We start from the raw sequence: 72,089 nt of genomic DNA on the forward strand, positions 1-72,089 counted from the left end.
CAGAAATTGGTAATGGCACTTTGATTCAAATTTCAATGGAATATGTTAATTACTTTATAAGTTTTGATGCCATATACAGAGATTGGTGGTATTTCTTGGAACTTTTTTTTTCTTTCTGGAGACGAACTACAGCACTGCATGAGTTTATGAAATTTACAGTACAAACTTATATTATCTACATCCAGTTGAAACGGAAACCTTGTATGTCATGCCCAAAATTACAATTATAAAAACACAAGAATCTACCACAAATGCGCTCTATGTGTAACTTCCGGTGGCATAGTAGCCAGGTTGCTTTGTGTTTGTAATTCCATTAATATGGCCTTGCATCCCATTCGCGCCATATTGTTGCCACATTAACTGTTCCTCCACCAAAAGTTTCTGTTTCTTTTCCATCTCTGACATCTGCACATAAGAAGGTGGTGCAACCGATGTTGACGCTGCAAACGGATCTACCCACGGACTCCCCGTTGTTGTTGAGCCTTCGTTTGGCGTTGAAGAAGATGGTAATGCTAACATCACTGGCTGTTTCGGGTCTACTGGCCGTAACGCAACACTGCTCGCACTTCCTGTATCTGTTGCGTGACTTAACGGTGCCATTATTGATTGTTGATACATGCCATCAAGAACTAACAGATCAAAACCACCTCCAAAAGTAGCTTGTTGGTTAGATAAGTGACTTGCCGATTCAACCAAAGCTGTTTCCCAGTCACCGCCAGAATCTTCTTCGAATGCTGTCCATGCAGAACCGCTAGTTGTTGCGTTGGTAGGCACTTCTGTAGACCAGCCATCAAATAATGCTAAGGCTAATTTGTTAACTTGTTCTTCACTTCTAGCCATGGTTTCATCGTCGAATAAATTCAACAAATCAGCTTCTTTTTGGTCTTCATCTTCTTTCTTGCATTCTACTAATTGTTTGTCTTCATTTTCACCTTCTTCTTCAGCCTTTTCTGCATCAGAACCTTCTGGTGGTGGCAATGCTTTGATTTCGTTCGGGTCTTCTTCGTCACCTTTTTCACCATCTTCTTGATTAGTAGGTGCCTGTTTCATGCTTTCTTGCCTCTTGCTCATAGCTCTCTTGTAAATTACCAAGTTCGATTTTTCTCGAATGAATTCCTCCATGATCTCCAACTTTTGGTGTGTGATTTTCTCAATTTCTGGGTAATCTCCAGAACGAGCGATCCCCATAGACTTGCACCATTCGTAAAAAACATCAAGGTCTTCAAATTGTTTCCCTATACGGGTAAAGAGCTCGTGCACTCTTGTGCATACAGGGACGTCTAGTTCCATGAACTGTTCAACGAAAAAGCAAACTATTTTGGCCAAGTCGAAGTATATCTGGAAACTCTCTTTCACCAGAGGATATAATGCGATAATCACCATTCGGTTACATTTCGCCTCACCTGCATGCATATACGTACGTAAAACCATAAGAATAAGATTTTGGTGATTATACACAGCAGAAACTCTATTAATTAATTCTCGATTATTTAATAATACTTCTAAAATAACATAATTCTCTGATCTCAATTAGGCTTACAAAAGTTAAATTTTGCTTGTCCCATGGGCATTAATTTATAGAGTTCCAACTGTATTGCAGATATTTGTGAAGTGTACTTACCTGTGGGGCGACATGCAAGGAACCGTTCAAGGACAAGCTGAAGGCGTTCAGCTCTATTAAATACACGTTCCAGCTTCTTCTTAGTATCCTTTTCCGTAGTTACGCTTGACAAATCTTCTTCTTTAACTTCTTGAGGACCATCTTTCGCTTCTCCTTCAACATTAGGAATACTAGCTTGACTACGTCTTCGTCTACTCTGCATTCGGTACTCCAAACGTTCATCCAAATACAATCCATACGTACGTACAAATGAAGAAAAATCCCAAGATCCAGAGGACGAAGCGGTATCACGAAAATCAGACAAATTAAGCAACCGGCATCCTCGCCTAGTCGCGATATAGATTTCTTGCTCATAAGCTGAATCACCCTCAGAAACAAGTCGATGGATCAACATTAGGGTTTTTAACGCTACGACCCAATTCTTAGTTTTGCTGAGTCTTCTTGATAGAGTGTGAACGCATGCACTGACATATGCACGAGAGTAACAAGTTAAGCTTAATATCTCTCGGACATGTCTTTCATCAGCCGGGCATTCTTCATGTCTTGTTGCTTTGACAATTGCAACATCAATATCTGCTAAAACTGTGTCATCATTGCTGACCTTGGCTAGGCTTATGCTTGTTTGGTCCTTCACCGCCCCTAGAGCTTTCACAATTTTGCTTTGTCCACCCATTGATAGGTGATACGCGCGCAGAGATGAAGATTACTGTCAAAATGGGATATAAAAACGCAAATGTTCAGCATTTAACATGGGGAAAACAAATAATGCAACATGTTATTGCAAAAAATTTGCAGCTTTCTCAAAAACTCACAAAAATTTGCTGTTAGATTAAAATCAGTGATTTTAAATCACTAATCTAAAATTACTGCGAATTTTCTCCAGACTTTGTATTTGCCATGCTGCATACTGCATGCCAAGAAAGGCTTATATACCAAATTCAAATGCAGATCTCCGTCAGACAATGTAAAAAATAATAATTGTCATATTGAAGGAAGAAGCAGAAGCAAATCCCACCTGGCCTGAATGTGGTGTTTGTGAATTCCTGAATACCTTGTTGTTTTGCGATGAAGAATTTATATGAAACAAAGAAAAGGGAGAGAAAGAAGAAAAGAAAGCTTTACAGAATGTAAAGCTTTACAGAATGTAAAGCTTTCTTTTCTTCTTTGATGTTCGTCTGTGAACCAAAAATTAAGCATGTCAAAATATGAAGCGACTCCTAATATAAGCCCGTTTCTAGCCTATTGTTAAGTTAAGTTACAACTCATTGGACACTAATTATCCACGTGTTTATATTCCCAAACCAACAATTTGGCATCTCTTGTTTAAGGTGTAAGATTGAATGCATGGCAAAAAAAAAAAGGACACACCCGGTGGGACTCGAACCCACAATCGCCTGATTAGAAGTCAGACGCCTTATCCATTAGGCCACGGGTGCCAGTTTGGCTCAAAATTGCTCAGCTTCTCTCAGATAAAAGACAAAGCTTGGCGAAAAGGTTCTATCCACGTTCTGGTTTTTCCTCGAGCTATTGCACAAGTAAACGTTGAAGATGGACTTTGATCCATGCTCTGCTCTTTCAAGTTCAAAGAAGGTTTTTCAGAAGATTTGTGCCACATGAGTATATCTTCAAGATATGGATTTCGAAAACACTTAACATGGAGCAATTTTTACGGTTTAAATGTGGACCAATAAAATCCAGTCATCCAAAACATTTTTGAAGGTCCTACTCGCATAGATCTCAGTGGTGGAGGGGATTAGTCCACATTTTGACCATCTATTTGGTCAATCCCTGGACGTAAGTTCCATGGAAAACTTTAAGTCTTTACTCTCTTGGCAATTTTTTGGGGTCATGGGCACATTCCAAACAATAATTATTGGGCAAAGAAACACATTTGAGTCACAAGAAGGATTTTTTGTCATTTGAACAATTCTCTTAAAGCACATTTGGATTCATTATGGCTAAGCTAAAAGTGTTCATATGGTTAATTTCGGTTAACTGTTATTGAGCCAACTTGTTATACACGTTTAGGTACAGTTCATCCATATCTAAATATAGGTATATCTCATTTGTGTCTATCAAGATAATACCATCTAACGGTGGAGATTGATTGCTTATTTTCTAAGCAGACTTAGCTTGAATCTTAAATCAGGAGTTCATCTAACGATGAATATTAATTGCTTTGTTACTAAGCTATCTTAGCTTTGATTATAAGCAACCCTGAATTGAAAGACTGTATAAGGGAGAACTCTAGCATCTGGGAAACCTAATCCCGACACTCTTGTATTTCCTAGTTGAAAACTAGAGTCAATTCTCCATCAACCTAGGTTTCCGGTTCTTCTGAGAACCATTACTAGAATTAACGACTTGGAGACTTTATTTGGGATTCGTGAAGCCAGGTCCAACTATTTTCTCTGTCGTTGTGTATCCTGATCTTTTTTTTTATCTTATTGAGTTTAATCTTCTCTAAGATTTTCTCGAGATTTATCTCCGATATGTAAGATATAAAAATTAATCACAACAGTTTCTTCGTCTCAGACTCTTGTGATTCCTCAATAACTTCTTATGTTAATCGATTAGGTTATTTCTAGGTAACTAATATTTCTAGGCTGTTCTTCGGGAGTATAAGACCGGATTATTAGTTTAGTTTCTGTTCACCTTGATCTTCATCTTAAGACGGAAACAACAAATAGAATAGACTTATCCGTGGGAGACAAATTTGTTTATAAGTCTTCGACTTTGGGTCGTAGAAACTTCTAGGATGTAAAGGATGTCAGTTTTGGGAATCAAATGAGCAGGATCTTGCGAGATTCAAGAGGCGTGAGTGTAGCGCCCCCTAAGCTAGCAGCTGATTAATCCAAGAAATTAACTAAATAAAGAGGCACTAAGAAACTAAAACATGCACTTAAGCATTCAATTAAGAAATGCGATACATAACTTAACCCAAAACTAACCCGCTATGATATATATATACAAGAAATCCTCTCAAATGATGGTTCACAAATACAATATGAAATATAATAAACATAATAGAAGTTAACCAACTAACGATAAAAACCCGTGAAGCTTTCGCTGCGCAACTCCGATCTGTCTCTGAAACTGAAAGTGGGAATGGGTGAGCACATCATTCCTAAAATGGGTGCCCAGCAGGAATAACATTTAACTTTCAAGTAAGCATGCCGAGATTTGGAAAACAATAATGTTTTCCCTAACATTAAAAAGTCACCAAGTCACTGAAATAAACAAACATGTATATGGACAAACTCCTTCTTCAAATAGTGTATAATATTCGTGCTAACAACACTAAACAACTATTGATATCACCAAGACCATGATGACCCACTCTAAGCATAAAAACAGAATTCATGTAGGTATAAATGTGAAGGAGCGTATCCTATATACTACAAGTGGAAATTCTCATTTCCCATAACAATTCATAATGACAAACAAAACATTGCAAGTCCTTTCTAAATCGTGGAAAGATTCACAGAATCAACAGAATTATCATAATGCAATTTAAACAAAGCATGGAATGCACGGACAGACAATGCATGAGTTTGTTAAGAATAAACTTTTGTAAAAGCAACAATAATGGTTACAAAAGAGTCAAATGTATTCCCACCTCTTTTGATGACAAGCCACGCCTACCTCGAGATCCACGATCCACTGGTTCATCCTTTGAATCGATCGTTGTTAATATAGACTAACTCTTAATCACACAAGAAGTCTAAGAATCTATCCAAAAGGCTCACACATGAATCATACAAGTCTTTCTAATGATTCTAGGATCATTTAAGGTTCTACATCTTTTATTTATCTATATTTAGCATAGCTAAGGTTTACAAATTGATTTGGGTTGGTACTATAGTCCATTAGATAAGTCTTGTGAACATCTATAACTTTGTAGAAGGAACCAAATGCTAATTCAGACCACAAAGGTCCAATACATACTCATTAGGAAAACCGTCTACAAGCCCAAGCCCAACAAAGAGGCCCGTTAAACTAAGGCCTAATCCATCTGAGAAACCCTAATTCATTGATTCAATGAATAATTCTTCTTCCTTGTTCTCAATAATGGAAACCCATCATCTAAAACTCGGTTTCATCCTCAACCTCTCACAAATTCAATCCTCTCCAGAAACCCTAATTTAATCTTCTTCAATTCGCCACTTCTTTTAATTCAAAACCTACCACACCACAATCATCACCACCAGAAACCCAACCTTGATCTTTCCACTCTTGATTCGATCTCAGAATCCTCATGCAGAATCGCCGGAGCGACGAACAGAAGTAGAAGAAGAAAAAGAAGAAAGAGGAAAAAGAAAGAAGAATGAAAAAGGATAAGAAAAAGAATGAGAGTTTATCCTCTCGGTGAGGGGATAAGGCCGACCAATATTTCTAAAGGCACTCGACCAAAAATAAGAGTAGCCCGGTCAGCTAAACTGCAAAAGACTATTTTACCCTTCAACAAGTCTGATGAAATCTTCTTCGTATGATATCCAAATGACACGTTCGACCATACTTTTCCACGTAACTTTTAGAGATCTATCCAACGGTGCTAGTTTCGTATCTAAATCGTTGTTAGATTAATTTCTACTAATTAAAGTTCGTGTTAAACTAATCGAGTTATTAGCAGCTAAGACGTCTCTTGACTAGTCTAATAACGTTGACGAGCTTGGAGGTCTTTACAGTGAGGAACGCGGTTGTACCTTGATTCATATGAGACTTGTTTAGGGATCAACTACATTCAAGTGCGAAGTTAACTTGTAGTAGGCTAGAGTATGTAGCTGCTTAATACAGTGTGGTGTTCAAGGCTGGACTAGGTCCCGGAGTTTTTTTGCATTTGCGATTTCCTCGTTAACAAAATTTCTGGTGTCTGTGTTATTTCTTTTCCGCATTATATTTTCTTTATATAATTTTCTTTATATAATTGATGAATCCGACCTTGTTTGTTGGGAAGGACTTGATTGACACTCGGGCATTGGTCTTTGGTACCATCCGAGTTATTCTCATAACAATCAGGTTCATAGATTTGTATTTGTTTGATCTACAGATTGTGTTGAGAAGAGATAAAGCTCTTTAATATATATCCTGATTGAGTCTCAGTAACTTGGTTTTCTCAGAACTATATTGGAGCTTAGTCCATACAAATTGCCGAACGAAATAGTTGGGTGTGGTTGTTGTACCCCATGTTTTCGGAAAATTTGAAAATGAAATAATACAAGAAGAGAAGAACTCTCCCCAAATTTAAGAAAAACCTTTTTGTGTTACAGAATTTGGTGCAACGACGAGAAATAAAGTAAAAATCTCACCTTTATATCTGAACTGATTGCCATCGAGTTTTGATTTAATTGAATTTGATTATTATAATGTACGTTGAGTTGGGTCAGGAATAAAAAAATTCAATTTTTTTAATGTACGTTAAGTTGGGTCAGGAATAAAAAAATTCTATTGTTCTTTAACAATTGCCTCACAGTTAAGGTGGGCAAATGAGTGAATTAAGATTGTTCACATTTTATATTCACCTTTTCTCGATATTCTGGTAGTTAAATTAGAACGCGCAATCGGGGATACCTTTAATTAATTGGGGATATAGAAAAAAGAAAAAAACGAGATTTAAATAGTAAATCAAGGTCACCCGCTATCCGGATAATTTATATAATTCATAATCTACCCCTTACTAATCATGTGTTATTGGTTAAATATAATTAGTTAAGTTAATAGATTAGTTTGATAATCATTAGAATAAATCGTCATCATTGAATTTATTGATGCAACAACATGAAATCAAGATATTTATGATCATGAAGGTTTAGGTGAAGATCCAACCCAGAAAAGTAAACAAGATGAACATATAAGTGCTCCAATTACTCATATATAGGTATTAATGTATTGAAATTTGATTTTTGTTTCATTGTTTCGCCTGAAAAACTTAGTGTCGGTATGGTAAAAGTATGAATACCATGCCGACAGTGACCAAATCGGCATGGTATTCATACTTTCACCATGCCGATATACAAAATCCCCCAATTTTGAAATTGTAAGTACACTGCCGGCATGGAAAGTTCATTATCGCTACAACCGACATAGTCGATTTCCAAGTGTACCGCGCCGGTTTGAGGACAAAAACATATAGAATTTTTTTCTGAAATAGCAAGTATCGATATGGTTTCTTCCTAAAAAACATTCTGGCACTAGTATCGGCATGGTATTCGTCCTAAAAACCATGCCGGCACAAAAAAACAATAGGGTATTCATCATGAACACAAGCCGTGAGTGGATTGAAACTGAAACTTTAAGTTAACTAGTAGAATTTCCAGAAAAGGTGAAAAGTTTCAGTTTATGATTCTAACCCAAACGAAGTTTTAAAACAACAACAACATTTTAAATATGATTGAGTATACATATACCTTCTCAATAAAGCCATTTCTTCTTCTTCTTCTTCTTGCTAAACAAGAATTCAATTTAACATATCTTTAAGAACTTGTTAGGGTTTGATTCTGATTTTTAGTTTTAAATTTTAATTTAGATGGAAGGGTAATTTAGTATTTCCGCCCCCAAAAAACACCCCTTAGCAAACACTATTGGATGGGGTTAGTGATTCATATCCCTCAATTAAAAAAAAGTATAACTCAATTGCGCGTTCTTAACTTATGGTCCAGATCCCAAACTCTAACCTAGATAAATGTTCGGATGAAAATTTTGAAACCTAACCACTAAACGACAAAAAAAGAACTCTATTTTCCTTTAGTAACTTTTTAACTTGCACAGAGTGAATTATCTTGTCTCTGTGCAAGTTACTTCTAGGCAGGTGACCCGACGTAAAAATGTTACCACATTTTTATGAGATAATTCTTTACGAGATAGTACCATGTATTTGTTCCGGGACAAAAGGCTCTGGTTTTGGTTTTGGCCCTAGTCGGTAGAGGTTCAAGTTTGCATAGTGGTTTTATGAAGAGTATAGTCTTGTTCCTAACTACAAAACTGATAGTACTAGGTTTTCACCCATGCGATGCACGGGCCTGTTTCTTTTTTATGAAATATTTATGTTTTAAAATGTGGGAATGTTACAAATAAGCTCATACCTTAGAAAAATAGAGTGCTCGGATGCAATGAAGTTAATTAGTAAGTATATGATGGGTTATATTTAAAAAGACCGTGTGTGTAACGGATAAAACGGTTGAAATTTTAAGATAATATCAAACCATAACTTAATTGAATTTTTTACCCGTGTAAATAATTAGTGAAAAAAATTGGGTAATATATGTGTAATGGGGAATTTCTTTTGTAGCCCATTTCTGCTTTTCTTTATATATGAAACCCATCATATGTAATATATGTGTACCCATGAATTGTAAGTTGATCCAGTGTATTATGGGTGAAAATTGACCTATAAATATTGCACATTCATTGTGTAATTTCCAGATGGTCTTGAATTATAGAGTGATCGTATGCATCGTAGGATGACCCCATGTATTACATGGAGTTTTTTGAGTTAGTGTATCCATCTTGATGAATTATAAGATCATCAGGAAGACATTTTATTTTCCTCCAATTTTTACAGTAATATTTAATTTTTTCAACATGATATTTGTTTTATATACTTCGGGCATTTTGTGTATACATAGTGCAATGATCCTGAAAACCTTAAGGAATTTCCCCTTGCAATTTATTTCTTCTTTGAAGTCAACATGTGGGAGGAAAAACTTAGCATGATTTCGAGATGTACATGACTAATTTTGCTTCTAATATAGGCAAAATTGAAAAGGTGAAAGACCCATTTTCTATACGGGGTGGTATTATTTAGGTGGATACAACAATGTCATGCCTAGCTTCAAGACATTGCTTTGCAGGTTCGTATACCAACAATTCATATGTTGGTTATATATACTCGAGCCAAATGAAATTTAACAACTACATATTATTAAAATTATTAAATTAAGTATTATTACTGAAGTGTTAAATTAGTATTGAAAATGTATCCTACAACGATGTTATTGAGAACCTGACGAATGTGTACTTTATCCCTCGATAACTTTTTGTGAGGCCTATTACTTTATGGGTCATAGGCGGCTTGTTACCTTGATTTTATGCCCTCTTTTATGTTTCTGTTCTTCTTCTTTAGGGATATAATCAATGAGTTTTTTTTCTTATCGATCAAAAGGAAAAAGAAAAAGAAATAAATATTGTTAGATTGACATAATTAGTTAATCCTTGGATTGGGTATTGTAAGAAGGAGGATCGATTGAGACTCTTAGATGGACATTATCATGTATGATTCGCGCCTTTTTCTTCTCAAAATCCAAACGACATTGAATTTAAATTTAATATTTTAATGAAATGTTTCTTTGTTAAGATTCTACATTCCTAAATGAGCAGAATTCGAGACACCAAACCTTTAAATTCAACCATTAACTTTTAGAGGATGATATTGTCTCGAATCGATATTACTGAAAGGGCCAGACTTCCGGTTCTAATTCTTGGGTACCAATATTACTAAAGCAAATGCATTCGATACTCCTCCTATGCAAGATATTTCACGCTATAGAAAATGAAAAATTATGGTCGAGGATAACAATATGGTGATAACAAATGAAAAGCAGTTTGAATTGCAAACTACTTAACCTAATATATTAAACACCATAAAAAAAAAGAAATAAAACCATTGTCGTTATTAAGGAGGTGTGCTTTCCTTGTTGTATATTCCCCTTGTTGTCAAAAAAAAAGCCATAAAATAATTAACTGTAGATAACTTTTTAGGCTAACGCCATCGAATTGAACTTGGGTTGAATCCTCCCTTGTTGTCAAAAATAAACTCAAAAGATAATTAACTTGGTGGCCGCAAGTATCTTCAAAGTTCTGACTTTGCACCTATAATTTCTTTTACAGTGGCTGCAGTAAACAAATGTGCGTATAATGTTTTCGGGTAGCATCTGTTTGGATATGTTTGATCTCGATCTCCAGAATCCCTTCCTGGACGTGGTTCTCCTTTCTTTTACAAACTTATTATATTAAATTTTTGTATTACCAAATCGAAAACTAAACACGGAAAATTAAAAAAAAAATAATGAGAAACAAAATTAAAATTGTTACCTTTTTCTCTAACCGAAGATGCAAAACATAAAAAAGATTAAGGTCATGTTTAGTATAGTTTTCAAAAACAATTTTCTGTTTTTAAAAACAGAGAAAACAGAAAACAGGAGAAAACGCGTTTGGTAAGGACATTTTCAAAAAATGTTTTCTATCTGTTTTCTGTTTTTAAAAACAAAAAAATGAAAACAACAAATTATTGTTTTCTGTGTTTTCTCTTTTTTTCTTTTCTTTATTCTTTTCTTCTTTTCAGAACAAAGTAAGAGATGGGGAATGACTGCAAGTGAGTCATGGCTAATATCACTATCTCTTAGACGAATCTTTATGTTTGATCCGATTTAGTTGGTTTTCCTTGTTTTCAAAAACAGTTTACCAAACAATTTTTAGAAAATGAAAACAAGGAAGAAAGGGTATGTTTTTAAAACAGTGGAAAACTATTTTTGAAAACTGTTTTTCAAAACTGTACCAAACAGGCCCTAATTATACTTCAAAACCAGAACAACTAAATACAAACTAATTATCATCATCACTAAAGATGATGAAAAGATTAAAAAACATCAAAAATCGAACCCAAAACGAAAAATCCCACCGAGAAAATTCAGTAGGAAGAAAAAATTACTTACGAAGAAATCACCTCAATGTTTAAACCATTTAACCAAAATGGTTTGTTGTTGATAAACGTGTTTCGAAGCTAAAGGTTTGGTACCCGGGTAATTTGGTACCCCATTAGCAACCTTGAACTCTGATAGTTCCAAATTCTTATCTACTCAGTTCCAAGCCTAACATTTTGGACATCTTATAGTGCTAAATTCTTATCTGCTCGGTTCCAAGCCTAACTTTTTGGTATTGACATTTAGGTATCGAATGGTTATGTTACGTGGCAGTACAGTAACATCGTTAGTAGTTTCATCTGATGAAAATGTCGCAGCTTCTTATACTGCCATATCCATCCGCTATCGTCTTCGAGCAAACGATGTGCAATGCAAACTTCCTTGAAAGTTTCGGTTACCCCTTAAACATTAGAAGGTCATCGAAAGACGGAGAAGTGTAGTCCCTTGGCAACATTCTTGTTTTTCTTCCTACCTCTCTTTTTTCTTGCCTGTTTCTTTGTATGAGCATTTGGACTGTTAGTATGCGGATGCACTTTACTTGGTTACTTGGCTCCACTGATCGATGGTTGTTTAGGTTTGGATGTATGCAAAATGGTAGTTATCCGAACACTTCCCTCGTGGATATACTTAAAGAGGTACTCAATACTTAGACCCCGGTTGCTGCAGCACTGTACATTCATATGGGCATCGTACCTTGTAACTAAAGATTTATTATGTTGCACTACCCCTGATCGAGCTATATTACATCTCTAATTATTCTCTATTATACATGGATATACCCTATACTACACTAATTTCTTACTCATAAACGAACAAAGGGAAAAAAAATATTAAAACTATCACAGTAAAATCAGATCCACTCTTGATATAATTACAGGTAATGAAGTGTATTTATATTCAACAGCATTCTAGTCCAAACCGGTATCAATGGAGACAGCAGTATCCGTTAATTGGCTTGCCATCAAAGGGGATGGTTTCAGCTGTCTATTACAGTTTTGAAAGCTGTACTCGTAAGATTGTAGAGGAGAGGAGAGGAGAGGAAGTTCTTATTATAAAAAAATGATCCAAGCTAGTTGTAGCTTCATATAATTTTACTGAAACAAATTAAACCTAAAATAAATGTATACTAATCCACCACAAATATATAAGAGAAGTCACTTAAATGATATATTCAAGAGATCAAAATTTGAAGAAAATAAGACAGCAATTTTAAAGTCCACAAATGGGTTGTTAATTGTTCCGGCTGCTGCCGATGGTTCCCCTTTCTTGTGTAAGCCGAAAAAAGAGTAAAATTCTGAAATGCATCGAGACTGCTTGCTTCCGAATGGGCTAAACCATTGAGACTAATGCTATCCCCTAGCATCAAATCTTGGCTTTTTTAACCATGATGAAGCTAAATTCAAATCAATGTTCCTAGTGAATCCAGCTGCGAAAGCAAATCAAGAGGTAGTAGACTGGAAGAAGGGAAGACTCTCAAAGAGTACCATCAGCTATGAAATAAAAATAAAGAAACATGTCATCAAAATCAGAATCAAACCAACTCAAATAAAAATTATGAAACATGAAATCATTTGAAAGCAAACCTCAATTTGGACAAAGATTGTATACATGAAATCATATGAAAACGAACCTCTTAATTGGGCAGAGGCGCAGAGCATATATTTCAAGTGCTTAGCGATCTCAGTTCACCTTCAGTATTGAAATGCACTATCACTATAATATTTTGGTATGTGAGAATCGCACTGTGATTTGCGTCTTAGATGCTTGGCTTCATTCATGCATGTATTTTATTTCCCTGATAGTTTAAGCAGTTCGAGTATTGTATCAATGTAAAAAATTGTACTAGTAATAGCTGAGCTAATTAGTACTTACATCAACGTCCATAAACCATTTTCACCGCTGAAAAGGGTTCTTAACGTTCAGGATCTCATGATTTTAGCTTTTCATTGTCCTTGAACGGATACCATCAGCAATTTTAGAGCAACAAAACGGAAAATCCCACCGAGAACATTCAGTAGATACCGGAAGAAAAAATTACTTATGAAGAAATCACCTCAATGTTTAAACCATTTAACCAAAATGGTTTGTTGTGCGTGATAAACGTGTTTCGAAGCTAAAGGTTTCCTGGCCATCATCCGTATTTGGTTCATTCATTATGTTATACTCCATGAATCACTACTACCATAACTCTTCCCACTAACAACGTACATATAGAAAACAGAAGTTTCTCTTCACCTAAAGAAAACACAAAATAAATCATCAACATACATAACAATTAAACCAAAGAAAGGAAAGAACCATACATCTTATTTTAAGAACACAGAGTTCATAGTTTCACGGAATCTTTAGTTGTATTTGAGATGGCTTCATTGATTACACTCAAGCTGGTTTTTTTTTTTGTAGCCTCTTCAATCACAAACCAAATGATCAAACCCTAAAATAAGCCAAGAAAAATTTGAAGCATCATAACCCTGTAAAAAATCAAGAAAACCATATCCAAAAAATACGGGAGCTTTAGTTTTCTACAAACTTAAGATTAGTTGTGAAAGAACAATCGGCAATTATTAAGAAAACTCCTAGAATTTTTTTTTTCTTCCAAAACACCATATTGTTGCCGTCTAAATTTGGCATACCGGATTTAATATGGATGGTAATTACAATTTTGGCATAAGAATTTAAATGATGGTAACCGGATTTAATATGAATGGTTGGCATAAGAATTTAAATGATGGTAACCGGATTTAATATGAATGGTAAGTATAGATTTTGCGCATAAGTTTGATTTAGAAATATCTCTGATTGCGATATAATTATAATCGATATTATCTTAATGTGAATAGTTTTCGGATATTCACATTAACTGTTGCAATATCTTTGCCCAGAAAATATGAGCATATCTTTTCCTAGAAAGATATTGCAACCAAAGTCTTTCTGATCTGGTAGCTAGATCACGCAACAACAACAACAAAAAACGGATATTACCATTCCTTACGGACCTTACCTTATTGATCATGAAGAAGAAAAAAATAACTGCGAAGGATCAAAATCTTTCTGATCTGGTATATCACACAACAACAACAACAGTGAAGCAGGAAGGGATAAAAACACAAAAAGACATATGGAAATATAAGTTCACATTCCTTATTGGCTTATAAAAAAACATGATTCTGAATCTCCTTCATCAACATACTTTTGCAGCTTCCTAATCGGCTGATTTTCCGCCATGCCTGCCATCATTGGTTGGAATCAAATAAGAACTCAAAGTTCCATTAAGAACATAAACTTAGAGTTTTATCAATCGAATGATCAAAATACCAATGGAAAAAAGAAATCTAAAAATGAAAACAAACATAGTGCAATAAAAAAAAATATCACCTTGAAAATATTATCATGCAAAAAAAAAAAATCACCTTGAAAATATTTCTGATTTCTCCAGGTACTAGTTTGCAGCAAATCCAAAACGTCCCAACTTTTTTTTGGGTGTCCAGTACCTCCAAACTAAAAACCACCATCAATAACTGAACCTTAATATCAAAAACACCTGTAATATAATGGCAAAAATGAAACAAATAGATATGAAGTGGTAATAGTAGTATTCAGATGTTTAGTGTAAGATTATGATTAAAAGAAAATAAATTTATATTTTAAATAGGATACACTTCATTAATAGCAAAACCTAAAGATATTTTATAAAGTATGCAAATAGTTAGGCTTAGTGTACCAACCAGACTATCAACTTAAGAATAATGAGAATAATAATACAGTTAATAATAGTATGCAAATAATTAGGTTGGTAGTAAATTTATAATAGATAATTTTGGGAAATTTATATATGGTATTACAGTGTAGTTAAAATGATGAAATATTATAAATTGGCGTAAAAATCGAATTGAGATTATTTAATAAATAAATTCAGGTGACTAAATTGTTTAAAATGAAGTAAATCATTTATGTATTTTACGAAGTAAATTTATCAGACATACACTAGTTACGATTTTGGTGGAGTTGGATAAGAGAGTCTCAAGTAAATGGGTTGTTGGTGGACTGGAGTTGTGTGATTGAAACTGTAAGTTATTATGCAGGTGGTAGTAATTAAAGAAGATGTGGTTGATATAGTGATGGTGCTAATGTGTTTTGTTTGATTGTGCAATCCAGGGAAGAGCTCATAGTGGTTCTAGGATTGATTGTGTTTAGTTAAGATTGAACAGAATGGTAATGGTGGTAAGTTAGTGTAGTACTGTTGGGATGGATTGTGTATAAATGAATTTTTGGTGTTCATTGTAAAGAGCAGGAACTGGATATGGTGTTGTCTGTGATGAATGATTAACTGCAAGTGGCCAGATGAAGTAGATTTGCAGTTGTAGATAAATGTAATGAGTTGCAAGTAGTGGTGGTATGAATTTTAGTTGTAGTTGATCTGAAACTGGTGGTGATTCAGTTTAGTGGAATGTGTTGCTAAAAGTTGCAATTGCAGGTAAGCCGAGCTTATTGTTGTGAATAAGTTATGAAGTTTAACTTAATGTGTTATTGTTGTAATGGGTTTGTAGCTATAATTTGATTGAATTGAAATGTTATAGGTGAAGTGAGATGGAAAAAGAGTAGTTGTAATGTTGTGTTGACAGTAATTGTGAAAGCCTGCAATTGCAGATCAGGTAAACTTAGTTTAGGGTTGTAATTGAATTCTGAAGTTTGTTTAAGAATGAATGAACTGATGTATTTTGTAATTTGAAGTTGAACTTGAATTAGAGTTATAGATGTGAGAGAATCTTTGTCTGTCTAACTGAACTTATTCAGTTTGACTCTGTTTTTGTTATTGCCTGACACAGTCTGTTTGGCTGGGTTATTCCTTTTACCTAAATTAGTCTTTTGACCGAGTTAACTCAGTGAACAAGACCTGACCTTGACCACTTGACTTGACTGCTAGTTGACCTTTGATCATCGGTTTGACTGCTAGTTGACCTTTGATCATCGGTTTGACCGTTAGTGACTGTTAGATGACTCTTATGGACTGGACCTTAGTTAATGGGCTTGTTTGGTTAACTTGGGTTTATAGTTAGTTTTCCTAATGAATATGAATTGGACCCTTAAGGTTCGATTTAGCCTTTGGTTCCTTATACATAGAGGTATATCTTCCTAAGACTATTCAAGTGAACTATAGAACCAATCCAATTGAATTAGTAGGCCTTAGATATGTTAAAGATAGATAATAAAATAGTGTAGAAGAATAAATGGGCTTAAAACCATTAGTTTGACTCGTATGATTCTTATGTGAGCCATTTTGGCTAGTTTCTTAGACTTCTTGTGTGATTAACAGTTAGTCTATTTAACAACGATCGATTCAAATGATGAACCAGTGGATCGTGGATCTCGAGGTAGGTGTGGCTTGTCATCAAAAGAGGTGGGGATACATTTGATTCTTTTGTAACCATTGTTGTTTCTTTTACAAAAGTTTATGCTTAACAAACTCATGCATTGTCTAGTGTGCATTCCATACTTTGTTTAAATTGCATTACTATACTTCTGTTGATTTTGTTAATCTTTCCATGGTTTGGAAAAGGACTTGTAATGTTTGTTTGTCATATGAATTTTTATGGGAAATACAAATTTCCACCTGTGGTATATAGGATACGCTCCTTCACATTTATATCTAGAGCTTTTAGGATATATTGGTTGACAGTTTGCGAGTTCGGAATTGTCGACATCCATATTTACGATTAGGTGTGGATTTGCGAGTTCGGAATCGCACAACCATAGTATACATTGTTTGAAGAAGGAGTTTGTCTATATACATGTTTGTTTACTTCTGTGAGGATATGCTCTTTCACATCTATACCTAGAGCTTTTATGATATATTGGTCGACTGTTTGCGGGTTCGGAATTGTCGACATCCATATTTACGATTAGGTGTGGATTTGCGAGTTCGGAATTGCACAACCATAGTATACATTGTTTGAAGAAAGAGCTTATTTGTATTCGTGTTTGTGTATCTCGGTGACTTGGTCACTATTTAATGTCTGAGAAAACATTATTGTTTTTCTTAATCTTGTTTATGATTACTTAGAAGTTAAATGTTAATTATTCCCACTTTCAGTTTTCAGAGACAGATCAGAGTTGCGCAGCGAAAGCCACAAGTGTTGACTCCGTTAATTAGTTAACTTCTGCTATGTTTATTATGTTGTTTATTGTATCTGTAAACCAATTGACTATTGTATATGTATCATCTGAGAGAAGTTCATGTATATATATTCTGAGCGGGGTTAGTTTTGGGATAAGTATTGTAGCAGATTTCTTAATTGAATGTTTAAGTATTTGAATTAGATTCGTAGTGCCTCTTCGTTTAACTAATCTCTTGGATTAGTTAGCTGCTAGCTTAGGGGGCACTACATAAACCTTAAAATTCAAAAACAATAAATCCTAACCGTGTGTAAAGAAAAAAAAAACTACCGGGAGAACGATGAGATTCCGCTCCTGTTGCAGCACATTATATAGAGCATCATGCCAAATTTTACAATTATATATAACGATGAAATAGGAAAAAATTCTCAGTTAAGGTAACAAAATCTCATACAAAATAGGCACAATTAATTAGTAACCATGAAATAAAGATTATAGAAATCGTATATTAATTATTAATTATTAAAGAATATTTTTTTAAATAAGGAAAATAATATCTTCAAGATTTTGTTTACATTATTTTTGGTTTTTAAATTAATTATTAATTACTAACCATGAAATAATATTTTTCTATTAAGGAAAATAATCTGTAAGGATTTTGTTTATATTTTTTATGTTTTTTTAATTATAGAAAACAAAAACAAATTAAGAAAAATGATTTTTGGAAATCATAGTTTCTTGAATGCTTGTTTGTTTTGTATTAGCGCAATTTTTTTTGTTTTGTATTAGCTTTATTCAAATCATAATTTTTGTTCCAAATCATTCATACAGATTACTAAAAAATTCTAATTGATGTGCAGGACCACTAACGAAGATTTGCGGAAAAGGGATTCATGATCGGTCCAATCAAGTTTTGCAGAATATAGATCTATGACCGGGCTAATCAGGTTTTTTTTAAATTCTATTTTTTCTCGATGTAATTGATAGTTAGTTTGGGATGTAATTAGGAAAATAACACTTTTTGTGTATGTAAACGGACAATGGACATTGGACGCTTGATGATCGTTCGATCCATTTTCTCATCATGTGATGATCATTCGATTTATTTTTTTGATTATCATGATGGAATTGTGATTTGATATATTATTGGCATGTTAGGAGATTTTCCAGATTTTGTTATGCAAAAAGATTTTTCAAGATTTAGTTATTTTATTTCTAGAAAAAACATTATTCTATTAGTTAAAATTCAATATTTTATTACTAAAAAAAAAGTAAACTGTGGGGCCAGAATCAACCAGAAACTAGAATTCAGAATTAATGTGGAGCTCCGGTGAATGAGGAAGCTCTAAAAAACTATGATATTATATAGAGAATTTGAAATGCCTTGTGGGGGACATGCTTAAGATTTTATTGGGCCGGCCGACCGGAAGGCCCGAAGGGCCCGTAGGGAGGGAGGCCTTTTTGTGGACACTTTTTTGTAAAATGAAGCATAACATATATTTGCAATTTGATAAAAAGATTGGAAATGGTTCGATGGTAGTCTTTGGGACTTGAAAAAAAACCAAAGATGCCCCTCCCTTTTAGTCCAATTACTATAACTCCTTATGTACCCTATTTTTGAAAGGGTATGATTGACAAGTAAACTAGAATATTACATACTTAAAAATCCGTGTCTTAGAATTTTATAAATTTTATCTCGTTGGAAAGGTTTTATAAAAATTTACACAATGAGTATAAACAACAATATCGAATTTAAAGCTTTTACGAAAAATTCGGAGGTGTTTATCCAGTTAGGCACAATTTTTAAAAATTGAATACATAACCATTATGTAAACCACCATAAAGAATCCGGGATTGTTTATCGATTTAGGCACAATTTTTAAAATTAAATACATAGCCATTATATAAACCACCATAAAGGATGCAGAACACATTATGCAATCGTATTTTGGTATGTGCATCAACTAATTTTTCCTTGCAACTAATAAAATGACGTAATCCCTACTTTTCAAAAAAAAAAAATGTACTTTCACATTTTCTATTTAACATATTTGCCTTCTCTTCGACCTTTCCCACTGTGGGTGTTCTGGTATGTAATTTTTTTTCTTGGTTTCGCTCTTTCTTTCTTTCAAGTTGGTGGGGCCATATTCTGGCTTCTATTGAGTTTTGGAATAAAATTTTACTATTGAGCAAATGAAAATTCATAATTGGATTGATAAAAGAGACTAGACGCACTGATACTCGTCTTGCAAGAAAAAAAAAATCACAATTGGATTGATAAAAGAGACTAGACCGTATCGATACTCGTCTTGCGAGTACAATGAGATAAAAGAAAGCCCGAAATCTAAACCTCAAAATCAGTCCTTATTTCTTACATCTAGATTTCAGTTGTATCAATCTTGTATATACTATATAAAACATCAGTTGGGATACATTTCAGAAAATTAATATTTTGACCAACAATTTGAGACTCTAGGGGTCCCCAGAATCTCAACCTTCGACACTGAGATGATTGTTCCACTCCATTATATAGACCTTTTCTTGTGTATAATCATCTCCATCAGAATTAAGAATCCAACTTCTGTACACTGGGATGCGAAATTCAGATGGGAAGTAAAGTGGTATCCCTGTAATTTGGGCCCTAACTATCAACCAATCCCTTCTATATGAGGTGAAAAAAGAAGGAATAACAAACCCATTTACAATACTTTCGAACCCTAAGCTTCTAACGATAATCTGCCGATACAACAAACATTTCTCACACTCAGCCAAAACATACCAGTAGTATGGTCATCCAACTCTACCTCACCTCCGATCGGAATTCTCATGGAAGCTCGGCTTTTGATAACAGAAACCGACCCAGTAGCTGGAGAGATCTCCTCACTGAACTTGCAAAGATCTTTAGATAGGGATCATGCGGGGAAGTCATAAATTTACTAACTTCATAATATCCCATTTAAAACCCGCTGGTAATAATCATACTGTCTCGTCCGCCATGCGTCTAAGCTGCTACTAATCAGAGACAGAACCAACGAGACACATTGCTGCTTAAAATCATTAAATGCACATGTTAGACACCTAACCAGAATATTGTAATGCTGCATAAATTAACTTTTCATTTGAAACAAGTAAAACTTAAAACCTTTTGACTGGAACCAAGAGGTGTAGAAATTATGAGGACATACTTGAGTTGACATGACAAACACAGAAAGGTATGGGGAAACTTACCTCTTCCGTCAAACTTAGATGGAAGCGCTTCCGTAGATTTTGTATTGTCCGCGGACCACCCTTAAAGCATGGGTAACCAGAATCCTGAATTCAACATTATATTGTAAAGCCGCATGGAGTGGAGTTTTCAACAACCAAAAGAACATTATTGTCCCAACAGTTTTTTATATTGTCGCCTACATGCACGGTGTTATCGCATGATAAATCTGTGTGCTCCTTCAGGGTTGTTGGGGAGGCTTCTTCACTAGGTATACCTCCCTATGACAATACTAAAGACGTTTTCTCGAAATGCCTATATACTTGCTGAAACGAGCTTTCTCTAGAAGAAGCTTTGGGTTCATAGTTGCAATATCTGTTTCTACCTAGATTTGCTATCCTGGGTGCTTTTTCAATAGTTGATGTCATCACTGTCTACACATTTTCATTTGGTGGCTCATATTTTCTATATGAATGTGTTACTCGAAGGCATCCAGATTGTAGGTCCTGGATATTCCCAGCAGGTTGCTGGAAGGTGTGGCAGAAAAAAATACAACGTTTCAAAATTTCCCATACCTGCATCATTTCAACCAGAAGTATGATCCTTTCTGCATGCTTACGGCATGTCAAAAAACCTTGTATGCATAAAACCTGAAGATATAGAACAAAATAAAATAATATGAGAATTCAACCTAAAGAGATAATAAACCCAAATGATAGCAACATAGGAACACAAAGAAAAATTAGACGCGTTCTTAGTACTTTAAAATAGTCGAAGAACTCGCTCGGTATTCCTTCAGCATCAGAATCCATGACCTAAAATAAGAATAATTTTGACGAGCGCCAGTATGTTAAGCAAACCACATTGAAAATGCAAAAGAATGAAATTTTTATAGCAAGTTCAATTCTACAGTACAAGAAATCATTAATATTGCAGTTAAAAACTGAGATAGAGCACTGACCTCTAGGAGTTCACGAGTTAGTTTAAAAGGTGCGCTCTCGAAATTTACTCCCCCTGGTGAATTTGATAGCATAAATCCAAAATCAATATGTATGACATGTCCTTCTTCATCCATCAGGAGGTTTCCATTGTGTCTATCTTTGACCTGGACATCATAACAATGTAGTTAAGAGACAGAGACCAATGTAACAGTCATAGAGTTAGCAGTTGTATACGGTGCGTAGAGCTTAGCTCCAGGGTGAATCAATATGCAAAAGAAATAGTAAAATCAACCAAGCGAAACTTAGGAACCATCTTACAAAACTAATTCGAAGGTAGCAAATTTTATGTTCACAACAACATGCTTAAAACATCATCAATCAACCTTTCGCATTCAAATTTGCACTTCCATTCACAAATAACTCACTTATGCGCTAGCTTTCTAAATATGCATACAAGGTACCAAATCCATGAATGGTGAATATACGATTTCATTATAGACCCGACTCATACGTTATATACATCTAATAATAAGAAAAAGTGAACACTCAAAGTTTTACAGGTGACCTAATCTAAACCTGCAAATTGAACAGCTCAGGCGAAATCTGATATTACGCACACAAAAAATTCTCACAAGCCTAAACAGAGGAAAAGAGCAACTACACATGCCAACATCAAATAACAATCCAGACTTTGGACAACTTCTTATTTGAGATTTAGCATCCACCCCTCTATAATCCAGAATGAATTACCAATAACCAGATAAATAGGGCTCGTAAAAATCCACCCATGGGAAAAAAGGCAGAGGAAGTTTTTCCGTGATGTTATTTGATGTGGATCTGTGGGTTAGAGTAAGCTAGTGCATGTGTAAAGCCCGCAGGCACAAAATTGAAGCCTCACCTGTAGAAGGTAACACATTATCGAATACCCAGCCATGCTCTCGACAAAATTTCTCTGCAACAATGGAAAGATTACTGAATAAATTGGTCATTCATATATACAAGCACAATTCGTTTCAAGTTTTGTCAAAAAAGAATGAATAAAAAGTTCATATAAACTAGCTACTCAAAATGCAATTCTGAGTAGTGGTTAGTCTGAATAGTCTGCAGATTAATTCTGATATATGCCTACTTCTTGGCACCCTTGAGAGGTAGACATGCAAAAGGAGCAGATAATAATTATTTTGCAAGGATATATAGAATACATAGTTTCAAGTAAAAATAAATCACAAAGGTTTAAGTTAGTAATACCTGGGCAAGCTTAAAAGATGGAGAATTTTCTTCATATTTAGCAATGAAAAACTCACGCAAGCTTGTGATGCTGGGAAACCTACTTTTTATAGAGTGTATTGAGGCCTAAAATAGGAATACTATTAGTTTAACTGAGAATTTAACAAATTAATTTTCTAAAATAAAGATCAGATAATAAAAGAAACGAACCGTATCTGGAATTGTCTCAATGAGAGCTGTATAAGAAGAAGTAACTAGGACTTCATATGGGCGAAGCCACAATGGAAGACCAGCTTCTTGAAATATATCTGATATCAATAACCAGAAAAGCAACTTTAATAGAAGGAACAAAAAGTCAGAGATATAAGCAATGAAGACCCTTACAGCTATTGGGTTTTGTAAAACTCTATCTTGACTGGTTCACAAACGTCCTAATTAGCCAAATATTTCATCTTTTCTATAATGAAACTAAGCTAATATATGAATGCCATGGTTGTGTATTAAAAAAATTACCACCAAGTGTGCCCATCCCAGGCATTAATCATATTCAGTTATGAGTAAAGATAATTACAAATTTTCTTGTGTTTAATCAATTTGGACAAGAAGCAAAATCAGCTAGGATAGTAAGGGGTATAGTGTAGCACAGTCTGGTTCAAGAACTATACTCGCACAAGATTATCTGACAGGCTGAGGTACTTACCATAGAAGTGAGACACAAGTTGCACAGCAAGATGCTCTTGCCTACAGTCATCCCCGCTCTTTACAATGACCTACAAAGAGGGAAAAAGAGCCAAATTGTCACAACCAGTGAATGCAGTTATGATATAGTTGACCTAAAAGTTTCAAGGTACATAGAACAAAAGATTTTACCAACCCAATGGGATCAGAGAACAAACAAAATTGTAATACGAGATTCAGGTGCAGCTATGAACTAGAATAGTCATAAGTTATATGAATATCGCCATGCTTTATACAGCCCTGAGCTATCTTGAGATTTATGAATGGTTATTACATATCATTTGAACAAGAAAGGTCCAAGGTTAGGCAGCAGCTATAAGCCCGCAACCTGTAGCCTTATTCAACAGACGACGGTCACCTTGAGATTTTATGAAAGGCTAGTACATGTCATGTGCAACTGTGAACTCGAAAGATCCTAAGTTACAGCAAGAGCGTTATTCAACTGTGCACTAGGCCTTGATTTATGAAATACAAGCACATATAGTGTGTACCAAAACAAAAACTCTACTTTCACAATAAGGAACAAAGTTATACACCAACGACTTACAGAACGCAATTCCCAACCAGGTATTTTTCCAAAGACTGAAGCTTTCCGAATTCGTTCTTTCTTAGCTTCCCAAAGTTCACCAGATAAGGCATCACTTGCCTTAGGAACACCACCATTTGAATCCTGAATCGATTGATTTAATCTTCCTCAGTACAAACTATACCAAATACTAATAAATTTATTAATGTGTAAAATATAATCCCTTCGGCTAGAGTTCACCTTAGATCGCGCCTCAGATGAACCTTGACCAGCCCCTTTTAGCGGCAGTCCAAGAGGTGCCTCTCCCTTAGCTGCAGCAGCCTACAAAAGGCAGTATTGAAAATTTAAGCACCAAAAGGTTGAAGTGGATGCGAGATTCTAAAGAGAAAAAAAAAAGCAACAAGCATATATGATGTTGCTGTTGCAACTATTAATAAGATTAGTGCCATACAATGCCGAAAGACTTAAAACTAAAATATGTTGGCATATAAATAATGTTGCAATAATGACTGTATGGCACCCTTAAACAAATTGTGTGCTAGGAAAAATAGAATGGCTATAAATGATTGATTAGGTAAAGGGTTCGAGCTGGCTTCTTTTTTTGGGTCTTTATCAAGCTGACTCATGAAATATAGCTCACGAACAGGAGGGAACATGCATTGCCGGATATAATATCACAAGATATCTTGGTCGGTGTTGAGCTTACTTGCACTTTCACTAGGAAGGATCCTCCAATCCTCTAACCAGGCAGACAAATATGTGACTGTACTTCACACTTAATGCATTTCTATAACATTTATGACCCTACTAAATCTTTCACTTACAGGCCCACCTTTACTTCCTCTATAGCAATTGTGCTTGGAACACGGCGGTGCTCCTTGCGGCGGGGTGGCTGTTGAACCTCGATATCCTCCATGTTGACTCCAGGATCAGCTGTCAACACAACTCTTACCCATTCCAAATCATGATTATCTTGCATTCTTAACATCGAACTGGAATCCTTCGCACATTCACATTTATCAACTGCGGCTCCAGTGGAAACCGACGGATGCATACTGCCGTTGATTCTGCATTCTGTCTCAGCTAATTCACTGTCTTTTGACTGGCTAACCAATGGCTTTTCTACAGTGAGACTTACATTAACAAATTTCACTTTGGTCTCCCATAAATGAGCCATTGCATGATCAATGGCTTGAGAAGCAGATCTCAACATTCCATCTGTACCATTGCTGTTTACATCCCGTGGACTCCACAAAGGATATGCCCATGGAGGAGGCTTCGGCAGCTGTGCATCTCCGTTGGCCAAAGGAATCCCTCCACGCGATAGTTTTTGAGCATTGGATGTATCTTTAGTAGTGCTAAGTGAAGATATAAACTGAAGTGTTAGTATGATGGGTTTTAGCTACGAGGCATTAATTATTACAATACAAAATCCATAATGCAATTCCGCAAGTTACCTTGTTGTTTCACTTTTTAGAACTTCAACACATATCAAGTAAGGTGCCTTTTCCCTAGAATTCAAAAGAACAGCTTCATCCTCAGGTATATGAACCACCCTATACATCCCCTTTCCCATCGGAAAGCACACCCCTACAGGTACATCCTCAGGTATTTAAACTTCATACTGTTCAAGTATATCTAAGAAAACCAAATGGTAAAGGAAAGAACAATATGGTGAATAATGACCAATGTTTCAGAACTTCTCTATCTACATAATAAAGCACTTCAGAAATATGTTCAGTAGAAAATAACATATTGATGATCTCCAATCAAATTAGTGCAATTTTAACATCTGGCTGTAGAAGCATCAGACACAAATGCCATTCATCAATAGCCCCCAAAAAATCACTAAATTTGTATTTTATACTTTGAAGAAACCTCAGAATTTCCACACCGTGATGTTATTATTACCCATTTGCACTTCAGTCATTACCACCTAAATCTCTTTCAAACTAGTTGACTACACTTTTCAGATCACTACCCAGATAGCTCTTTGGTTTTTATAGTGAAATGTTCATATTTGGATCAGCCGATGTTATGGTTGTCAGTAACAAACACCCATTTTAGATGGTAAAGAATCAGCGGTAATATGATAACCAGCATTCAATCATATTAACACCCTAAACTCATGAAACGACTTATAAAAACCAGTTGAAGGACCGACTATATAGTAGGTGCATGGGCTTACATTATGACTTTTCTTGAATGCATTAAAGGATATATTTCAAAAATTTGTCACTATCTTGCAACTAATAGAGTGAAGTACATCTGAGGGTACAAAATTTCTTCCACCCGATCAACAGCATACACAGATCAGTCAGGATTAAAGTAATGTACCTCCATTGTTCTGGGCAGTGGCTACTTGAGCATTGATGTCCACGAGTGACTAGCAAGACAAGGAGCATAATGATAATATCATGAGTATGCTAACAAATAAACTAAATGAAGGAATCATGTAAAACGAAAGCAAAACCAATCAACCTCGTGTAGAGCACTTTTGCGATCTTCTACTGGAAATATATCCACCAGGCCATAAGATGTATCACACAGATCTTGAACAAACTCCAATGAATCGTGATAAGCTCCTTTGCGTATCTGAGACGTAATCGGCAAGGGAGGTTTTGCATGTATATTGTCATTCTTTTGCTTTGGTGACCCTGGACGCTTCTGGCAAACAAACACCAAATATATAAACAAAAGTGAATGCCATAACAATCAAGATGTTAACAAGTGACACAGTAGTACATTATTACACCTCATAATTACTGATAATATAAGAGAACGACACATTACTACTAACATTGTGTGCTGGTCAAAAGACAAAACACAAACTGACTACACCTTCTTCGAAAGCGGTCGAGCTAATATCAACATGGACTGTTTAAGTTTAACATAATCTAACCTTCTTTTCCTTTTTCATTTTACTGTGGTTTAGGCTTTTCCATACTCTTGGAACATTTTATGCTATGTCTCGTGTTGAAATTGCTCAAGACTGTCTACTGTTCTTAAGCAGTAGTCGTGCTCAAAATAGCCAATACAATACCGAATTCTGATGCCTGAGTTTGGTTAATAGTTCTGTTTACATATTTGTTTAGGTATAATTAAATAATTAAATATGTGTGGTGTTATAGATGCACGAAGACAAAGATGAACTAAAGCAGCAGACAGGTAGCAGCAATATTGAATCAAACAAATTTAACAGTAATAAATGTTCAGTTCCAAGTCTTAGTTTTACATCCAAAAACAGATACTCTTCGTCTCACAGTCAATTTACAGTTTGCTGTAGCTTCTCTATTGAGTGTTGTCACTATACTAATAATTGTTCTCTTAGGTGATGTTGAAGTCATGGAAATGAATTTCATCCCGAAACCGTGATATTGGCATTTTTTAAGTACTAACTGGTAGACTACCACGTCTAGTGATTTGCGGTCAGGTAATTACACTACCACGTCTGATTAATTCCATGCAATTAAATGCTCAGATTCAATATCTAAAAAAAAATCTATAATTCTACCAAAACTTCGGTGCTTAATATATGGTTGCAGAAACTAAAAGCATGAAACAACAATAAATAATTGAAACTCAAGCTCATGTTTCATACTTATACTGACCTCTTTATTCTTCTTTGAACCAAACAACTCCGAATCTTCAACAGAGCGATCTCGATCTCTGAACAGTTTTTTGAAGAAGTTCTTGGTACCAGGACTGCTTTCAATTGGAGCATCAGAATTACCATTTTCACTCGGAACAGCAGATTTGGCATCTTCAGGATGCACACGAAACAATTTGCGAAATAACGGAAAGTCTAAAGGCTCTTCTTCTTCAACATTTGAGCTTCTTCTATCTTCATCGTGGCCTTTATCGTTACCGTCCTTCTTGTCATCAAATTTCTCCTTAAAAAATTTACGGAAGAACCCATCTTTTTCATCATCTTCTGATGACTTTGGTCCTACTTTGTCTTCGGAATCATTTTTGCTGTCGCGGAATATCCGTTTAAAAAACCCTTCAGAGCTAGATATAAGCTCCTCATCCTTTTCCTCTTCTTCGCCCGACTTAGGACCAACTACTTTGTCTTCAGATTCATTCTTGCTATCACGAAACAACCGCTTAAAAAACCCTTCTGAGCTCGACATAAGCTCCTCATCCTCTTCTTTACTGTCTCTGAGAAGTCTCTTAAAGAACCCATCCTTCTCCGATTCATCTACATCCTTACTGTCTCTCAAAAGCCTCTTAAAGAAGCCATCCTTCTCCGATTCATCTACATCCTTACTGTCTCTAAGAAGCCTCTTGAAGAAACCGTCCTTCTCTGTGTCATCATCGTCCTTCTCCACCGATTTGCGGAAAAGCAATGCGTCTCTGACTTTTGCCCCAGGAATAAACTTCTTGAAAATCTTGTTATCTTCAGGAGATTTACTACCTTCTTCCTGAAAAGAATTACTCCCTGAAGATGGCGAAAAGGATAATGACCTTTGCGTTGGCGGTGACAGTGACAAAAACCGTGGCGTCGACAGTAGCTTATTCAGAACTTGCTTTTTACTAATAGGACTAGATGGTGCATTTGGACGAACAAGAGGTGGCCACTCTCCCATCAAAGTTGCAGCTATCTGACACTTCTCCTGTATCCTACTAATCCCCTCATTATCATCTGAATCCTCAAGTTCCGCCATCAAAAACCATTGCACCTTCAACGCAATCTTCAACGACTTTGAACAGATATCAATCACAAATTTATCCAGAGACGGACTCGGCTTGTGTACCAACATGTAACATACTTGAAACAAATAACTCTCAATCCCCGAGAGTGGCAACGTATACATTCTATTACATAGATAGTCTCGCACACCTGTGTGTTCATGTTTGTATAAATAACTAACTGCGATCCACTCACAGAAAAACGCAGAATCAAAAAAACGAATCAACCAACCACTCTCTCCACTCTCACTAAGAAGATTAGGACGAACAATCTCACGTGGTGAATTATTCTCAGAGCTCCCACGATTTAACCCTAATAGTCTCACCATTATCAATCTACCATCATATGCTGCTAAAACCTAATTTGCAAAATATCAAATCCAAGAAAAAGTAATCCTACTCCTAAAATCTAATCAATCCCCAGTTAATAGACCAAATCCAGTAAAAAAATTCTTCCAAACTCAATACCAGTAGCACCACCACCACCAGCAGCAAAATTTAATCTGATCGGGTAGAGAAATGAAATGAAACTCAAAATTTCGATATGATCTTGGTTAATTAACGTTAAATTAGAACCAGAAACCCTAGTTTAAAGTTGAATACAGCTTCGATTTCCTCTGATCAAAAGAATTGTAGAAAAATAATTAATTCGAAGAGAGTGAAACTTACCTAAATCAGGAGAAATGAAAATGAGAATGAGACTTGTTGTACCGACAGAGTAATGGTGAGAAAGAGGGATTTATCAGTAGTATGAATTTTGGGAAAACTAGGGTTTTCAAATTTCCTTCTTCTTCTTCGTTGTTGTTTTTGTTTGGCGAAGAGGAGAGAGAAAGATCAAACAACTAAACGCAGGGACATTTTTGGGACAATAATTTGATTGATAATATGATTTGCTAACGTGCGCTGTTCAGGTTAATGCCCATCACACGATATTTCTGATTTCAGTTGATACGCTGCCTCTCTGTATATCTACGCTCCAGCTCCACTAATCCAGACCAATTTTTGTTCTTTCTCGTGTCAAAAGACTGTTCAGCGGACTGGGAAAATAAAAATATATTGTACATGGTTTTAGCAGTCAATTGACAAGTAGAGCAAATGTCCTTACTTTGTTCATGGGGTGAGCATGAATGGTCCAACGCATCAATAAGATTCAATTCATTCTCAATTTGGCCAGAGAATTTTGAGCTCGTTCATGGATGGGTTGTGTTAGAGCATTGTTCGGTCGAACTCGCATGCGTTGCTATTTCAAGCATGTTTGTTAATGTTAGTGATCAAAACTATAAGTCTTGATTTCTAGCCTATTTATAGATGTCTCGGTCTAGGACATAGATAGTGTAGTTGAGCTTAGATCTCTCGATGTTCATCTCTTGAAGACGAAGAACTACTAAGGGGAGCTTGTGGAACTTCTTCGACAAAAGGTATGTGGAGACTTGAACTCATCTATCACTTGGAAAGTCTATTTCTACTATCTCATATATTGAGACATAAGTCGTGTTACGATATTGTTTTCTCTATACACATTTGAGATTTCGAGCTGAGTATATCTCGCTTACATATTTCTCGAAATATGTGTTGGTAAGCTTTCGCTTCGACCAAGTTCATTTTATATCATGAGAAAATTACCGAGTAACATCTTACATGGTTTATGTGATACAATCATTTGATGTAGACTTGGAATGTTTCGATAACGATTATTTCAATATCTTGAAAATTGCTTTGATGCTAATAGTGTGTGAAAACGGCTATTATCATTATAAAAGAATGTTTCGATGATTGAAATAAAGAGTTGATGATGTAACCATCTTTGGATATAAGCATATATAGTGTGTTCGCACATTAGTGTATAAATCCATAAACCGGAAACCAAGAGTATGCATATGTGTGTATACGAAATTGGTGTAGGAGACAAGATAAGTATGCGTACCCGTATGCATACTGGCGTAAGTTTCCGAACCGAAAATATCTGCTGAGTTTGGGAATTACAAACTCCTAAACTAGTCACCTTAAGTATGCGTACCCGTACGCATACTAGCGGAAGTTTTCGAACCGAAAATTTCTGCTGAGTTTGAAAACTTAACAAACTCAAAATTCGGTTGCTTAAATACGAATACCCGTACGCATATTTAAGCTGGTTACTTTGTCAAATCGGTCAGTTCATGAACTTAAACATTTGAATCATAAGGAACGCAATCTTTGCAAACCGTGGCTATAATGTTCATGATTGATTCAAGTGAATCAAACCGATTTGGTTTCAATTATGTTTTCTAAACAATTGAACAAATCTTTAACTAGTTCCATTTGAGTCATTTGAACTAGTTATGGTTAAGATGAATAAGGTTGATATGAGATTAATCATATGGCTAACCTCGGTTAACTATTTGTGAACCAACCTGGTGTACACGTTTAGGTACGGTTACATAAACCTAAATGAGGGTACATTTCATTTGTATGTAACAAGCTAAGTTCCATCTAACGGTTGAAAGATATTAGCTTGGTTGAATCAGGTTCTTCATCTAACGGTGAATATTATATTCTTTGTTACCTAGGTAACTTGGATTGCAAACTCTGATTTGAAAACTATATAAAGGACAACTCTAGCAACTGGGTAAACTAATCCCCACACCTCATGTATTGTGAGGTGATTGATAATACTAGGCTGTTCTTCGGGAATATAAGACCGGTTTATCAATTGGTTCATGTTCACCTTGATTTATCAAAAGACGGAACAAAAACTCTTGAGTATTTATGTGGGAGACAGATTTATTCAATCCTATAGACTTTTTTGTGTGAGACAGATTTGTCTATCAAGTCTTCGACTTTGGGTCGTAGCAACTCTTAGTTGTGGGTGAGACCATCTAAGGTAATCAAGTGTGTAGTATACTGCTGGGATCATAGACGTAAGGAGCGCAACTGTACCTTGAATCAGTGTGAGATTGATTAGGGTTCAACTATAGTCCAGTCTGAAGTTAATTGGTAGTAGGCTAGTGTCTGTAGCGGCTTAATACAGTATAGCGTTCAATCTGGACTAGGTCCCGGGGTTGTTGATTTACATTGATTGACACTTGAACATTGTTGGTGTTTGGTACCGTTCAAGTAAATCCTCTTATATTCAATCAGGCTCGCAGATTTTTATTTGCTGATTGCGGATTGAATTAAGAGTTAGAGATATTAAACTCTTTGATATACTTTATTATAGATTGAGTCTGACTGTCTAGTTAATTCTCTAAAGAGTGTATTGGAGTAAGTCCTCTCAGATTGTCAAACGAATTGTTGGGTGTGGTTGTTACACCCCCGCTTTTTCAATTGGTATCAGAGCAGGAAAACACATTAAAGACCTCATAAGTCTGTGTTTACAGCGATCTCATATGGACAAAGGTGTTATCTCTATAAACGTACCACCAGTCTTCGATGGATCTAATTACTTGTGGTGGAAAATTGCTATGTGTGCCTTTCTTCAAGCGCGTATTTAATGGCTATGATGCTCCCGTTGTGACAGTAGGGAATGCAACCGTTCCAAAGAACGTTGGTGAATACAATGTTGCCGAGACACTTACTGCAAAGCAAAACATCGACGGTTTCAATTCCATCATACAAGCCATTACCCCATATATTCAGCACCATGTGACTACGTGCACTCGGTCTAAGGATGCGTGGGATATCTTAAAAACCGTATTCGAAGGAAATACCAGTGAGAAGGAATCTAGTCTTCAAAACCTTAATTATGATTGGGAAAACCTTCGTATGGCAGATGAAGATTCATTTGATGAGTTTAATCACAAAGTGTCTGAAATTGTTAAGGCATCTTTTGCATTGGGTAAGACTATTCCTGAAAAAGGACAATGTGATGAAAATTCTCAGATGGCTGCCATCTAGATACGATTCTAAGAAGCATGCCATCGTTGAGGGAAATAACCTTGATACTCTTTCCAGAAACACGTTGGTTGGAAATCTAAATATCTTTGATCATGAGCATACATCCAAAATCGGAAAGGATGTTGTCTTCAAAGCACAAAAGAACACTAAATTACTTGACCAAAATAAAAGTGTTTGTCTCTAAGGATGATCTTTCTGAGACTGATTCATCAGACGAAGATCTTGAAAAATCAGTCTCTATGATCACAAGACAGTTTGTGGGTGAGACCAGCTAAGGGAATCAAGTGCGTAGTATCTTACTGGGATCAGAGACGTAAGGAGCGTAACTGTACCTTGAATCAGTGTGAGATTGATTAGGGTTCAACTACAGTCCAATACGAAGTTAATTGGTATTAGGCTAGTGTCTGTAGAGGCTCAATACAGTGTGGTATTCAATATGGACTAGGTCCATGGGTTTTTCTGCATTTGCGGTTTCCTCATTAATGAAATTCTTGTGTCTGTGTTATTTCTTTTCCGCATTATATTTTGTTATGTAGTTGAAATATCACAGGTCGTGCGTTAAGATCAATAAATTAGAATATCCAACCTTTGGTTGTTGATTTACATTGATTGACACTTGAACATTGGTCTTTGGTACCGTTCAAGTAACTCCTCTTATATTCAATCAGGCTCGCAGATTTCTATTTACTGACTTGAATTAAGAGTTAGAGTTATTAAACTATTTGATATACTTTTTTCTAGATTGAGTCTGACTGTCTGGTTGATTCTCTAGAAAGTGTATTGGAGTAAGTCCTCTCAGATTGCCAAACGAATTGTTGGGTGTGGTTGTTAGACCCCCGCATTTTCAGGTTGGATATAGGTTCATCCTTGAAAATTCATTAAATATTCGATCAGGTATGTATAAGACTCAATTTGGCCAGAGGACTTTCAGCTCGCTCATGGATTTATTGGGTATAGGTTCATTCTTGAAAATCCATTAAATATTCGATCATATATGGGTAAATGTTTAGGAATTTATCATACACATGTATTATCTGCTGGGTTAAAAGTATTTTTTAGAATTATGCAAGGTACAAAGGTGAATTTAATAATTTAAATCTAGTAATATATATATTTCATATTTTTTATCCATCGAAGTTTTAGTTTTACATGTTGCTAGTTGAGGAGCGGAGAGGATGTATTTAAACATGCAAGGATGATTTAGGATGTTATAAATCATTAATTAAATAATACTTTTATCAATTTTTCTTTCATCTTACTTAAATATAATCGTTAATATAAATTTTTGGATCTACTCGCATCCAACTCATCCACCTGTCAACCTGCAGATGTTAGACCTGCGGATGACTGATCGCACACGGATGAAAATATTATAACCGACAGGATGTGGGTGGCACCAAATCCGCTGACTTTGCATGTTGCTCACGCCTACCATGCATAATGTCGGCTATGTGATTATGGGCTAAGGAACTAGAGGCATTTTGGATAATGCTTTTATGGGCTAAGGAGTTGGAGGCATTTTGGATAATTCTTTTATGGGCTAAGGAGTTGGAGGCATTTTGGATAATGGTCTTTGTCCGATCTAAATTTTAGAATCTCAAAGCAAATCCAATAGTCGAAAAAAGTCTTGATTTTATTTTTCATACGAGATTAAAGAACCAATTGTCTTAAAATTTTATCTACAATGATAAGGTTTTTGAGTTTAGGAGTTATGACATGGATTCAAAAGGATTTAAGAGATAAACTTTAGGTTAGATCTTCATACTATATTTTCCCTATTTTTTTATTTAGTAATGAGGGAGGATCGATTCACACTCTTATTCGCGTACTATCTTACTAAATTTGTGCCAATTTATTTTATAAAACTCAAACGACAATGGATTTGAAGCTAATATTATGATGAAATGTTATTCTTACAAAACTCTATATTCTTACAAGAAATGAGTACAATCGGAGACGTATCCACCACTTTGAAAATCAGCAGTTGAAAATTAATGGTTGAAATCATGATTGATAGATAATAAGGTTTGGAATTTCGGATTGTTCTTATGTTTAATAGAAATGTAGAGATTTAAAAGAGGAAGGTATCATCAATATTAGTTTGAAAATCGTTATCGTTTGAGTGGGGTGAATCTTGTGAGATAGTGTGTGAATAAGATTATGTACGGATCCTACCCTTTAATAATTAGCCAAATTAAAATAAGATCACGAAAGAAAAAAAAAGTTTTGTAATGATATCCGCCAATGAAAATGTTATAACTAAAACCAAGGTTGTGAAATCGTAAACCGAAACGCGAATCACTTTTCAATATTTGCGAATCGAATAGTATATTTAATCGTGAATCGAAGATTCATGGTCGATTATTAAATCAGTATATTTATATTATATATCAAATATAGAACTGTATATATAAAATTAAAATTTAATATATATTCAATATTAAATGAAATATGGCGGAAACGTAAACTTTTATAATGAAAAATGTCAAATAGATTATAAACTCATAGATTTCACAAAAAAACAAGGCATAGCCCAGTGGTTAAGCCTAGTCGTGTGTAGGAAAGACAACAATAACAGGAGTTCGAAACTCCGTGGGCTCTTGTTTTTCCAGATTTTGGAATTTGGCTGGTCAACATCTTTTCTGGTCAAGAATCGCATAACAAACAGAATCCGGTATGATTCTGAAAAGATGCGAGTTGCAGTTATGATTTGAAGCGAATCGTACGAGTTGACTCGTATGATTTTTAAAACCTTGACTAAAACCAAATGTCATTTGAGATGATTTATTAACCTAAAGGTCTTATTTTTGTCACATGTATAGATCTTCGTAAATTAAGATGTTAATATAGACCTCCGCATGTGTTTCTAAGACCGATTGTTGGAGACGTTCTCAATGTCAGAGAGTCGGGATCAAAGGTAAGGGATCTATGAGACAAGCATAAAAAATCTCATTGAACATGGAGAAACAATGAATAAAAAATAAATTTATAAAAGTTAAGACATTTTGGTAAAAACATACATGAATATGCTTTAAGAGTTAATTGACAAGTAGAGCAAATATTTGCACTTGCCAATACATAAATCTATTTCTATGATCATGGACCGAGGGATAATTAAAGATATTTTGGATCACGGTCTTTGTCTTTTCAAGATTTTCAAGGCATCTTATTGGGATATGGATATGTGGTTTTAAGCAGAATTCGGGTCGTGTAAGGTTTTTCATAAACAGTCCAACTACTAGTGAGTGCACTGAGTGGTGACTATATATTGAAAATTCTATAAAATGTACAAGGTGGAAAGATGCCAGTTAATAGTCGAAATGGGAGTTTACCTTCAGCAATTATCATTGATATACAATAGAGTTTCATAAGTGAGCTGCACTGAAATCGGCCGGTGAAAGTGGGCAAAAATGGCCCTTACGCAAGAGTAAGTCACGTTAGCATTTTATGTTGGTACTTTGTGTAATGATAAAAATTTGGGCCAGTTATAAGTAGTGATAACCTTTATATTTTAATATTAGTTTTTCTATAAAGTCTCTCCTTGAAGCATTTATCTCCATAAAACAAAATCAACATTATACTAGAGAATTCTATATCTTATGTATTGCTGGTAAAAGAGAAATGAAACTGGTAAAGAAATGTATTTTATCAAACTGAATTCAATTGAGCATAGTGTTATTGAACGATTTAGTTGAGCATAATGTTATTGAATAAATGTCATCAAGTAAACTTTTCTTTATAACGAAGATTTGTTATGACAAGAAGACATCTCTAGTTAACGAAACTTCTAATGAGATTTTCTCTTGTGTTGGAAGGTTGAAAGTTCCTCCCAAAGTGGTGTTTTCTCTTTAATATGTCTCACACAATAGCTTGTCTTCACGAGACAACTTACTTCATTTAGAAATTGATGTCCTTAATACGTGTTTATTCTGCTCTCAAGATGAGTCAACATCGTATCTTTTACTTCATTTTTGTTCATCAAAGAGGTATCAAGCCATTTAATTATTGAATTGACATTTTTTTCAATATGCAATCAACAATTGAAACTACTATATTGGCCTGGTAACAATTACATGGTCCGGGTCAGTTTAGGAAGGTGTGGAACGTAATACCACCAACCATTATATGGTGCACTTGGAAGGAAGAGTGTAACTCGAGAGTCTTGGATGTAAAGAATAAATTCATGGCTCACTTCATTGATACGACCAAGTATATCATCCTCCCATGTGCTCTTGCTTTCAAAGATTTTGACGATGTGTCATATCAAAGCCTAATGGTTAATTGGAAGGAGGTGTATTTTAATCCATCGTAATCGGTAGTTTATCTTCTGTTTTGATTTCTATACACTTTTTTTCCCGTACATTTCGTAGTTTGTGGTACTCTCTTTGTACCCTTTTTTTTTATTATTTTAATATATGTTCTTCTTCATCAATTAAAAAAAGAAAAATTTTGTTATATTAAAATTCACGAGGATATAAAATATTTATTTATATTTGTTTGAGAAAAATATGTAATTTTTTTGGTCGTTACCGCATATTTTATGTTAAAGATGTGTATTATCTTGTCAACACCACCTTCATGTTGAAGCCACGATGTTTCCAATTTGTAGAAAACAACCTCATTCGAGATTGATGTGTAAATTCATGGTACCAACTTGGACCACATTCATATATACATACATCGAGCTTGTAAAATTTCACTTTTTCTAGGTGCATCTTTGTATATTAGTTAAGATAAATAATAGAAAACATATAACAAATGAGATAGCTTACATTTTTATTCGTTGAAAGTCTGTGAATTAGTAATCAAAGATCGTAAATCAGTAATCTAGGTATGAATGTTGATATCTATCCTCAGTTTCATAGCTACAATATGCAAAACTGATTTTTAAAATCAGCGTACCAAACAAAATAATATGATAAAGTAACCTTGAAGAAACTATTACCACACCCTCTTATAACCTATAGAAATACAGAATCATTCTCAAAGATAACATTGCTCCTTACATCATAGAGAAAAGTTAGTAAACTCGTTGTTACTATTCGCCAGAGAAATCAGTCATATACAATATAGAATTGTATTTCTGAAATATTAAACAAATAACATATAGTAAAACGATAAAGGATTGTCGTTCTAGTTAAACATGCCATGATCCACATATTTTGATTGCATTACTTAGCCAGTATACGGGTATATCAATTAGAAATCCTAAATTTAACTTCAAAATGCTTTAGTTTTTTTAATCTTAAACAAAAATTCAAATTTAACCACATTTAAAATACCAAATTTTTCTCAACTAGTAACAATAATTGTGAAAGATTCTTAGAAACAAAATCCCTTAAAAACAGATGAAATTTCTAAATGCACAAAAGATCCTCAAATACATAAAAAGTTAAAACAAAAAGAGATTATCATAGTTACTAAACACCCTTTAATCATGGTTGGGGAGAGCATCTTGTTCTTCATCTTCTGGGTGGCGCTACCCATAAACCCTTTGCCTTGGATTTGCCCCCTATAAATGATGCTTATTCTTCTCACCTAAGAGAACAATTGAAACAAAAAGTAGAACAATGTCAAAATATTAAGGAACACTTAAGTTACTCAAAGTTACCTCCAGCAAACATTAACGGAGATGTTGCATCTAGGTGTCAACCAAACACAAAACAATTGAACTTCAAACATAAGGTTTTTACTTAGCTCATTTCGATGAAATTCCAGTCATTAAGCGATCTCTAGTCACTACTAATAACTTCATATTTATCCATAGATGATGGCATCATATCTAATGTTATTTAAGTAATATAAAAATATTTTAATATATATCTCGGCACGATTTGATAATGGATTCGTAATATCTTTATATGTGTATTATTTTGATCTCCCAAATTAAAAATAAAATTAAAATGGAAGGAAAAAACACATATATCGAACCAAAAGTGATGTCACACTCAATATTATGCAGAATAAGACACTAAATTCATAGTTATATGACTCACTGGTTCACCGTGGCCAGTGTCAAGATGCACCTATTGGTTTACCTATATTTGGTTGAGGATGAATCTTCCTTGGAGGACAAAATTATCCGGTATTCTTATCCGCCTGAACTAGGGGAAAGAGATTTTGTGACAGCTCATCACCAAAACCCAAAGTACGATCATTGTGTGCTAGCCTCGTGCTGCCTGATTACGTTGGTCGGCAGATTTGTAGCCGAAGTAAAATATACACTAATAAGTTTTCAAAGTTTTCTTGATTACATTTCAAAGTAAAATATACTAAGAAGTGCCAATGTCAGTATCTGATTTGTTATAAACTAGAACTTGATCCATTCATAATGTTGGATTGCGTTGCCTGTATTGAATGAAAAGGCTTATACCTAATATAGCTCCCGACATTTGCTTGAACTAGATTGAAGTTTCTCTAGCACAGATCCGGTATAAACATGTAAAGGCTCCGAACATAATCTCTTAAAATAGCACTATAACGACCCTCATGATTTGCGAAGGAATATAATCTTAGTGCATTTGGAGGAGGCATTGACCAATTTGACGGTGTCCCTTGTTGTTGTTGATTTTCCATTTTCTGAACTAGGTTACACCGAAATACTACCAACTCCGGCGGAAAATATCTTTTTGTTTTGAATGAGATTAGATTGAGGAAGGAAACAATGCAAACTATTTAGTTTGTATACTAATAAAAATGTGTTTCATGCATGTGTTAAACAAAATAAATTAACCAAATAAAAAAATAAATTAGATGTGGATAAATATTTGTAGGAGGGAAAATGTTAGAGCATCGCACGGTCAAACTCATAAGTTACGGTATAACAAACTTATAGTCATATTTGGTTGATCAAAACTATATCTTGATTTATAGCCTATTAGAGCCAGTCTCGGACTTGGAATAAAGCATGGTAGTTGAGTATTAGAATTCACCAATCAACGTTGAAGATTGAAGACTGAAGGACAACGACGACAATGGAAACTAGTTCTATATACTGATACATATTTTATGAATCTAGTATTATAATGAACGATTTCAAACAAGAAGTTCAAGCAATAGAGAAGTTGTTGCACAATAGATTGAAAGCAATTCTTTGTTCAAAATATATTATTTATCTATATAAGTTAGTAAGGAGAAATCAATTTATTTTTTTATGTTCACAAACTGATTTTGTAGATTCATTAACTTAAACTTATAAATAAAAAAACTTGATAAATAAATGTCAATTAACTCGCTTAAACGAACTGGTTTCGTCAGTTTGCGAACTGGTCGATTTTGATATTTTCTTGGATTTTTTTTTATTTCAATAGTACACGAACTGATTTATGCAGTTCGCGAACTAGTTTATTTTGAAAGTTTCTTGAATACCTTTTTATATTCAAGTACACAAATCATTTTGGACAGTTCGCGAACTTTTCAAACACAAAAGGCTAATTAATGAGTTACTATTTGTTCAAACTAATATTGGATTTGTGATAATTTATGCTTGTCGATCTTAAAATATGTAACCTTTGGTCCTTGGTTAACCACTTGGTGCGTTATGTCTATTTCGACTAATCTACGTTGCACAATTTTTCTTTGTCATTCAAAGAAAATTTCTCACAAGCTCACATGAACAATCTATGCTGAGAAGTTTAGCTTGCTTGATGACAAAAGAAAATCGTGAACATGGAAACTAGTTCATGAACCTAGATTTGTTTGTAAGCTTCCAAGTTCTATTCATAAATATAAATAGATGACTTCCTGCAAACTAGAATCTCAATCTCGACACTTCTGTGTCCTAATTGCAGATAGATTCGACCTCTAAAAACCTAGGATCCTATGGTGAAACTATATTATATTACAACTTTGAAAGACTTCACTAAGAGAGTCATGAAGACTAGTCATACTGTCGTTTACCTGATAGTTCTTTGATATCTGAATTTTGTTCTTACTGATTGATATAGTTTCTGAACTATAGATCATGAACAAGATAGACATTACTCACAAAGTACTCTTCACTTCAAAACTTTGTGATTCCACAAGATAGATATCTAAATCATTCATGTTTTTTATAACGTAAAATTGATTAGGCATCCTCTAACTTTTGAAGAGAACAAGTTCAACCTAATCTTGAGTTTGCTTGATATCTTATTTTATTGAGGACCCCTCGTAAGCATATAGATTTATATACTTTGATTTAATATCTTTCTGAAAGAAATAAATGAGGCTTTCTGTTAGAGGCAGAATAGTCATTAAAGTCTTCACTTAAGTTGAACCAACTCCTAGGTCTGCAAAGGACGTTAACTCGGGGAATCGTGGGTCTTGTATATCCAAGAGACGTAAAGGAACACAACTGAAGATGAATTGCTTGTAGGGTTGATTCGGTCTTAAACTTTCTAATCAGAAGTCTTATAGTATGATAGTATCTGTAGCAGCTTAATACAAAATGGTGTTCAAGTTCTGGAATGGGACCCGAGGTTTTTCTGCTTTGCAGTTTCCTCATTAACAAAATTTCTAGTTTCTTATGTTATTTCTTTTCCATATTATATTGTTTATTTTTATAACAAGTAGTACGTTCCTAAACAGTTTTGAAGTCTAAAAGATTGTATAGACCCTACAAGATTTATTCTTGAGAATTCGTATCTTGAAAGAAAGATTACAAGACTTGTTCTTATTGGATATCGTTCTGTAACATACTAGGTTATTACTTGGATATTGATTTTTGAGATCGTCCAAGCTAAACTTGTATGCATACCAGGTATTGGATCTTACTGTTGATATGTGCTACTGATTGTGAAAAGTTTGGATATATTCGAAACATGACAGGAGATTTCCCTTGGTTCGTGAATGTTGATGACTACTAAGGAGGTCATGTAACTTTTGGAGACGGGATTTGTTGCTTAATCAATAAAATGAGACAATCAAGCTACCCGGAGTACCTGAAATTCATAAAGTCGTCTTCAGTAATGAAGGATGTGATGTTGAAGACTCCTCGAGAAAATTAATTTTCATGGCATTCGTGGAGATTTTTTTTTGCTATCTTTTAGATATTCTGTATTGATTAAGATGGATCACACATTTATGGAATGAAACGTTTTGGATGCATCAACTATGGGCTATCAGTTACTTGGTAAGATTATTAATAAAGAACTTGTGAGGGGAGTACCCAAAATAAATTTTAAAGTCGACCGTGATTGTAAAAAGGTTAAATAAGAAAGACTTTCCATACAAATCATCCCAAGATATTGTCACCAAAGCTCTTCTTGATTTAACTCATATAGATCTGTCTGATACAATCCAACAAGCAACGGGTTGATGATTACACCTGATTCACCCGGGTTCCCTTCTTAGAACATAAGAATGACACCTTGGACAAATTTAAGATTATTGCGGATAAAATCTGGGATGAACAAGGTCACAAGCTTTTTTTTTTTTTTTTTTTGTTATTGCGATCGTAGAACATAATTTAATAACAGTAAAGTTTTTGAGTTTTGTGAAAAACATGAATAATTCAACACTAGGCACCATTGATTACTCCACAAGCTAATGGAGTTGCAGAAACAAAGAACACGCATATTTAAGAAATAGCTATGGTAATACTCATATAAAAAATTGTCTTTAAGATTTTTGGGAGGAACTTTTTTTACAACATGCTACTTGATTGACCATGTCTATTTAAGATCACGAACTGTTAATACTTCATACGAGTTATGGTATGGAAAAAATCATAGTTTAATTATCTCCGTGTCTTTGGAAATAAGTGCTACATCCTTGAGGATAAAGAGCAAAAGAAAAAGTTTGATTCCAAAAGTAACGAAGGAATTTTTTTAGGTTATGCTTTTGATAACCGAGGTTCTAGAGTCCATAATCTACAAACCAAAGTCATTATCGAATCAATGAATGTTATTATTGATGACTTTAGTGATTTCCGTGAAAATTATACAATTCTTGCTGAGTTTTCTCCTGCTGAATCAGTAGAAACTCGAACATACATCACCATCAACAAAAATTGTTCCAACTATTATTGATCCTGAGAGTGATGAGGAGAAAACCCCTGACGAAGGTGTTCATATATTGAACAAACTCCTCATAAGCCTCCAAAATGGGTTAAACAACGCCATTCAACCTATGACATCATTGGGAAAAACTAACACTAAAGATGTTCAAACAAGAAGTCAGGCACATAACCTTTGTAATTACACGTGTTACTTGTCAAATATTGAACCAAAAAATATTGATGAAGCTCTAAACGATCCAACTTGGGTTAAATCAATTCAAGAGACAAGACGTTTGGAAACTTATTCCTTTTCCTAATAATATTAACATTGTAGGTACACAGTTGATATGTTTAAGAAGAAGTCATATGAATTTGGCATTGTTGTCCGAAACAAAGCTAGACTTGTCTCTCAAGGGTACTCTCAAATTAAAGTAATTGACTTTGATGAGACATTTTCTCTTGTACCTCGCCTTGAGTCTATTGGACTGCTTACAACTTATGCTTGTATTCTCAAGATCAAGCTTTTTCAACTGGACATTAAATCTGCGTCCTTACATGGAACCCTTAGGAAGATGTTTATGTCCCTTAACCTAAAGGATTTGAAAGTCAGAAAATCCAGATTATGTCTTCAAACTTAATAACACATTACATGGATTGAATCAAGCACCAAAAGATTGGTACGAAAAGCTAACAACTTCCCTTTTCAAGAGGCGGAGCAGATAAAATTCAGTTCACTAAATGAAATGGAAAGGATGTATTGATTGCTCAAATCTACGTAGATGATATCATCTATGGATCCTTCCAAAAAGTTGGCCGCAAGATTTCAGTCCCAAACACCGTTACCCAAAATGCCTCTGGTTCTCATTTTTTTCGTTGTAAAAAGGATAATTCGATCCCAAAAGTGAGGAACATAAATAATTTGTTCCGCAAAAAATGATTTTTTTTTTTGTCTCTACAGCTCCTTCTTATGTTTGTAAGCTAATTTCTGACTTTCAGACTAAATAAAGTCCGAAAATAATTTCTGAAAAGACATTCAAATATTTTTAAAAACTGTTTGTACCAGAAAAAACAAGAAGAAAATAAAACCGGTTTCTCTCGCGTAAAGTCGGGGCCATATGAACTTTAGAAACGAGGTAGAAAAAAATCTCAATGTAACAATCTCAATGTAACGAGCAAACGATGAATAAAAAGTGAAATTTATAAGTTTTTTTATTTATTTTTTGTAAAAAAAAAAGATAAAATAGGCTTTAAAAGCCAATTGAGCAGGATAGGAAATGCCCTCAGTTATCCATAGGTAATTCCGTCTCTATATGACTACCAGCTCACTGGAGGCATTTCGTGTAACGTTATTTGTTCGGCAGAGATTTCCCAGGCCTGTTATTGGGATTTGGCTAGGTGGGCTTGAGTAAAATTTGGGCCTTCTAACGTCTTCCCTAAACAGTCCAACCATCAGTGAGTGCTGGTGTCTGTTGCAGATTCTGTACAGCAGTTTACATGCCTAAACTGAAAAGATGATCAACTAACTAACAGTTGAAACGGAACATCACCTTCAGCAAATATCGTTGATATCACAAGTGAGCTGCACTGAAATCAGCTGCTGAAAGCGGGCTAAAGTCGCATTTTTTGCAAGAGAAAGTCCTGTCATAAGGTTTTCTTTTCACTTGGCCAACTCACATTCTTTTTTGCAAGATGACAACAACACACAAAATACATTATATTTCTCCAGAAACAGTCAATTCTCATTCGATCTTAGACTAAGTAGTTCCGATCGTTGATGCAAAACAAAAAACAATATTGACTCAAAAAACAAACAGATTAAGTGAATGTGCTCATGAGGCACAACAGAAGATCAAACCCTACTGCATTTCTTCCGGAAGAACAAATGTTACTTTGGGCGTTGGTGGACATAATAGACTCGACCTGGTGAACCTTTTTCGAAATCCCAAATTAGCTTCACATCTTTGCAGACCCATATTGATAGTGCTTGTAGAGTTCCTTGTTGCATAGTTGGAGGCTTTCTGTGCAGCTGTTAGTTTTGGACGTCCCCTCTCGGCCTTGGGAACCTCGGGTATATTATGTACCACATGAGGTCTTTCCGAAGTTGCACTGGAGTCATCTTCAGATCCTTGCGTCCTCACGGTACTAGTACTTGTAGTGTTCCTTCCTGCAGAATTCAACGATTTCTTTGCAGCAGGTTGTTTTGGACTCGTAGGTATATTAAATCTGACATGTGGTCTTCCGAATTTGCACTGGAGCCACCACCTTCAGAATTTTCTCTGCAGTACATATCTAGCATGCCACCTAACCAGTCCTCCAACTCTGCATACGCTTCACATTCTTGGAATGTTTGCTTGGTATTGTTTACCATATCACGGTCACCGACACGCTGAAGAGAAATAAATGGAAGGAAAAAAGTTCAGTAATTGCATCTAAGACCATACTCCAAAGTCAAAATGCAGTAGGTAAGAAATACAGACGTTTAAGTCAATGTTACAGATACTGCATCTAAGACCATCAAGGACAATTTGAAACTACTTACCATTACATCAGTCACATCCACAACTCCAATTACACCGCGGCTGTTCTCCGGGTGCTGAATCATGCCTCCAACTCTCTTGTAAGCCTTGTAAAAGTTCATGTTTTGATTAAACCAAAGACCAAGACAAGACAACAGTATGTAAATTTTTGCATTTCAATGGTTGCATCTCCAGTCCAGTTTGGTATAAGGTATCCAATAAGTCAATTGCACATCCAGAGAACAAATGGACTACCAACTCACCTCAATTAAACGACCGTGCCAATAAAGAAATATCCCGCTATTCATCCGTTCCCATTCTTGCTTGCAATGGCCAAGGATAAGCTGAACAGGCTTCCCCGGTATATTACCATCAATGATCTTGGTTTTATCCAAAGATTTCGCCACTAGTCGACTTTTAACCTTATAATCCATTTTTGAAACACATGGATAAGATGAGTGTATGAATCATGCACACACATAAAAAGAATTGAAAACACAAGCATTCTTATATACCAATGAACCTTGAATGAATATCTCCATGCGTGGGTCTATGAAGATAACTTCAAGGTATGCCCGAAGCGAATAATCCAAAGGCACCTGCAATAATCACATACAAAGGCAATTCAAGTTACAGTAGTTAACCAACATTGAATCTTAATCATAGAACAAGTAAAGAAATACCTACCCTTTGGGATAATGGACCCGGACGCTGCCTTGTTCTTCTTGAACGAATCACTATATCGTCGCCATTGACGTCTCCATTATTACTTCTCTGCCATTCCAAACTGAAATCTGAGCCACTCTTTTCTAAATTCCAGATATAAACTTGCGTCCCCTGCCCATTTTCACCAAACAGTGCAAACTTTCCACCAATGAAATATTCATTGAATGGTGAAAACCTCTTCATAATGTCTAGATTGTACTCGGACGTCTGTTCTGACTGAACATCGGTATCCAATTCCATAACAGAAGCGATTCTATGATAGGTAACAATCGGCAGCTCTAACTCTGCCTCTGAGTCCTAAAACCAATTGAAGTAGACAGATTTATTAAAGGGAAACAAAATAACAATCAAATTTTGCAGGCAATGATAATAGCTCACATCATCTTTGTTGCTTTCATTGCAAGTCTGTGAAAGGAATGCCACGGATCGTGATTCAGTAGTCTGCGTAAGAACAATGACATCGCGCCCCAGTTTCATAGCCCCAGTCTGCAAATTTTGGTAACCAAAATCAGTGCAACGTATAAAATGAAAAGCCCATGGAGCATTAAAGAACTGAAGCTACCACCACACCCTTTTAGAACCAAAAGCAAGAAATGAACACTTAGAAGAAACAAGCATCAGAATACCAAAATACCCTGAAACCAACCCCATATTTTCCAATTCGCTCTCTATCGTCTTGATGGAACTTTTTGTTTCCAAGAGAGAGCATGACAAGCAATTCATCATGTGACATTCCATGTCCATCATCAATTAGTGCTAGCATAGGAATCCTTTCCCCATGCATTTCTGAATGATGATGCTCAACTAAAATATCCAATCTGTAAAGTAAAACCCAAAATCTATTAGTACCAGAAACCCCAAAAGTACAACCTAAAGGATCATTTGTGAGTAAAAATGACATACTTGGTTGCTCTGGCATCCTTGGAGTTGTCAACAATTTCAGCAATTGCACCAAAAGTCCAGCCACAATGTGTCTGGCCAAGGGTTTCAAGGTAAGCTGGACAAGCATGTACATAATTTTTGCAGACACCTTTTCTCTTTGGACTCCCGGATGTTGATCCACCTGCTGCATAGTCACAAACACAAGAAAAGACCTAAGATTCTTAAACAATTTTAGACAGAAACAAACACATAGAAAGATCTGTAGAAGAACAATTTTTTACCATCAGGAGAAACCAAGTTCTTCTTTCTTTTGTTCACCATGCTTACAAGAGACAATGAGAAAAGTTCTAAAGTGATTTAAGAGAGAACACAGAAGAGTGAAGAGCCTAACAGAGAAAATGAAGAATAAATTAAGAGATAGGGGGAGGAAAGAGAGTTATAAAAGAAAAGAGGAATTCGTCCCCATTTCCTCTTCTAGTAAGAAAATTTGAATTTTTTTTAGCTTTCATTGTACTTACTTACCCAGAAGAAGAAATGGGCATCTCAGCAAATTTGAATGATTTCTCTTTGAAATTACATGAGTAGGAGTAACGGCTATATTCAATTCATTTGTCACCTTTATCAAGGTTTATTATATTGTTGTTGCAAGGAATAAAAGAAGCATTATACCAGTTACACATTGCCCAAGGGAGGGTGTTGCAAGTTGCAACCAATCAAGGTCTATATTGTTGCTATTATGGTCGTGAAATAAACTCAGGGGATGTTTGGCGTTGCGAGGAGAAAATACAGAATGACAATTTAATAAAAGTTGACATAAATATCAGAACAGGCGTCATCTATGAGTTTTCGAAGCCAGAATATTTATCTTACAGATTAAGGCTTTGGAAGCCATTACAACATATCTTGCACAAAAAGATAGTTTTCCAAATTGGACCTAAAACACATTTCTACTCAATACTCGAAGCACACTCCAGGGACAAATTCATCTTCAGGAGTTTCACAATCTCCCCTAAGAGGTGGCATGTCGCAGGAGTACCTACATTGAACAAAACACATGTAATGAGTTTCTTCTGCGAGAGCTAATATGGAAAGTTAGAAGGAAGGCGTACATGAGTGTATAATACTGTACCATTTTTGGGATGGCGATTCAGTCCTGTAATCGGTTGTCAGTATCCTCCACTTTCTGCATTCTTCGCACTGAACCCATTCATTATCTGGTTTATATTCTGCTTTCTTCTTTCCCTGGATGAGTCAAAGTCATACAAGTGAAACAGCATGAAGGGATTAGCACATAAGCAAATAAACATTTTCTGCATAAACAATTTGACAAACCAAAACAGGTTACCTTCTTTTCTCTAAGTTGTTCAAAATGTTCATCCCAATACTCATCTGTTCTGTCACCCAACCAGTCCTCCAACATTGTATATGCTGGGGATTCCGGGAAACCTTGCTTGGTGGTTTTTATCAAATCATGATTCCCGTCGCGCCGAAGAAAAAGAAGTTAAACTTTAGAACACGAGTCAGTGGCCTTGAAAGTCGTCCGTCTTTAGTTGAGAAAATACACATAGCACCATTGTGATATTTAAGAAACTGAGAAGGTAATAAACTGCTATGCAAAGAATTAAGAATCAGTACCGTACCATTACTTCGGTAACATCTGCAACACCAATTACTCCTCGATCCACATCAGAAGTATGCATCATACCTCCGACTCTCTTGTAAGCCTAAGGAAGAGAGCAGAATAATTACACGAAGGATCAGGTAGTGTCACACGCATTTTCATACACAAGCAATGGAAAATTTTCCTTATGTTTTTGAAGAAACAGGAAATACTAATTCAATAAAGCACAAAATCTCATTTCACAAAAACCGTAATACAAAAGATTTGTTCAAAGAAATTTTGATATAAAAGAAAGTCATAAGGTTCAAAATTTGTCAGAGGCATAATAAACTAAGGGCGTGCCAAGGCATGATACAGATGAGAACTAAAAAGTTACCATGATATGCAACAATAGCTCACCTCAATTAATCGCCCACGCCAGTACAAAAACATTCCACCATTCATCAACTCCCGTTCTTCTGACGGCGGCCAAGAATGAGCTGTATAGGTTTTCCCATGATATCACCCCTTATGATCTTGGTCTCATTCAGGGATTTTTCCAATGGAAACTTTTAACCTTAACTTTCCATCAAGTAAGCAAATAAGATATCTCAGATCACTGCATGAAAGTTGTAAGAACATACAAAATGACGATATGAAATAGGTACTCACCAGTGAACCTTGAACATATATCTTCATTCGTGGATTCAAGAAGATGACCTCAAGATATGACCGCAGTGAGTATTCTAATGGAACCTGAGATAATTAGCAACAACACTATCAATTAATAACATAAATAACTTGATTACCATCAACATTGAAACAAAACGAAATGCAAGTATGACTAACCAACCTGTTTGCTGAACTGTCCAGGACGTTTTCTTGCCCTTCTAGAACGAATCAGTATGTCACCTTCTTCGCTAGAGTCCCCATCATCGTTATATTTTGTCCACTCAAGATGACATTCTGATCCCCACTCCTCCAAATTCCATATGTAAATTTGAGTTCCTTGGCCTTCTGCACCAAATAAGCCCAACTTTTCACCAATAAAATATTCGTTAAATGGTGAAAATTCCTTGATAGATGTAAGATTGTATGCAATAGTCTCTTCGGAGTGAACACTTCTGTCCTCATCCATGTATATGCCATGTCTTCAGTAAGAAACAACCGGTAGTTCTAGGTTCTACAGTAACATTGAACTGGTTAGTTTACTAAACCAAAACAAAAAAACTAGAGATTGCAAGAGTTGCTTGGTTACAAACTCACATCTTTTCCTTCATTTGAAGATTGAGAGAGAAACGCTACGGATCTTGTCTCAGCAGTTTGCGTAAGTACAATCACGTCACGGCCAAGTTTCATAGCTCCCGCCTAGGAAAAACATTAGGAAATCAGCACAAAGGAGTTATATTATCTCTATGAACAGCTGTGTTTTACAAAAAAAAAAGTTGAAGTGCACCCTTTATATGTGAGTGACCAACGTCAACTAAAAATCTAATGGAATCATTCATCAAACATTCACCCACTTCGAAATAAACATGCACTTCAGTTAAAGTTGGTCCAATGTGAAATTAAATTCAACAGAATGGAGTAACCATGAAGAGCACAAAAATTTGACATGTATAAACAGGTGGACCTCTTTCATTGACAAACAAAAGTTTTTTACTGAACATACAAGGCTAGTGTTACCAAAGCCCCACACAATTATAAAGATAATACATTAAAACAGTTCATTAACAACATGAAAGCTACATACCTTAAATCCTATGCCGAATTTTGCAATACGATCCAAGTCACTTACAACAGGTTTTTTGCACCCAAATGATAGCATCGCGATTAAATCCTCATGAGCCATACCATGACCATCATCAATGATTGACAACATTGGAATGTCCTTGTCATGTGTTTTTGAATATTGGAGTTCCACTGATATCTTAATCCTGCGCAGAATACACAACACAATGTAAGTTTTCCCAGGAAAGCAAGTACTACTTATTATTAAATACATAACTAATGGGGTAGCTATACAAACTAAATCTAAATCACTACAGTGTAGGAGTCTAGAATTAGGTAGCTGTAGAAACAACAAAGATAGTTAAAAAGAAGATCGATTACGTACTCGGTTGCCTTGGCATCCCTGGAATTGTCAACAAGCTCAGCTATTGCACCAAAACACCACTCAGAATGAGCATTTCCAAGAGTGTTAAGGTAACTTGGATTGGCACGCACAAAGTTTTTCTTCACACAATCATCTTTGTTCTTAGAGATCTTATTAGATTTGGAAGCTTTTTCTACAAATTCACAAACCCAATGATCAGGAATAGCCTTGGTAGTATGGGACAAACAGAAAAGATAAGAAATAATTAACATGGAACATCAGTCAGAAAGCAGCAAAGGCATCTCATACAAACACGGAGAAACCCAATTCTACAAAGAGAGTAGAGTAAGTTACTTGGAGAAGCATGTGCATTGGCATCTTTTCCATTCTTTGTAGGCTTTCTCGGCTTTCGCTGAACCGAACTCCTGGTAGTATCAGATTTTGCTGGAACGCTTGATGGACCTAGAGAGAATAATACAAAATCAACATCAATTAGAAAGCAGCAAAAGAACCATCTCATACAAAGATAAAGGGAGAAATGCCATTTTATGGAGAGGGTGGAATTCACCAAAATCAACACAGCTTATCAAATACATTACCCTGAGTAACAGACCCTTCCTTGGATCTGCCTCGTTTCCGCTTAGCTGAACCACAACCATTGCTTTCACAAGCCTCACAGCTCTTTGCTGTAAACAATTTCACAATCTCAAAGAATCAAAATCAAGCATTACCAAAAAATCAAAACAAAAAACATATCAGATAATGTAGAGATTAGTAGAATAAGGTATTACCATGGGAGCTGACCACATTTCTTCTTGTTCTCATCATCGTTTCTGATCAAAACCTAACTTTAGATAATCCCTCCAAAACAAAAAAATATCTCTGTTTCTGCTCAAATGAGAACCCCTTTTCCTTGTAGAAGCCCAAAAAGTAACAAGATATCACTGCTCAAAAGAAAAATCCCTCCTTTAGTTTAGAAAGTAATGAATAAAATAAACCCCCTTTTCACGAACAAAGTAAACCCCTTTTTCTTAGAAGCCCAGATGAAACAAAATTGGTCTGAAAGTAAAGAAGAGAAAGTAGTACCTTGTTTTTCTTCTTCTGGTAAGATAATTTTGAAAGTAAATAAAGCGGCTATTCACCTTCCTATCCTCCACCTCCCCAATCTACACCACGTATTTAGAATTTGAATCACATTCAGGTACATGTGGGGTTCACCATTTCCCGGATGTGGGGTTTGGATTGGAGAGAGTAAAGTAGGAAGGTGGAAAATAGAGATTTTTATTAAGAACCCCCATCTGTTCTCTGCAAAATTTCTTCTGCAAAATTTCTTCTTTTGGTTCATCATCAAGTACACATGCTCTGTCTCATTCAAACGGCCATTGTCCTTCTATGTAATAAACTAATGGGGGTTCGATTTAATCAGCTGCAATAAAAAGGGTTTGGGGCAGTTATGATGAAGAAATCAGGCTTTAGGTTTTTGGCATTGAAGAGGAAAGGAAGGACCTAATCACTAGAAGGTCAAAGAACATGCTCAAAGAAACAAAAAGGCCAAAGGGTACCCAACTTATACTCAAATTTACGTGGCAGTCAGTGATTGGTTAACACCATTTCAGTTGGTCCCACCGTTCTCAGAAGAGTTCACCCCTCTTTTTCCAAGGGTTTCTTTTGTGTGCACATCACTTGCATGACTTCGAGGCATATGAAGTTTTTTTCTTTCTTATTTGGTGTTTCATTAGGCCTATTCCTATACACATGTCAAAAAAATGGTGTTTAGCATACTAGGTGGCATTGCAAATCATTTGCGACACTATGGGAAAACCAATAAGCGATTGAGTTTTTATTGGGCGATATAGTTTGTAACGCTGGCGATGTTCTTTCTCTCGAGCGATTTAAATAATATTGTTGGCGATATTATGATTATTGACCAGTAGTTATTTTGCAATGACTATTCACCCCCCCACCCCACCCCTAATGGTTCCTGTATATACGCCCTTTTACTTCTCCAGATAACTCACCCATACTTCTACAGATGTTTCACCAATTTCCTTTCCTATATTCTCAATTTCAGATTTCATAATCATCAATGTCGAGATCCAATGAAGAGAAGAATATTATTATGAATCAGTTCAGATTACAGCAAGAAAGGTATCGTAAGAGGTTGCAAGAACTTGATGATGAGGAAGCTGAAGATAATAAATTAATCGAAATTTTGATGCTTGTACATACGAGCCAAATACCAAGAGTTCTAGAACCCAAATAAGTATTATCAAGAAGATATACGTATCGAGGGAGGGAATTTTACCATCAAAAGCTGATGCACGATTATTTTTTCCAAATTATGTGTACTCTGATCAAAATTTTCAAGGTCGATTACGCGTGCTTCGTCATCTGGTGAGAAAGATTATTGAAGAGCTTTGTCGAGTAGAACCTCAATTCAATTATCAGTTTGATGCACTGAATATTAAAGGTCATAGTCCTGAACAAAAAGTTACTTCGTCTTTAAGGATTCTAGGTTATGGCACTCCAGCGGATGCGAATGATGAGTACCTTCGTATGGGTAAAACAACTTCTTACACTTACCTTTCATTGTTCCGTGAAGTATTGATTAATCATTTTGGTCCAACATATTTACGAAAACCAACTGACGAAGATGTTGGACAAATATTGAGGGAGAATGAGGACAAAGGATTCCCAAGAATGCTAGGTAGTCTCGATTGTATGCATTGGGTATGGCAAGGATGCCATGTATACTAGGCCGGTCAATATAAGGGTCATTATGCAAAACCAACAGTTATCCTTTAAGCTTCTGCTTCTTACGATTGTTGGATATGACACACTTTTTTTGGTCTTCCGGGTTCACAAAATGATATTAATGTTTTGCACAAGTCGCCTCTGTTTGAAGATTTGAAGTATGGAATTTATCCATCTGTCCGTTTCATGATCAACGGCCATCAATACACTCATGGTTATTATCTTGCGGATGGTATCTACCCAAAATGGTCCACCTTGGCTCAACGCTACCGTCAGCCTCCTGTTGGTCCATTGGGCCGTTCATACCGACATTTTAACGATGCCCAAATGGCATTGAGGAAGGATGTGGAACGCGCTTTTGGAATTTTGAAGAGGAAGTTGGCTATCATTTGTGGCCCATACCGTGGGTTGAGTCCTCGTGAAATGCACAAGACTATGTTCACTTGCATAATTCTTCATAACATGGTAATTCAGGAAACCCGTCGTGATTCAGATTGGATTAAGTAAGAAGATGAAGATTTGAGGCCGAAGATTCGACCAGAAAGAGGCCTCCCTGCAAGGAATTATGGTCAAATGACTAACTACATTCAGAACCGAAATTTGTATGACCTGAGATTAATTATTAAGAGATGATCTGAGATTGAATCTTTGGGCAGAGCATGGAAGACAATAATTTTTTTTTCTTCTTTAGTTATTTAATTTTAATCTTTAGGTTATTTAAGTTATGTTATTTTTTTTTCTTAAGTTGTATTGTTATTATTAAATGAAGCAAAACTTAATTAAAAAATATTTTTAATTAATTAATTGGAAAGAAACTTAAACTGCTACATTAAAACTCAAACTCATACATTAATCAACTTAAACTCATACATTAACTATCCAGAGGAACTATTACATCATGCTCATCATGAATTCCATCATCATCATCATTGGTTGGTTGTTAGTAAATCCAGCTTGCTTTTCAATCTGTGCTTGAATCCTGTCAAATTCTATTTGCCATACATGTTTTTGTTGGGCGCTCATAATTGAAGTGTTAGCTTGAAGAATGTTATGCTTGTCAGTCAAACCCAAATTTTTCTTGGGAAAGACGACTTTTCTTACTTTCCCGGTTTTGAAATTTCCTATCAACTGATCTTTACTTCTCGACGGTCTTTTGATGTTCCATAAACTCCGCCATGATAAATCCTCCGGAACTCCCTCTTTCTAGAGCTAATTTTTTTGCCAGTTTTGCGCCATTCCTCCCTGGAATTTTTACCTTAGTATTACCCTCAACATAATTATCGAAAACTTTGTTGGCATCTGAGCTTGTTGGGGTATCTGGTGAAGAATTTGATGGACATGAAGAAAATGCTGAAGAATTTGGTGTTGAGGGAGAAGAATTATATGGTGACCTTTCAGGTACTTGTTGATTATTTGACAAGTATTTTGGATTATATTTGTTCAACCCTTCAAAATATAATAACAACTTTCAAAAGCGAACTGTTTACCATGTCTTCGTTGCGAATCTGTACGAACCTCTCTTTCAAAATCAACATCAGTCTGACCACTGTCATTGCCTTTTCTCTTAGCTTGCATTATTAATGCAACATAAGCGGCCACTTCCTTGTTGATTATAATGAAATGTTCTGAAAATCCTTTCGCATCACGACCATTGATGTTCATAGTTTGTTCTTCATAATTCTTAAATATGTTATCCCACATGGTGTTACCATATTGTTGTGCACCGTTGATACAATCTTTGGTAAAAAAACATAATTACGACAAATACATTCATCTTCTGCCATGGTGTATTTTGCACCACGGACTCGGGGTTTTTTAGCTTTGCCTTGACTTTGAGATTGTGAATCCATTTCACAAGAAAATATAGATAGTTTTAGATTTGAAAAAGATTGAGAAATTCTATAGAGATTTAGAAATTCTAGTGTGAGTTAAAATGAGTTTGAAATTAGATATTTATAGAGGTGGAAAGTTGTAGCCATTGGATGATGAATTAATCAGCGATAATCATACAAGCGAGCGGTAGCTTGACTAGCGCTGGCGATTGGCTGACCAACGAGCGACGAAAAGACCATTAAGCGATGGAATCTCTATCGTGTATGCCTATATGCCAGGCCGGGCATATAGGCATACGAGTTTGGAAGTTTGGCATACCCGTAGTGGGTGCATATATGACAAATATCATGTTTTGGCATGTGCATAGGAATATGCCTTAGAAAACTAACTTAAGGCGTTAGTTGCCATGATTACAATAGAGTTATAGCTATGTATTATAGCTAACAAATTACATAAAAAATAAAACGCAAACAATAGAAGAGAAATGAATAAACCACCGAAAGGTGTTGGACACGCATATGTTGCCTCGTTAAAAACTTTGACAAGGAAAACCCAAATCCGAAGGGTTAAAACCCCGACGAAGGAAAAGAGCACAACGCGATGAGTCCTAAAACAAATTCTAAAATTGAACTTGCAAAGATAACCAAATCTTTTGTAAATCTTCAATAGCCTAGGAAGCATTCGTTCTCCATCAGTACCCAATGAGTAGTCTTCTAGTACCGGCAGAATGTATGATTTGATCATCTTTGCTCACGATAAAACTATCAAAACGGATTCCTGAGCCCTTCAATCACGAACAAGTCTGATAAAAGTGTCACAACGGCCTGTACAGGAAAGAGATCTCTTCTTAATGATTGAGGATGACGGTATAGCCTTCACCACAATCGAAGATTTTCTTGATGAGAGTTGCATCTTTGAAAAAATACAACTATAAGGAACACAACCAGTATTGATTTGAGCATCATGTTGTTTCACATGAGTCTTCATTTTCATATGGAAGAAGCATAAAATTAAGTTAAATTACACATCAACATTACACAAACACAATACAAGTTGAAAGGAAAATCTAGTAACCAAAAATAACTCAAGTTAAAATTAACACCAATTGAAAACTAAAGTAACCCAATTAAAGATTACAAAAACTAAAAAGATAATAAAGATGTACTAGGTGAGAGAGAATTAATAAGCCTAGTCTACTGTCAACTCTCAACAATTCAGGGGATGAAGTTGCAGAAAACCTCAAGAAGACAAAAAGAATCAAATGAAATCACAAAGTGTAAAACTAGAGCCAACTTATATTTTAGTGCTTAGTAAAACTAAAGGATTTAAAGGAGGCTAAACAATTTCAGAAGTTAGTGAACTTGAATTATATGCATCCTAATAATACTAAAGAGGACAAGAGATTAATGAAAGAAACAAAAATAAATCAAAAGAGAAAAGTGAAAGAAAAGGCCCCTGTATAGCCAAACCAAACTGGAATTCTGGCCTGCCGCTTTTCCTTGCTCGGAGACTATGAACCTCGGAAAAAGATTTATTAACTACAAATCAAAAGTTAAGGAATACGAATAACGGAAACACCAAAGCCGATCAGCAAAGAAAGTTTAAAAGGGATCTATAATACAAAAACTGTAAAAACTATAAACGAATAGGGTGTTGTCAAGGGTAATAAGGGTAGACTTATCTGGGGGCTTAGTCGGATCAGCTGAGCTAGGGTTAGAAACTGAGGGTAAATTCTTCATTTGAACCATTATTTCTAAGGCATAACTAAACACAAAAACAGCAATCAAAAAGGAAATCATAAGAGGATCTAAAAACTTAACAAGATAGAAGACAAGGTCTCATACAAACACTCAAAGCAAGACAAATAGAGGAATAAGGAGAGGCTAGGCCCAAAAATGGATTATCCCCATTTCAAAAAAAAAAAACTCCCAAGGAGAGAGTCAGCGAGAGACAACACAAAGAGGGAAGAAGGAAGGAGGGAAAAGAGATAGAGAAGGACAAAATCATCATACAACACAAGAACCATCAAGGAATGGAGAAAACAAAATGAGAAGAAAGAAAGACAAAGACCCAACAAAGCAGAAAACCACCAGAGAATGCAGAAGGCATACAAGACATCAAGATAAAGCAAGTTAAGAAACATCACCGCTTAGCAACCTATTTCAGAACCAATAGAGGAAGGTCTAGAGACTATTATAAAGAGAGACCAGGGTTAGATAAGGACACCCACTTCATAGACATAAAGCAACCTGAAAGATTAATAGAAAACGAAAAGGATTTTACCCTTCAAGAGATTTTAGAGAACAAACAATAATGAAGATTTTCATTTTCCTTCAAAGACAAGACTCCCTTTTAAGAGAATCCATCTTAAAACTTTTTGAAACTACAAATTAAGGACCCCATTTCGCTTACATCAAGCAACATAGAAGGAAGAGAAAAAATAGAGATATAAAAAAGATCAGAAGATCAAAACGGACAAGAAAGCATTTGATCTACCTCAACAGGAGACCAAACAAAGCTAAACTATCAATCTAACTTAAGAGAAGACTGGATCCATAATCAATAGTCAAGATAACAAACTGTAAAGAAGATTTTCACTTAAAGAGATTCATTTTTTTTTTAAAACCAATTTTAATAACCCCAATTTCCTCTGCTCAAAGAAAAATAAAGGGAGAATCAAGATCACCGCCCAACTCAACAAGAAGCAGCAGCAACAAGAAATAATCTAAATTTCTAAATAACAAATAACACTATATCTTAAACTCAATCAAAATAGATAGAAAGGAATGAAACCACCATAATCACTAATCAGAGGACAAGAATCTAGATATAAACATGAAATAAAAGAATACCTGAATCGAATCACTACAATAAGAAGAAAGAAAAGAAAAGAAAGAAGAAAAAAAAAATTTTCAGTACCCTGCAAAATAACGGTATGTTCCATCGGTTTCCTCAGATCCGTAACCCTTAGCGCTTGATCTAACTTTTATCCCCAAGTAGTCCTAGGATTTACTCTCTAATGTAGTGTGCCGCCATTGGAGAAGACTGGTTTTCTAGGGTTTTTCTGAAGAGGAGAAGGAGAGAAAGAGGAGAGAGATGAGGCATATCAAGGGGTGGTGAATTCAAATTGTAGCATATATGGTGATATAAAAGTGTAGCATTGGTGATTAGATTTCGTTTGGTTCACTTCGGATTGATTTATGCATTTGGAATTCAAATAGCCCTGGAACATTTCTGTATTTGGTATTCAAACACCTTCATAACGTGTTATTAAGATGAATCTGATTTTAAAATCCCCAATTTCTAATTTTTCAATTTTTAACGTGTTTATGCATTTGGTAGTCATTTTAAGACTATTAGTTCTACTTCTCATTCTTAAAGGAATGAAGATTTTTTTAATTGCAAAAGTCATTGTATTACGAATAGTGAAAAATAGTAGAACCCCACTATACAAGCATTGGGTTCAATATATAGAAGCCCCACTAAATGGATCCTACATTATCAACTCCATTCTTTCACATTTGCATATTTCTAGGCCCAGAACTTTTATTTAAGGGTTTGATAATAAAGTGACATTTATGTAATGACAGTATTACCCTTTTCTATATATACAAGCATAAAATAAGTAGATACACTTTCATTTCTCAATTTTCTTTCTCTCTCTTGCCTCTCTCTCTCGTCTGTAGAGAAAACCATTTCTAGGGTTTTCTCAGATTCATTTTTCACTTTTCGAATCAATTTGATTTAATAGAAATTTCGTAAAATCATTCGTCATTGAGGATCTGGAGATTCTGCTGATGATGTTTATGGATTTGTTAAACTTAGTTCGAATATCTCTGTTTTACGAAGAAGAAGATGATGTTTATGGATCTTTGACGATGATGACGATGATGTTCAATCAAATAATCGATTGAACTTAATAGATGTGATCCGCGTCTGGATTTTTCAGTTGATTCGAAGATGTGAAAGGTATTGATTCAAATTTATAGATCTGAATGATTTAAGATTTTTCAGTTGATTTGAAAAATTAATCAATTTATAGATCTGAATGATTCGATTCCAATTTATTTAACAACTGATCATCTATGTACGAACTCTCAATTGATTCTAGTTTGTTGTTTCAAATCTACTCCATGTAAGGTTTTCTGATTTGAAGTTGTCGTTTCTTTTAATTTCGGAAATCAAGAAGAATCATCACTGTTTCGGAAGAACAACAACAGAATCAAGGCACGTTTTGATTTTTAGTTGTTGTTATTGTTTGTAATTTCTCGATTCAATTTTAATTCCGTTCTCTCTTTCAATTTTGATTCAGTTTTATTGCAAATTTGATTTCCTATGAAAATCAATCTTGATCTGTTTTTGATCATTTAATTTTTTTTTTGTTCATTTAGATTAGGTGATTTTCAGTTGGATTGGAGAAAAATTAAGGAATGTGTGGATTCAATTTTATAAATCAGGTGTGTATAGATTTATTTAGGAGAATGATGTTTTCCTATGAGGTCAAAGACTGTTGCTTTTCAATTATGGTTGAAATTACTACAACAATGCTACTTACTGTCATTTTGCATCATGTGATTCATGGTTTGATTGTGAAACTGAGTTTTTGAGTTAATGATTTGAAGTTGATTGAATGGAAGCTTGAACCTGAAATCATACATGAAGTATTGCAGACGAGCTTTTTTCCCTCGCACTTCAGGTTTAGGTTTGATATGTGTAACTCTTAGTTACATTAGGAGAATACATGTGTAACTCTTAGTTACAGCAGAGAAATGCATATGTAACTGGTGATATTGTTGAGTGTTGAATCTACTTTGTTGAGTCTGTAACTCTGTAGCCACTCTTGAGGTGAGGATATGCCTTTGTTATATCCTTTTTGCAGTTAAGTTTTGATGGATATTATGTCGCCAAGGGTTCAGATGTGCATTGTGTGTTGCATGTTTTGATTTCCATTTGGATGATTGATGAATATGTTTTATTCTGTTTACAGGTTAGAGATAGTATGTGGTTTTGCTGTAGTGGCCTTGTTGGAGCCAGATAAACAAGTTATGGTGCTAGGAGGCAATAAGGGTATGTAACTTCCAGATGTGTAACTACTAGTTACACAAGCTAAATAGATGTGTAATTTCTAGTTACACATGATAATTAGATGTGTAACTTTTACTTACACATGCTAATTATATATGTAACTTTGTATTAGATGTATTCATTTGAACTTTGTATTAGGAAGAGAAATGTTTATTTGTTGTAAGTTATCTGACCTTTTTTGGGTGTGTAACTATTAGTTACACATGCTAATTAGATATGTAACTTTTATTTACACAAGTTAAATGGATGTGTAGCTACTAGTTACACATGCTAATTAGATGTGTAACTTATATATACACATGATAGAACGCAGTTTACACAAGATGTGCAACTGCAGTTTACACAAGCATTGTATATATGTAACTGCAGTTTACACAAGCATTGTATATATGTAACTACAGTTTACACAAGATGTGCATATGAGATGTGAAGACGTTGAGGTGAAACTTTATTTCAAGCAGTGTGTGTATGAGATGCAAGCAGTGCTGAGCTTCGATGCTCGTGTTGTTGGAAGTATACTGTGAAGACATTGAGGTGAAATTTTATTTCAAGTTTTTTTTTACTTTTTGTTCTTTATTAAACAAGAGGTTATCTACTACTTTTCAAGTGTTTTTCATCTTTGCTTTGCATTTTTGTTTTTTCTCCTGATTTATGATTATTGAAAAGCTAATTTGAACATGAACTTGTGACCCATCGATTGTTTATGTTGAGGAAAATATTTGAGTTTTTCGTGGTTAAATGTTATTAAATGGTGGTTGTAGACTTTAGAGGATGAACAAGTATTTCGAGTGTTTACTTGAAGTGAGGATGGTTAGTTCTGTTATTGCAATGTCTGGGGATTATGTATTTCAATACTGATTGAGGCTTTGTTGTACACTTTATGCTGCAGGCATTTTTTTGGGACAGTTCATGTGTTGGCTTATGGAGTATCTACCTTAAACAGTGCAGTTGCTTGTAAGAAATGCTAAAAGGTCAGTCTTGTGCCTTATTATACATTTCATTTAGTTTTTGAAACATTAAACAAAATAAGCAAAATGTAAATGTGCTAGGGTAGGAGTAATAATTAGCGGATATATTTGTTGAATTCTTTGTATTGTGTTGCGTCTTCGGTAGCTGAATAGATGGTATCTGAAGACCTCTAGTTTTCATACATTGTTTCTGCTACATAATTTTTTGCAATGTTACTTGCTTACATGGGAAAAGCATATCTTAGAATGTGAATGGTGACTACTACATTAGTTGACACTGATGTCTTTGAAGCTTGTTAGTTTTGATGCTTTGATGAATTTTTTTGCCAGAGGTACACAATTAGACTCAGTATTTGCTGATTACATAAGTCATATGTATGTGTAATTCCTAGTTACACATGCTATATGCATGTGTAACTTCCAGTTACACTATCCAGATGCATGTGTAACTTCTAGTTACACTAGCCATATGCATGTGTAACTCTTAGTTACAGATGCTAAATGCACATGCAAAAAGTGTTATTCTTATTTTTGGTAATTTTATTAACAGAAAGTTGATTCATTTTTCATGAAATATTATATGTAAGGTTTTATAGAATCTGAGAAACTATTATATGTTCTATATACACTGAAACTATTTTTGTGTTCAACGAAGACAGGAACCGCAGTCATGGTTTGCTATTTGTGGTATTGGTCTCGCTGGAACTGGAGTTAACGCTTAATACACAAGTCAGATGCATGTGTAACTCTCAATGACACTAGATAGACGCATATGTAACTCTCGATTACACTAGACAGATGTGTGTGTAAATTCTAGTTACACATGCTAAAAAATTGTTGTAAACGAATATTAAAGTAATACATGTATTTTTTTATATTTTCTTTTTGATGTCTATTTTTTGCATATATATACAAGTGTAACTTTGCATTACACATGTCATAAGGATGTGTAACTTCTGGATACACATGCCATATGCATGTGTAACTTCTGTTTACACATTCACACTGTACTTTAATAATTTCGGGCCTAAATTTAATAATTTTGGGCCTAGATTTAAATTATATTTAATTACGGGCTTGACAATATGCATAAGGGTATCAAGGTCTTTTAATAATTCGGGGCCTAGATTTAAACTTCTTTTAATTAAGGGCCTCATATTATGGGTTACCCATGAGTGGGGCCTGAGCCTAATTTTCCCTTACAAATAAGGAGGATGATACTTTGTTGATGCACATTACGATACACGAGATTAGGAGTACTATAAGCAAATAACCCCATGGACTGTTCCAAGACCTGATGATTTCCCACTGGGTTTCCATAATCAAATTAGGGAGCTTTTTGAAAGGATATCTTTCAAACAACACAATATTTTTTTGACTCGAGACATTTACTTAAAGAAGTGAATCATACACTTCTGTCTTTGATTCCTAAGGTTAATAATCCATCTTCGTCAATGGATTTCAGACCAGTTTCTTCATGCGATACCAATTATAAAATTATCTCTGAAATTCTAGTTATTAGAATGAAACCTCTGCTTGAGAAGATCATTTCTCCTTTTCAGGAAGCTTATGTTCCCAACAGACACATTTTAAACAATGTGATTATTGCCCATGAACTAGATCATTCTATGAAAAGGGAAAAAGATAGAAATGAAATTACGGGTTGAAAACTAGACATGTCTAAGGCCTTCGACAGAATTGAATGGACTTTTCTTATAGACATTTTCAAGAATTTTGGCTTTTCTAACCATTGGTGTGATCTGATTCTCCAATGTGTTAGCGCTACCACCATCTCTATCTTGCTTAGTGGGTCTCCTTGCCCCTCTTACAAACCCACTATGAGTTTTAGACAAGGAGACAATCTGTCTCCTTATCTTTTTATTCTACATACGGAATATTTTTCTAGATACTTGTTGCATGTCGAACAATGCCATCTCATACACGGGTTTAAAGTGACACATGAAACTCCTAGAATCTCTCATTTGCTATTTGATAATGATTATCTCATCTTTACCAAAGAAACACATGCTGAAGATGGTAATTGTCACACCTGTAAATGCTCCAAGCAAATTTTTGTGCAACTATGACCTGACAATACAGTGGTTCAATGATCTATTATCACCCACTTGTATTTCAGCCTTATAAGTTTGCACCTATGAAAACATCCAACTTCACTGAGTTATGCAACATAAGACTTACTTAGATTTTCTCTTTTTTCCTTCATTTGCAGCCCATACTACAAAGAGGGGATAATGCCATGCTATGCTTCACAAAATTTGGGGAGTACTTTCAAATCAACAGAATACTAAAACAAACATCTAAGCCAACAAACTCTTTTTTATTATCTTAAGGGGAAGATTACAAAATCTTTATCCAATTACCAATGGACTTACAAGCTTATTCACTCTAAGCCTACAACAAAAGAACTCTCTACTACAATGTGGTTCCTCTACACATGAAGACTTACATTTGCAAAGATTCTATGGACTATTTATAATGCCAAGAACTAGTCCAATTTGTGTGCAACTCATTTGCACGGCCTATGAACAACCATCTGTCCATAGGCAGTTCCCCTAACCACTACAATTTCTTTTTAACTGCTAACTTTAGTGCTGGCTTGCAGAATGACGCCACAATCGTCTTTAACGGTTAGGTAAGACAAACTCGGTTATAAAGCCACTTTATAACCTTATATAACTTGCTCTCTTGCTCTGGCATGCATGTGATGCACAAACACTCGTAACTGACAACTTGAACTCAAATCCGGCAATCCTTGCGTTCAAACTTGGCCCGTGCCAATATTCAGATGCTAATATCCGGCAATGATTGCGTTTTACTCAACTTTTCCTATGCCAAGTACAACAACAGTTGTGTTTCATTCAACTAGGCTTCTGCCAAGTTGGCAATGGTTGCTCTACATTAATTTATCCCGGCCATGTACTTAGCTTATTTGGATGCCAACATCCAAATAAATCATGCCAATCGACTCTTGCGTTGCTTAGTTCAACTTCATACTTTATATGAATCATTTGTATTATTTTTACCGAGCAATAATCATCAATGACACATTTGGCAACTCCACTGTTACATATGCATTGTCCAAGCTTTGGCCAATGCTTGGGACAATGCCTAAGTGATATATTTTCAAAAGTTGTTGTAGATAGTGGTTTTAAAACAGGATTCTTTTCAGACTTGTGAAGATAGATATTTTTTTTTTAAAACTTATAAATGTAACAAAATTAAACAAAGTGATGTGAATTTTTATGGAGAAAAATAGAGGTGAAGATTCCACCATTCAACAATATTTATGTAATGTTATTTAATTTTTAATTATGCAAATTAAACAATTGATTTGATTCTTAATAATTGCCAAAAGCATATTTCTAAAATATCAAATGTTAGTCGCAAGCATAATGCATCAAGAGTATAAAACTAAGCATGCATTATCAAAAGAAAATAAAATTGATTAATAAAAACCATTTAAATCATTTTTTTCAATGCAATTAATCATATAAAAATATTGCAAAAATTAAATAAATAACAATTACCACATAAATATTGTGTGAATGGCTTCCTCCGTCACCCTTGGGATTGGGTTTAGCTCATCATGGGGTAATACATCTCAAAAGATTTTATTAATGCTCAAAAGTTGATTACAAATGATGAAATAATAGGAAAATCGATTTAAGACCGTCCGTTGCGACACGCAGGAAGCGTCACGGAAGAACGGCACAACTGAAGTGTTGTAAGCGCTATTCCTAAGTCGCGAGAAAGGAATTGGAAATTGTCGCAATTCAGCGACACTTTTCAACGACTCTCCTGGACTGTACGATGTTCTTCGTGTTCTTGGCCGAGCAGCAGCAGAACTTCTTCGCCTGTCGACCTCTTTTTTGATTCTCGGCTCTAACTCTCTCCCAATGACTTGCCAACCTCTTTTCGACGAATTAGGCTAGTATTTATAGTGTTTTGGAGCCCAAAAATACTAACATCAATGCGTATAATTTCCCATTAATCCTCTAATTACTGGATGCCCAGAAATAGGAATAATTACCAAATTTAGATTCTCCACACGTTAACTCACTCCCTGTACGCTCCTAATCAGCTTCTCCACGCCTCATAAGATTTCCCGCGCCTCCACATCACTCCATGCATAGCAGAAACACGATTGAGCTCGTGTTCAGTTCACGTTGCTCTGTTTGGAGCTCGTGAATTAAAACGAGCTTTCCAGCCAATGTCGATCAAATTCGATGCCAAAAATGCCTTCCCTATGTCATATCACATCTTTATGCCAATTTTCAGCGATTGAATCGCATTCCAACTTCTTCATTTTCTCGATCAAACATCATGCAAAACTGTTCTTCGTTTCCCGCCAATTTTCAGTTTTCAAACGAAGAAGAAAGGGTGTCCCCCTATCCTGAACTGGGGTGCGAATAGAAGCTGCCTTGGGGTGACTTGGGGTGACCAGGGGGTGCCCCTTAGTAATTAGGTTACCCCTTATCCAAAAGCGAGAGTCCGAATAACACTTGTCCTACGGGTGCCAAAATCAACTTTTCGAGCCGAATTTTCCAAAAATATTTATTTCCAAAAAAATACCTACAAATACATAAAATAACAAAATTAGTACAAAATCGAGTGCCAACAATATATAGTATTGAGATCAAATTAGACGCAAAAATGTGTCTATCACTAAGTCATTCCATGACTTGCATTTCATCCTTTATTCATTCCTTGAGCTGGGCTAACTCTGAATACGAATGTGAACACTATCACATAATATTGCACGTGCTAAGTAGCCTTTCTTGTCTCATCCATGTTGACGCTACATCGTCGGATTGTGCAGCTCCATCAGCTAGGCCACAACTTCAGTATTGCACAACCTTTGCGCTTCACTGTTAGGGCCAATCATAGACCTCCCCCACCTAATCCATTCAATGTCCTCGTTGAATGCAACATCAGTTCAGGCTCTACTGAACTTTCTTGGCGTCGTACGCATCTGAGCCACTCCCAGAAATCAGCAACTCTGTTTGGCCTTTAACCTTTCCAAAGATTTTCTGCCTAGTACTTTATGCCACCACTTAGTTTATTTTCCTTGCCATTAAGCCTATGAATTCCAGCTTCATTGTCGCATCGTCGACTATGCTTCAATTCTACTTCATAAACATCTTAACACCCAAAAGCTATTGTAATCTGTTGCTATGCCTCTTGTAGTTGCGGAAAATCCCACAACTACACATGTTGTAATGATAATAACACAAAGCTTAAGTCATATGGATCAACCCAAACATTAATGATATTATTCACCACTTTGACACTAATATGGTCCTCTCAAATACTTTGTATTGAATGTGTGATGTTGTTACAGTGATTACAAGATTAGTTTGTGTACAATAATGGAGAAACATAGGGTAAAAGTTAAGTGCTAATGGCTCATTTCTTTTCTCTCTAGAAAAATTCCTTAGCTCTTCTATCAACTCTCTCTCTCTCTCTCTCTATCATTTTGAAACCCTTATATAGGCAAACATATCAGTAGAAGACAACTAAGAATCACATGCAAGATCTCAGTTGACTAATCTTATTTCAGTTTGTCTTATTCGGCAGGCTTTTGAGAACTGTCTTTATCTGTCGTGCTGATGCTTAGTCCTTCGTGCTTCTTCTGGTGAATATCGCATTGCCTTTATGGTGTAGTTGTTCTTCGCGTTGTTCTTTCCTTATCGCGTAACTATTCTTCGCCTTATTCTTGATAATTGCTGTCTTTTCGCCCTTAAGGTTGTTTTGATTAGAGCGAAGTTGTAGATCTTTCTTGTGCGATATTTGGCCCCCTCTTCTCGCGTTATTCTTCTGTAAGTGGAATAATGCGAGAATCCTTGGTCAAGTTTCGTGTCAGACATGTCTTTTCGTTTTCTCTGTCTTACCCGACACAATTCCGCAATTTCCGCATAACTGTTATACGTGTTGACGGTTTTTCCTTTTCAAGCGGCACGTCTTTACTGCTTTTCTTCGCATAAATATCTAGGAGAGAGGTAAAAGGAAAGGTTTTATTTTATTTATCTACCGTCTATTTCCTCTGTTCATCTTCTTCTCCTTTCAAGTTTTTCATTTTCTGAATTTACTTTATGTCGGATCAAGACGCGTATGCACCTGCTACTGTTGCTTCATCATCTTCTCGGTGAGTTAGTTTTTCCTCAGTTAGTCACATTTATTTGTGATTTTTCCTTCCGCCATTGTTACTGTTATTCAAGTTTTGTAATTTATTGTTCCCATACTAATCATGAAGTTCGAAGCGTAAGCCTGCCAAGAAGTTGGCAAATATTCTTGAAAGTTTCCAGACCACGCTTAAAGATAAAAGTTTCACGCTTATTATTTCGAATGGTTCATCTCCTGCTACTCTTGTGAACGAAGATTGGATTCTAGGAGAAACGTGGAGCGAGAATTATATGCCTATCTCGCTTGGACAGTTGAAGACGGGTCTTCCTCTTCGTCTATTCAATCCTAAGACTCCCTTGTTTTATCAGATTCTTGCTAAGATTGATCGCGCTGCCTATCAGTTGAGTAGTGACGCGATTTTCATTGTTCATGAATTTTTACTTCGCGCTAATGGTGTGGGAAAGTCTCTTTATCCGGATAAGGCGAAGCCTTATGAACTTTCCGACTTTACAGTTGAGTCTTTATTTAAGTAGTATGCCGTGAACTGTGTTATCAAGAATGGTTCGCAGTGGGGTGTTCGTCTGAGTAGAGCTAAGCTGCAGGATGGTGAAAAGAAACTTATGGAGGACGTGGCATCATTGTAATACTAACGACTTCCTGCGCTTTTCTAGTGATCCCAGTGGGATGAAGTATTATTTTATTGTAGAAGGTCCTCTATTATGGGGTCTTGATTCGAACATGAATCCTATATTATGGGGTCTTTCTTCGAACTAGTCCGAATGAGTCGCTTGTAGGGAGCGATGCACCATCTTCTATGCTTGCGTATCGTCCTTGGGTGTTCAACTGGCCTGACAGGGCGAGTGAGGTATGTGTTATTTCCTATCTTTTGCTGCATAGTTCGCTTTGTAGTCTTCTTTTGATTTTACGTATTTTCTTTGGACCGGTAGATGGAGAAGGAGGCTGCTTTTCTTGAGAATAAAGCAAAGGTTGTTGCATACAAGAAGAGGAAGAAGCCTTCTGAGGTGAAAACTGAGACGAAATCTTCGCGTTCAAAAGAGGTGAGTCGTAGTTATTTCTCCTAAATGAGTATTATTTCCTCAGCTTGCTAACTTCATTTTTGGTTGTTCATCCTGCCCTTGATGATGAAGAGACTGAGGAAGAAGAAGAGGATGAGGAAGATGAGGATACGAGGGCGAAGGTACAGAGTTTGTCCACCAAGACTCTCTTGTTTCGTACAAACCCAAGAAGGATAGAGTGATCAAATATAGGCAGCATAGGAGTAGGTCTAAAGGCGAGCCAAAGGCTAGATCTGTCATCAATGCGGTGAATTCTATCAAAGGTATGCCTCAGTTGGGGTTGCTAAGACGCCTTCTGTTGCGAAGCCCTCTGTTGTTGGTGCTGACAAAGGGAAGAGTTCCCGTGTTGATGATGTACAGGAGGCAAGTGGCTTCGCTCATTCTTCTAGTGTGATAATGTTTGAAGATTCACCTTCTCTAGATGGTGTTGCCGCGAGTACTTATAAGGTTACCTCTCTCGCCCAACTTTCTACATTGGATCTTAGTGTCTCCCGAATTCGTGGGTTGATGTTAAATCTTGTTCCCCAATCCTCTGCTAGTGCTACTCAGTCTGAATGGGAATTTGGCTCTACACTCACTCCTGATCAACATCTCGCGCTTGAATTTCTAGTAAGTTTGATGTTTTCGCGCATTTCTCATCGGCTGATTATACTCTCCTTTCTAATGATTTTTCTCTTGTCTTTCATAATATGTGTCGCAGCATCACTCAGGTTGAGGATTATCGCAAGATGATAGATGAAAAAGCTGGGGTCTAACAACACCACCCAATATTTCGCTTAGCAATCTGTATGGACTAACTCCGAAATACTTTCTAGAGAATCAACTAGACAGTCAGACTCAATCTAGGTAAAAGTATATCAAGGAGTTAATATCTCTCTATTGTTTTGATTTACTCGAGCTAATAGAAATCAGCGAGTCTTTAATCAAACACAAGGAATAACTTGGATGGTACCAAAGACCAATATCCAAGGATCAATCAATGACAATAAACAACCAAAGGTTGGATTACTCTAATTGATGATCTAAAGCACAACCTGTATTATTTCAATTATAAAGATAAAACAATATAATGCGAAAACTAAAATAACTTAGACATCAGAAATTTTGTTAACGAGGAAACCGCAAATGCAGAAAAACCCCGGGACCTAGTACAGATTGAACACACACTGTATAAAGCCGCTACAGACACTAGCCTACTCCAAGCTAACTTCGGACTGGACTGTAGTTGAACCCCAATCAGTCTCCCACTGATCCAAGTTATAATTGTACTCCCTATGCCTCTGATCCCAGCAGGATACTGCGCACTTGATTCCCTTAGCTGATCTCACCCACAACTAAGAGTTGCTACGACCCAAAATCGCATGCTTTGACAATAAACAAATCTTTCTCACACAGACAAGTCTATTAAAGGATCAATCTGTCCCCCACAGAAAAACCCTAAAGTTTTTATTCCGTCTTTTGATAATAATCAAGATGATCAGGAACCAATTGATAATCTGGTCTTATATTCCCGAAGAACAGCCTAGATAAATCAATCACCTCACAACAATCTTAATCGTATGGTAGCGACACAAGATGTTGCGGAATCACAAACAATGAGACAAAGATGTTTGTGAATACTTTTTATATCTTGCCTATCGGAGATATTAATATCAATCCAATCAATCTGATTGTACTCGTACGATAGAACATGCAAGATTAGATCACACAACTACGATAAAAGTAGTATCGGTCTGGCTTCACAATCCCAATGAAGTCTGTAAGTCGTTAACCTGGTTTTAGAAGAAGAAAACCAAAGGTTAAAGGATAAACGACTCTAGCACGCAAACTAGTATCACACGTGAAGTGTGGGGATTAGTTTTTGCAGAGTTGCTAGATGTCCCCTTATATAGTATTTCAAATCAGGGTTTCTCCTTGGTCACAAAGCAAACAATATCCACCGTTAGATGAAAACCTGATTTAGATTCAAGATAATATTTCTCAACCGTTAGATCGAAAACTTAGCTTGTTATACACAAATGAAATGCACGCTTCTAGGTTTGTTAACTGTACCCAAACGTGTACATTTTTGGTTCAAAAATAGTTAACCAAAAGGTTAGCCATATGAGCATTTCATACCAACCATATTCTTCTTCACCCTAACTAGTTCAAATGACTCAAATGAACTAGTTAGAGAGTTGTTCAATTGCAAGGAAATCTTATGTACTACACAAGACACAATTGAAGAAAATATGATTTGATTCACTCGAATCGGTTCATGAACTTTATAGCCACGGTTTGCAAATTGCATTCCTTAGTCTTTATTAGTTTAAGTTCAGAAATCATCTTCAGATATATAACCTTCTTAAGTTCGCACACTAGGTTCGCAGACTTAAGCAACCGGGCAGAGTTTACAAACTCCAGCAGAAAATCTCGGCAAAGACTTTCCGCCGGTTCGCGGGCTGGGTTCGCGGACTGGTACTCACGCAACAAGTTTGTCAACTCCAGTAGAATTTCTCGGGATGAGAAGTTCGGAAGTTCGCGGACTTGGAAACAAGCCATTCTTCCGGTTTCTCTTGATCAACAAAGTTCACAAACTTTGGTTCAAGGGATAGGACTTATGCACATATGTGTTTCCAGAATAATACTTATGTCCATCATTGGTTATGTAATCTAAACTCTCATTCCAACCATTGAAACATTCTTAGAGGATGTTATACAGTTGTTACACCATTTTACGTCAAAGCAATTTTCAAAGTGATTGAAACATATCATGACTTTCGTCACTAGGTAAAGATAAACATGGTCGAAGCGAAACGCTTACCAACACATATTTCGAGATATAGATAGGCGAGGTATACTCGGCTCGAAATACGAAATGTGTATAATATAAGTCTATATATAGCATACGACTTTTTGTCTCAAGAAGTAGGTGATAGAGTAGATATACTTTTGATTGACAGATAAGTTCAAGTCTTCACATACCTTTTTGTCGAGAAGTTCCACCTGTTCCTTGAGTAATTCTTCTTCTTGTATGATGAATCGCCTTGAAGTCCTTGAGCTCAACTACACTTTCTATCATAGTCTGAGACTTAGCTATAGTAGACTAGAAATCAAGACTTATAGTTTTGATCACTAACATTGACAAACATGCTTGAGATAGCAACGCATGCTAGTTCGACCGAGCAATGATCTAACAATCTCCCCATTTGTCAATTTTAGTGACAAAACTATCAATACATATGGAATACAAAAAAGATAAAAAAATCTTTAGTAGCTCCTATTCCACATGTCTAATCTTCAACATTCCTCGAAATCAGTCACTTCCAAGTACTCCAATGATCCCAAAGGTTGTAAGTTTAACATCACCGTTGTTGAAGATCTGTAGCTATAACAATGAGAAAACATAGTTCTCGATCATTGTTATACAGTGCCATAGTATTATTACACAGTGTCAAAGTACAATTGTATCACAACTTCAACAATAATAGTACGGTGATATGTATCACTCCCCCTTAGTCAATACTCCATCTCACATGGAAACTACTCCCCCTTACACAATGATCCGAAAACCATATGTATTTGTAGTGTGAACTACATATTAATTCTCCCCCTTTTTGTGAATAAAATTGGCGAAGGTACAAGAACGGGATCATAATGAAATTTCCGTAAGAGACATTTCATGACTAATATAAAATACATACCATCTAATTTAGATGCAATCATATAGCCGAAGCTAATAGCATTGATCAAGGAGTTTAAAGATGCAAGATAACCCCTTTAAAATTCCACAGCCGCACACCCCTCAAGATATGAC

General features: G+C 35.6%; 3 protein-coding genes, 1 long non-coding RNA gene, 1 other non-coding gene and 1 pseudogene across 9 annotated transcripts; all 6 read right to left on the minus strand.

The window, feature by feature from the left end:
* Nucleotides 1–49: 49 nt before the first annotated feature.
* Nucleotides 50–2,792, minus strand: LOC113288371 (putative clathrin assembly protein At1g03050). 4 transcript variants are annotated; one of them, XM_026537395.1, is made up of 4 exons: nt 2,637–2,792; nt 2,434–2,528; nt 1,622–2,327; nt 50–1,403 (listed from the first exon to the last, which is right to left on the minus strand). In XM_026537395.1, exons 3-4 carry the CDS (start codon nt 2,292–2,294, stop codon nt 259–261), a joined length of 1,818 nt encoding a protein of 605 aa, XP_026393180.1. In that variant the 5' UTR covers nt 2,295–2,327; nt 2,434–2,528; nt 2,637–2,792; the 3' UTR covers nt 50–258. The 4 variants fall into 4 exon arrangements, with proteins under 4 accessions (XP_026393180.1, XP_026393178.1, XP_026393179.1 ...); XM_026537393.1 differs by having other exon boundaries at nt 2,434–2,545; XM_026537394.1 differs by lacking the exon at nt 2,434–2,528.
* A 192-nt stretch (nt 2,793–2,984) lies between these two features.
* TRNAR-UCU lies at nt 2,985–3,057 on the minus strand. Its single transcript has one exon. It is a non-coding gene; the product is annotated as a tRNA-Arg (tRNA).
* Nucleotides 3,058–19,679: 16,622 nt separating this feature from the next.
* LOC113288373 (phosphatidylinositol 4-kinase beta 1-like) lies at nt 19,680–29,604 on the minus strand. Of its 2 annotated transcripts, XM_026537397.1 has the most exons (17): nt 29,432–29,604; nt 27,682–29,265; nt 26,552–26,737; nt 26,408–26,456; nt 25,528–25,660; nt 24,903–25,428; nt 24,311–24,391; nt 24,092–24,214; nt 23,507–23,576; nt 23,017–23,114; nt 22,828–22,932; nt 22,478–22,531; nt 21,600–21,743; nt 21,400–21,453; nt 21,214–21,288; nt 20,662–20,745; nt 19,680–20,477 (listed from the first exon to the last, which is right to left on the minus strand). In XM_026537397.1, exons 2-17 carry the CDS (start codon nt 29,089–29,091, stop codon nt 20,376–20,378), a joined length of 3,294 nt encoding a protein of 1,097 aa, XP_026393182.1. In that variant the 5' UTR covers nt 29,092–29,265; nt 29,432–29,604; the 3' UTR covers nt 19,680–20,375. The 2 variants fall into 2 exon arrangements, with proteins under 2 accessions (XP_026393182.1, XP_026393181.1); XM_026537396.1 differs by having other exon boundaries at nt 27,682–29,604.
* A 14,935-nt stretch (nt 29,605–44,539) lies between these two features.
* On the minus strand, nt 44,540–47,153 carry LOC113285859 (MORC family CW-type zinc finger protein 3-like). The gene is made up of 9 exons (XM_026534602.1): nt 47,020–47,153; nt 46,760–46,922; nt 46,491–46,674; nt 46,235–46,342; nt 45,818–46,153; nt 45,646–45,729; nt 45,394–45,552; nt 45,154–45,237; nt 44,540–45,000 (listed from the first exon to the last, which is right to left on the minus strand). Exons 1-9 carry the CDS (start codon nt 47,057–47,059, stop codon nt 44,788–44,790), a joined length of 1,371 nt encoding a protein of 456 aa, XP_026390387.1. The 5' UTR covers nt 47,060–47,153; the 3' UTR covers nt 44,540–44,787.
* Nucleotides 47,154–47,529: 376 nt separating this feature from the next.
* LOC113285860 lies at nt 47,530–51,921 on the minus strand (annotated as a pseudogene).
* A 3,588-nt stretch (nt 51,922–55,509) lies between these two features.
* On the minus strand, nt 55,510–58,363 carry LOC113288374. Its single transcript, XR_003330592.1, has 2 exons — nt 57,940–58,363; nt 55,510–56,001 (listed from the first exon to the last, which is right to left on the minus strand). It is a non-coding gene; the product is annotated as an uncharacterized LOC113288374 (long non-coding RNA).
* Between the last annotated feature and the right edge of the window lie 13,726 nt (nt 58,364–72,089).

Source organism: Papaver somniferum, chromosome 6 (genome assembly GCF_003573695.1).
Source record: "Papaver somniferum cultivar HN1 chromosome 6, ASM357369v1, whole genome shotgun sequence".
Classification (NCBI taxonomy): domain Eukaryota; kingdom Viridiplantae; phylum Streptophyta; class Magnoliopsida; order Ranunculales; family Papaveraceae; genus Papaver; species Papaver somniferum.

Bases quoted from the DNA above. Each gene is read 5' to 3' on its own strand.
- LOC113288371 (XM_026537394.1), bottom strand. From the start codon at position 2,294: ATGGGTGGACAAAGCAAAATTGTGAAAGCTCTAGGGGCGGTGAAGGAC. The intron at 1,404-1,621 runs GTAAGTACACTT...ATATGCATGCAG, and splicing joins CCTTGCATGTCGCCCCACAG to GTGAGGCGAAATGTAACCGA.
- LOC113288373 (XM_026537397.1), bottom strand. From the start codon at position 29,091: ATGGTGAGACTATTAGGGTTAAATCGTGGGAGCTCTGAGAATAATTCA. The intron at 26,738-27,681 runs GTCAGTATAAGT...TTTGTTTGCCAG, and splicing joins GTTCAAAGAAGAATAAAGAG to AAGCGTCCAGGGTCACCAAA. The intron at 22,532-22,827 runs GTATTACTAACT...CCATTGTTGCAG, and splicing joins CATCTTTTAAGCTTGCCCAG to AGAAATTTTGTCGAGAGCAT.
- LOC113285859 (XM_026534602.1), bottom strand. From the start codon at position 47,059: ATGGTGAACAAAAGAAAGAAGAACTTGGTTTCTCCTGATG. The intron at 46,923-47,019 runs GTAAAAAATTGT...GTGACTATGCAG, and splicing joins GAACTTGGTTTCTCCTGATG to CAGGTGGATCAACATCCGGG. The intron at 46,154-46,234 runs GTGAGCTATTAT...AATTGGTTTTAG, and splicing joins ATGAAAGCAACAAAGATGAT to GACTCAGAGGCAGAGTTAGA.